The following is a 72,089-nucleotide window of genomic DNA, read 5'->3' on the forward strand; positions in this document are numbered from 1 at the left end:
AAAATCGAGTTTGAGACGAAAAAATCTTCCAAATTCAGTTTGCATGCGCTTAATTTTTCCCTTGTCAATTAAAACTATCCCCTTATCATTCCACTATTTTTTCGGCAACAAGGCAATCTATCATGCTAAACAGTCAGAAGATCTTTTAGTGTTTTCAGCTTATCTACACAATAATATTGAAATTTTAAATTTAAATTTAGCTTAAGATTTGATATTCTGAATTCGAAAGCTTGGCCATTTCAATTGCAAATAATTGAGACTCTTCACTAAAAAAAAGTATAACATTTGGAATAAATCCTTCGTTTCATCATTTTTTTTATAGCAGAAAATTATTATCAAATGAAGAATTATGTGAAGGTATGTACATACATGAACAATTAAAAAGATTAATCATTTTTTTTTATAATGTGTTTTCATAATCGGTTTGTTCTACTAAATTTATATTGAAAGTGTTTATTTTATATATTGTGTTTCCAAATTTGAAAATAATAATACTAAATTTCCAAATCACGATTCAGTAAAATACCCCAATTAAAAATTTAATGCCCGTTAGTCATGCTTGTTAATTAATTTTTCGGCCTTATTGGCGAAAAATGAAATACTTCCGAAAAATTATAAAATATGAAAGCGCCAATATTTAGAAGCTCAGGAAAAAAAATGAAGATAGCTTGAATGTTTTTTTCTACATTTTCATCTCTCAACAACGTGTGTATTATTTTCATTGAAAAAATTACATTCATAACGAGAAAATCTTTACAGAGCTCTTGAAGTGACAATTTTCAAACACCAGATATACTTACAAACTAAAAAAAAAATAGCAACATATTTTCGCGATGGATATTATAGATTCGCTGGTTGTTAAATAAAAGGATGTGTAAGTTGTGTAGACGAATATTGAAATGAGTAAATTGATAAAGTTTTCATTATTCATCTCTTGTTTCATACTTTTTTAAATACATGTTGTTCAGTGAAATTCATGAGGGAAAAAGGAGCATTGCGCCGCTTAGACTGTAGACTCATTTGCAACCATAACTCCCCCTCCCCCCAATCCCTCCCCGCTCCTTCCGCTCACTCAAATAATTGTTTTTTCACTAGATATTAACGTTCCTTTATATTGACTGATTTTTGAAAATAGGAAAATCACCCCCCCCCCCCCCCCAAGAGCCAGCGCTAGGACCGCGCCTGAGGGGAGCAGGAGCTAAATCGATTGTTGGATTTCTAAACCCTTTGATGACAAAGCAGAGGTCGAGCAAGCGACCGTTTTCATTTTCGATATTGTTGCATTTACAGTTTTTATTGTTCCATTTACAGTTTTCCTTCGTTTCTAAGATTTTCCTAGCGATAGCATTTTCTAATAAAAAATGAAGGTTTAATCGTTTTATTGGCTGTTGATTGAAAAAAGTGATTTATTCGGGTAAGAGTAAATTTTTTTAATGTTTGGAATTGCAGATTTGATAAATTTATTTCGTTTAAATGAATCGTTAAATCTGCTACCGAGCATGCTTCGAAAATTGAAAAAAAAATCTCAGTTATTTGTGAAACAATTTTAACAATAATTTTAAAGGAATGTAGACCTGATTCGTTCTAAAATATTTCCAAATTAAAGAAAACATGGATGAAGTGTGGCATGCACTACAACCGAAAAAGTACTGAAAGTCATGTTCCTGAGCCCCTGTGGTTATGCAATTAAAAAAAAAACGGTTAAAAATTTATCCTCAACGATGAAGTTTTTTGTTTAGCTAAATTGTTTATAATCATCATACTTAGCTTATGCCCATTTTACAGCAAAAACGGGGTTCTGGGGTGAAATTTTCACTTGAAAATATGATGAAAACAAGAAATGGGGATCAAGTAATTTAATTCTCCCCTAAAGTTTCGCCAGCATCAACATCATAGAAAAGATCATCGAAGCCAATAACGCTCAAACTGACTGTTATCAAATTACCTCGAATACACTGTTTGTCTGTTTTCCCCAAACTATAACCACTGATCACACTGATTTCGATTTTTGGCTACTCGAAAAATTAACGAGCAATGTCGATACCAGAGGCGATCGATCTATGTTGTAGCCCGGCTAAAAAATTGAATCAGACATTTCATAAATATCGATCAGTTCAGACTACTCGAACGGACTGAACAGGTTGGAGAACATGCTATTAAGTATATTTTTTTATGCTCGAATTGTTGCCACGCAACGTCCACGGAAGAAGGCTTTTAGCCAAAATTTGAACGGAATTTGGTTCTAAGTGTCAATGTCAGTGTGATCAGTGTTATAACCAAATATTTGAAAAATCTGAGATTTTAAATCTAACGCAACAAGTAGATCTAAATCGGTCATGATTTTGAGTGTTCCGATCGGGGTGGTCGAACATGTTGACGCCTCAATAACAGTGGTGAATATCATCCTTAAAAATGTCAGCCCATTTTTTAAACCTAATAACTATTTTATGTTAACTTTAATCGAAATGCAATTTTCGGATGAAATATTTGTGATTATTTAAGCTTCAAAGGAAATCGGCTGAAGGGGACCAAAATTATTGATAAAAAACTGGTTTTCATGATCCTCCCGAACAAAATGTCTCAAAATCCCATACAAACTTGAAGCTCGTTGAACGACCCCTTCCCGTGGTCCGATCTGGCTCAGATTTGGCATGGAATCTTGTACTAGGCCTTGGATCAATATTAGCCTTCAGCGCATAACATCCCACAGGTTTTAAATACCCCTTACAATTTGGGCCATTCCAACCAACAATGTTGGTATAGGATAATAAATCCGTCCGGTCCGTCATACTGGGTAAAGTTTTAACGGCATCGGAAGTTTTAAAATTTGTGCATCCATTGTTCATTTTTTAAATTTTCTATGAGAATCAAAAACGTAAAAAAAACTATCTCCCAATGTGAGAAACTATGCCAGCATCATTTTATTATCATTAAATGATAACTTTATTATAAAAGTTGGTAATGGCAACTAAAACAATGACCTGGAAATTTTTCAAGTGAAATAAGAATCTTGATAAAAACTTACGTTGTTTTATGTGTTTGTTTCATTGTTTTCAATTAAGTATGCCTCTGTTGAGCCAGATTGAACCCTACATTCCTGGTAGGATTTCATTCGCCCAATACTTGGAGCAGCTCAAGTGGATATTTTCTTATCAGGAGGTAGCCGTCCCTAATGATAAGAAAATAACGTTCCTGGCAAGCTATTGTTCCCGGGCCGGGATCTACAAAATGTTTCATTTAAAGATATAACAGATAGTTTAAAGAAGCGTTTCGACAAAGTGCAGAGAGATATGGTTCAAAGATTTTGTTTCTACGAAAGGAAACAGGGATCCACAAAATCTGCGGAGGATTTCATATTGGGCGTCAAGCAGAAGGCCGAGTTGTGCATCTTCGGAGTATCGTTTTCGCCTAGCAGATCACGATTTTCACCGAAGCAACGATTTTTGTTTTGCTTGTATTGCAAGCGCAGTTCGCAGTTTTTGTTACGATCTTAAAAACAAATCCGAAAAGGTAACGTTTGCTGAACCTATTCAAAAGCTAACAGAGCATCAGATAAACCTCCGTCGACGCCTCAATCGGTCCGTTTCTGAAGATAAACAGGAGTTTGATAAAGAGATGGCGTGTCTATTGATATCTTCAATCAACAGAGTTAATGAGCCATGTTTCCGGAATGTTTTGGTTTCAGGGAAAGTTTTTAAGAATGGAAATCGATTGTAGTGCGGGAGTTTCGTTCATTAGTTTTCATGACTACAAGGCTAAATTCGAGCGTATTACGTTGCTAAGAAGTAACACTCGTATGGCTGCTATTAATGGCAATCGTTTGAAGGTGGAAGGCCGTATTATGGATTCTTTATTCTAGATGTCTTCACCCCTGAGTTTATGCACCACTATGATGGCTATGTATTGAAAGGTTTTGGGACCTGGCTATTTCTCTCACTTATAAAGGTTTCTCGTTTATCCAGGTTCTACTATATCACAAAAAAACATAGGGTGAGTGCTCCTACTTTGGACCTAGAGCCTTCGTTGGTCCTAAAATGCCGAAAATTGTATATAATTCATTTTTCTAGCGTAGGATGAAGATCTATGCACACAATGAACTCTTATTCTTCCTGAATCCTACCATACCGCTTTTTGCCATAAAAAGTCTTTCTAATAAAATTGTCAATGTTTTAAAAAAATGTGCCTCCTAATCAGTGGAAAATTAGACAGCTCAATTAGTAGGGCGCGTTTTGAGAAATCAGAGTGAAGAAGGAAAAATCACGTATTTTTACTGTCTAAGCCTAAGTTAAAATTAAATTACTTTCATTGTGAAGAGTATAAATCATAATACCTATTTTTTCCTAAAATAAAAAAAAATTAATGGAAAATCCGAAAAATTCCCAATGGATTTAAATATAGGAGACTTTTGACTTTGATGTTCCATTTTTAGACCTAAAATCACCAAAACTTTGTTTCTTTACCAACAAATCATCAAATGTGCTAAAAATTCGGGCATAATTCAGAACCAATATTGAACATTTCTAACATTTTTTGTCAGCTTCACGCGAATAAACTTCAAGTAATTATACACCAAAAAGTTTCAGCTATTGTTCTGCTGATAGAGCTAATGGAGAGTGAAAGTTTTTGAGATATCGTCAACAGAAATTGATGTGTTTTTGATCTGTAAAAGCTGTAGTAGGATTTTTTTTCAACTAGTAATAATAATAATTTATCAATTATTTTCATGATCATATTTGATTAAAGATTACATTTTCAATAAATATGTTTATTCATTTAAAAAAAAAATCATACTTTTTTATAGGAATTTAAGTTCTAGGTCCAATGAAAGGTACCAGTTCAGTGCCAAAATAGGAACAATAGGCTCAAAGATGGAAATTTCGATCATCTATATCTTTGCAAATCTTTCGAAAACAGCGAAACCTATATGTTGAAAATTCTCACTGAAACCTGCAGATTAGATCATGCACTATAAATTAATTTCCTGAAAAATATGAACCTCCCGCCCATTTATGAGAAAAACATGTTTTTTTAAAAACCACCGCTTAAAGGGTCCAAAGTAGGGCAAATAATCCTTCTTCAAATTTTAGTACCGTAAAACGGGGTAAGATTGATCATTTTTTTTGCAGTATTTCTCGATTATTTTTTCTGTTAAGGGGACTGTGGCATGTTTCATATTTTTAAAACCAGTACTGGACTCCTATGAACGTAAAACGTGGATGCAGGAATTTATTGGACTACTTTAAATTTGATTTAAAAATCGATTTCGTCTTTGTTTAGAATTTGATGCATTGAGGTTACATTGATCAGTCTCCATTTTGACGGTTTTAACGAGTTCCCTAGATCATGAAGGATACAAAACACCTTCATAATATTTACAAATACTAGTAATTGATAAACTAAGGCAGTTCGTGTGGTAAGGCCGAACAACAATTGAAATCTAAAGATGGACAATGATGCTGCATAAATTAAGGGGCTAAATTTTTTAACATTACTTAGAATTATTTAACTACAAAAAAAAAGAAATTTTGCCTCCATTCAATTCCCTAGCCTCTCGCACTATTTCCCCTTTAATTTTTTTAATTCCCTTCATTTGTTAGGGTTTCTAGCCTTTTGTCCTAGGCTGGCTTACTCTTGGAAAATGTTCCTATTTTTTAAATATCAAAAATTTACCTTAAATACAACAAAAACTACATCAAAACTATACATTTACTAAGGAAAAAAAGTTGATCTCTCACATAAATCAACCTGCTGCTTCTAAACGCTTTGGTTTCACTAGGAAGGGTGTTTGTTTGCGAGCCTTCGAAAAATAGATATTGAACGTAAAACATAGCTGCAGAAATTTATTAAGTTGTTTTAAATTTGATTTAAAAATCGATTTTGTCTCTGTTCCGAATTTGCCACTTTGGGGTGACATTGATCAGTCTCTATTTTGACGGTTTTAGCTAGTTTTCTTGATCATAAAGGATACAAAACACCTTCATAATATTTACAAATGCTAGTTTATCAATTTTACCTTGATTTTCAAAGTGTTCTTTCAAAAACATTTATAATCAAAAAAAGAACAATGACGCTGCATACATTGAGGGGCAAAAATTTTATCAATTGCTAAATAGTTTTAGCTTCAAGATACAAATGCAATTTTACCTTCACACATTCCCCTAGGCCCTATGCCTTCCCATTATTTCCATTTTAATTTTTTTCTTCAAAGTTAATCATTTGATAGGGCTCCTATCAATTTGTCTAATACGGGCTTACTCTTGGAAAAGGTCTTTATTTTTTAAGTATAAAAAATTTATTGTTAAATGACTATAAGAATAGCACTATAACTGTACCTACACAAAGAAAAAAAGTTGTTCTTTCACATTCAATAACCCGTTTGCTTCTAAATGCTTTTTGGTATGATCAGGAGAGCTGTTTGTTTGCGAGCCTTGGAAAAATAGATATTTTAAGATTTGGAAATTATATTTTTACTAACAGAAAATAATTTCGATTATAAACCAAATTTTGTCTATTTGATACTCAATTATTAGGCTTTCAAACGTAGAAAAAAGTTTTCAAAAATTCTAACTATAGACTGAGTTATTGATGATAATGTGGAAAAATTTAATGTCGGTCAAGTTACCCCGTTTTACAGTACTGTTTTTTTTTCTGTTCGGAAGTTCGGATAACATTCTTCTATCAGGTTTGATCAGCTCAATCGTGTATTGTAATACAACTTCTTTTCAGCTCAATTTTTAAGAAGCTAAACGAACATTAAGGTTGACAATAAGTTCACATAAATGGCTAAAAAACTTTTAATCAGCTTCAAAAGTTTTACAAGCAGCACATAAAAACGAAAAAATTACTTTTTTGCTCCATCATATGCCTTCTCAAGTCCGCTAATTTGATTCATATTAATCAACCATGTGTGGGCAGGGCCTAGTCTTTATCTCGGCTTCAGACCTTACAAAACAAATGCCTGAAAACTATTTTAAATCTTCCTTCGTTTTATCCGACAACGTCGCACAATTTATTGCCTTTATCTTAGCCTTGTGACTTGCCAACAAAGATTTTTATGTTCGATAATCTCCATTTCATATTGATACCTCACCTCTCGTAACTTGAAACTCACTGTAGTATCGCGTAGTCAGCGTAGAATATCTTTTACCGGACCTACTAAATATAATTCTTTACCGCAGGAAATCAAAAATTCTCAAAACCGTAACACATTTAAAACAAATCTAATACGACATCTTAAGGAAACGTTGATCCTATAACAACCAATCATCAATCAATTTCAATATCATCTAGAAGTAGTAAAACTACAAATTAAGCACTTGAGTTCAAATTTATAACCTTGGTGTTCAATGACGGCTCATATGTAGATCTCGGTATCTGCTGAAGACGCACGTAGGTCACATATTTTTTTCGGACTAATAGTTGTTTACTCCGAAGGCAACATCGAACAAGCAAAATTCCCGTGTTCATCCAGTATATTTTAGTAATAAACCAATAAACCAGCGGTTGAAAACAGTCGACCAATATCAAAATACGTCATCTGTGATGTTTTGGGGAAGAATATTGACGAAAGGGAAGTTACTATAGCTATTAATTGATAGTTGCGTAAAATTAAACATGGAGTATTACTTTCAATGCATTTTCAAAGGCCATTTGCATCCTTGCGCCAAAATCCCACGCTCTACGTTAGTTGCCCCTAGAATGTATACTTTTGCTGTTATAGACCCTCGAAGTATGCAATCACACGTTTTCATTAATTGAATTGCCAATTTGAAATATATTTTATCATCGATTTGTAATTTATTATTAATTCTAATTATGATAATGTGGAGCTAAAAGTTTCATTCTTTATATACAGAGTTCCATACGCATGGAATGTATTGAATCAAACGTAGTGCCGCGTCATTCACTTCCAACAAACTTATTTATCAATCAACAAATATCTCTCGCACGAGCCACAATTGTGGACAGCGTTACACAATTCGATTCCATTTCCAAATCAAATACCGCCATCATAATCATCGCCGGAAAGCTTTTCAATCATTGCCGTCTGTTCTCATTCAGCTGCTTACTTCCAACAACTTACTGGTTACACTATAAGGCCGTGTAATTATCCCTTCCTTCTCATCTCTTGCACTTCTTCTAGCTACCACCAGTTCTCTGATCAACCACGCATCAATGAAAAAATATCGCAATTAAATCTCACCCAAGTGTAGCAATCATCACAACCGCCCATATAACATGCCGTTATGTCGTTATACAATTTAGATTATTTTCCTCTTTCCTCAATAGAGAGAAAATCGAATAATAGGAAATGTGATTTTGGCATTTCACACATCTCTGTAAGTTCTTCTCGCCTCATGCGGGAACTCCAGGCCGAGCTCTGGATGGGATTGGCAGGTTATGACAGATTGAATTGGCCCGAGGGCGTCAATATTTGATTTCTATTTCGCAGCATCCATTCCCCGCAGCAGCCTGACAGAGGAGTACGAGTTGGTACGAGATTCGAACATCCGATGATGCAATGGCAAACTCGAGATACCACCATATTTTTTGGTCCTTTCAAATTGTACTCAGCAGAATATGTAGGTTATGTGTCGGAGATTGCGCCATCTTTTTCTGTGAACCTCGCAGAAGGAGTAGTAATTCAGCTCATGAAGTGTGAGGAATTGAGTTTTGCTGCAATCCTCTGTGTAAGTGGTTCGTAAAAATTGTATTATTTGCACAAAATGTGCCAACAGAACGATTGCGCCCAGACTTAGCCTCTTCAAAGTGTATTCGATTTGGAAAAAAGCTTCTGACATCTTGAGAATGTTCTGTTGATTTACAGGCGATTTATTCAGCCTTATTTTTATTATTGAAAGTTGAAAAAAAAACAAAAATGACAAAAAATGCGATAAAAGACACCGATAAAAATGATAAAAATGACAGATTTAGATTTCAGATTCAGATTCAATTATTTTTTTCACGTTTTTCATCTTATTTATGTAACTATTAGTTTTATAACACACATAAAGCGGCCCTCAACACTCCCACTTACCAAAAAGCTCCTGGTAATGGACGCTTTCTGTTCTTAGCATGTCTGGCAGCAAAAAAACGCGGGGAACCTGAACAAAGATTTTTTATGCGAGGGAATGAAACTGCACAAGTAATCTAAACTTAACTAAAAATGAATCTCAGAAGACAGAGTATTCCTTTTAAAGCTCTAGAACCCAAATTTTTTCCCTGAAAAATTCACACAAGCTTAGTTTTATGATAACAAACGACTTTTGTTCTACGAAAATGTTTATTGATGAAGAAACAATTTCGACGAATTTTCCATAAATTGCATAACCACAGGGGAAAACAAACTTGACTTTCTGTACTTAGGCTGGAACAAATATTTATTTCTTCTTTTGTCACCTCCCCCCCCCCCCCCCCGCTTCGAAATTTCCAAAATCCCGAAGGGGGGAATAAATAAAGTTTGAAGTATTTTAAGTAAATTTCAAATAAAAATTCAAATGTCCGAAAGATTACAAGACAAAGAACCAAATTTTGGAAGATGGAAGTTAATTCACATTTTGTATTCTTGATTTTAATGAATTTTTCGATAAAAAAATACTTGATTCACAGGTTTTATGCAATAATATAGTATGTAATTTGGTTGCATAGAAGATTTCGTGCAATTTATTCCAATTTATTTCTTTTTTGCATTATTTTTTATTGTCCCCCCCCCCTCGCGATGTTCCAATTCCGAGTGACAAAAGAAGGATTTGAAATTTGTTCCGGCCTTATTCGGTTGTCATTTTTACACACTTCAACCATTTTAAACATATTCAGACTGACTCATAGCTATTCGTGGCTATTCTATAGAAATCGCATTTCAAGGTTCATGCCTGAAATATTGCACCTCGCGTAACTTTTGATCTCATCGATAGAACTTTTCAAAAACTTCAGACATGCTAGCTTCATATTTCAACAATCACTGTGCAAAATTTCAATAAAAAATGTAGCGTAGTTTCAGAGATATTGCAGTTTGAATGAGAAAAGTCCAAAAAGTCCGATTTTCGTAGAATTACTGATTCTCAGGCCACACAAACTCCAGAAAGCTCAAATTTTGTGTGACAACAGTGTGATAGTTGATCTATCTAACGCAAAAAATTTGATCAAAAAATATCATCAAAATAAAAAGTTAAGGAAGTTCAAAGCCGAAGTGACAGTGCGCTTGCTTCCAATTTCTATACAATTATGAACGGTACTGTAACTTTTGTTAAAATTGTACCACATATCACAAAGATATTTCAACTGATATGAAAAGTGAATATCGTACATATTTTTCGAATTGTTTTCCAGAATGGTGGTGACTCTTAGTAGGGTTACCATATCCCGCGACATCAAAAAGAGTACATTGAGATCATGTATCTAAAAATTCAGGAGAAACGTTAAACAGTAGAATCCTGCTCATCCGTGCTCTGGTTTTATGAGCTCCCGCGTTATCCCAGCCATCACCGATTTGGCAGCACTGAAAAAGCTTCTGTAATCTTTCAACACTGCCAATGACGTAAACATTCGCATGACTTCTTGTTGCTGTGTCGCAGATTGTGAAGTTGATTTTCGTTTTGTGAATATTATTTAATTAGTTCTCTGTTGTGTCCATTGCTCAAATAAAAATGAGGTGCTTCTTTCCGTTTTGCTCCAATCAATTTTTTATACATTTTTGATTAATTTCAATTAAAAAATTGAAAGTCACAGCCACACAGCTTACAATACTTCCCACGAATTTGAAATGGTAAACATGGTTATGCTCGATTGGAACGACTTTTGACAGTTCGATTGGAACTCCGCGGTGACAGTCTGCCGCGCTTTTATTTAAGGGCTTTAGCTTACCCGAGATAGTCCGGCAAGGGATTACCTCGGATTAGTGAAACCTCTGATTAAACGAAATACATTGACAAACCCTTTTGCTCTGGTATTGCATATTATCCAGGCGCATATCTCGGCTTATGCATGGATTTTATTTTTCTGATTAATCGACGTTTCTGGCAAGTTTAGATTTTAAAGTTACCAGAGACGTCAATTTATTAACTTAACGATATATTGCGATGAAATAACACATTTTTACATGGATTTTAAATAAAAATGGTGGCTCGGATAACGCGGAAGCTGGGATAAGCAGGGTTCTACTGCACATATTTCGTGCTCTCTGAAGTGGCACCGAGATATTTCAATTTAAACAAATACTGATAATGTCTTGGAGGTTATGTGACTTAAATGGACAACTATAAATTTTCTTTTCAAATATTCTTGTGTTTGCATACTCAAAGGCGCTTATCGCCCTCACTGTTTATAACGACTAAAAAATGCATGTTTATTAAAACAAAATGTTAAAGTTATTTGCTGTAAGGCGGCATCCATAAATTACGTAACGCAAAAAATGCACTTTTTTTACCCCCTCCCCTCCGTATGTCACAAATCGTAACGCTTTGAAGTACCCCCCTTTGAAAATTACGTAACGCTGATAATTACCCCCCCCCCCCATCTTCTCATGTTTTTAAATACTAATTTTCGAAAATCAAAAAAAGATTTTAACGCATATTTTTTAAACGTTCTTCAAAACGGAATTAATATCTATCCAAATCGCTTCTTAGTTCTCATTGATGATAACTCTCTGATAAAATAAATTGATTGTATTTTTACGAGTTGCTCTCTGCTTGTTCACTGATGATCTATCTTGCTTACTTCATTTAGTTCATGGAGCATGGAGTAATATTCATCGGAATAACCAAAATTGCATTTTTCAAATCAATTGCCAAAAAACTCAAATTTCCGTCTTGAGGTTGATTTGAGTTCTTGGGAGTAAATGTACCAAAAATTCGGTTTTCCAACGGTTATTTCACGAATATTCAATACACATTATGATTTAAGGAGTATATCTCAGAATCTTTAAAGAGGAAAGATTACATACCAGTTTCAATCATGTTGAAGCTTACAAATTTAAAGGTTTTGGTTTGCTCACCATTCTGCAAAAATTGCATGACATCAAAATAGCTGCGATAAGTAAACTGACATTTTTAAGGAAAAATCGTTACGTAACGATGAGCATACCTCCCCCCCTCCCCTATGTCACAATTCGTAACGCTCGAGCTTACTCCCTTCCCCCCACTAGATGCGTTACGTAATTTATGGATGCCCCCTAAGCTGTTTTCCTTTCGTTGTTTTTGCATAAAATGTGAAACAATTCAAAAAAAAGGGAGGGAAATGCGTTGGTTTCTCTGATCAAATATCTTTCAACAAAAAAAAGAGTACATTTGGTAAAATTTCACAAAAAGAAGAGTAAGCCCATTTTTCGATCGAAAAAGAGTACATGTACTCTTCAAAGAGTACGTATGGTATCCCTATCTAAGAGGCCTAACTGCCAATCAGTTTTTTTAGATGAAAAAAAAAACACATGGATTGAGGATTTCTGAGGCCACCAAATTGATGATTTTTCAAAAAATAGGTTCATTCGCTTTTTTATAATGTTTATGAGCTTCTCTTAGCTGTAGCTTTTGACAACTGCTTGTCAAACAGTCCTCATTATTATGGATTGTTAGATGGACGTATTTTAAAACATTCTTCGCGAAAAGTAAGTAAAAGTAATGATTGAAAAAACTAACAAAAAAAATTAAATTTAAATAAATCGGAAAAGCTAATACCAGGAAATATTACAAATAATTTTTAACGTTAATTTATTTAATTTTCAGAGTTTAAAGTATATGTGTGTGTAACAAAAATCATGATGGCATGATGATTTGGTTCATGATTGAAATTCCTTAACTTATCACTTTCGATTTGAAAAGGGTTCGATTGTTAACATTTTTGACAACTTCTGAAAAAAGTTATAAGAAGCAGTACCCATGTAAGAAATTCTGCGTCGTTGTTCGGAGCAAATTATGTGATTGACGAGTATGTGGGTTAAAGCAAAGATCTCCAAGTTAAAGGTAATATATTGATAGTTGTATTTTTTTGTGATTATCCCACTGGCCTATTGGGTTTTTTCCTCCATCCCATACGCTTCTTTTGAAGTGGGAGGGACTATTCATCCGCTGGATATTTATGTTTACTATATTTAATCCAACTCTGCGCGACTTTTTCGTCTTACTCCCGCGTACGCCCAATACCGTCAAACGGGGCATCATGCAAAAGCAGGGTTAGATGCAACATTTGTATACCACAACACTCATTCTATTTTTTCTTCAATATACTGTGATAAAGTGATCATTGAATGATAACAAATTGATGATGACATAGTTTTTAACATTTTGAAAGAGTTTTTCAAAGTTTTTGATTGTCATAAAAAAATTTAAAAATCAAGCAATAGATGTAATTTTTTTTACATTTTTCGATGCCATAAAAAACTTTACCTAGTAGGACGGATTGGCTTAATGATATCACCTACAAACTTTATATTGCTTTCATTACTCTATACCAACACTGTTGGTGTATAAATATTTTTCGGACAATCATTTTTTCGGACCAAATATTTTTAAATAAATATTTTTATAATTCAGATTGCTGTCTGGGGCAAAATGCAACAAAATGGAAATCTGAACTAAATCTCATAAATCGTGTTTCCATATGCTTGGATATGATTGTTTTGCATTATGCGTTTGTTAACATTAAAATTTCATCCATCCTAAGATTGATTTTCATGATTTAGGCTAATAGAATATTTTGTAGTATTTTTTAACCCCTAAATATATGCATCAGATTAACACTTTTTCCTTCTTCCAGAAAAAATGTAAAATATAATTCGAACAAAACCAAAAATTACTGCAATCGGTGCTTTATGCGTTATGACATCACTAATGTATTAAACACTTTAAATTTTCAAACTTTTCATTTGATTTTTCATTAATTACAAAGCTTGTTGCAACTTACCCCTTTTTCTTAGTAGGGTGAAAATCGCATGATTTTGTAAATTTAAAAATAACTGGTAAAACCAATAATTTTTCTGACTACGTTAGTTTGGTGTCCTGTCAACCTTAAAACTTTTGATGCACAAGAGGTTCGATTATCTGTAAGCATTAAGATTTTAGAAGCCATTGAAGTTGAAAATTGTTGCATGTTGCCCTAGTTGTCGGTACCGTACAATTTGCTATCTGATACTTCGCCAGATCTTACATCTATGTGATTTTTTTTATGGTTAGTGATTGTTTCAAATTGACTAAAGCAATGCAAAGAGATGAGATAGAGAAAAGGAAGTTTAAAAGATGGTTTTTATGTAACGAATTTGTAATATCTGTAACCTAGCGTAATCCGTATAATCGGTCATTTCGTTGAGAAGTGGCTCGTTTTTTTTTTGTTTCGATTATAGTCGTTTTAACATCTTTATGTCATTCGCGACTTATTTCAACGATGCGGTTGGTGGACATTCATTGAAAAACTTATCCGGTTCAACGGTGATCGATGTTTATTCAACTGAGCTATAAGTTACACGTTTCCCCAAATCACCCTACATTAACATTAATAAAATCAGCTTTATTCTGTGAAATACACACATCCTTCTCGGTTACTGGCCAATGCAACATTTTATAAATATGAACGGGGTATCGAATCGCATCCCACGAAAGTTTTCTACCAAAGCTTTCTGCACAAACATAGCCCGCCAGCATAGCTCGTGGCTGGATTTTCATGTCACGCTACATAATTTTCTTCCATGGACATCGGTGGTTTGCCAACTGCCATCTGTATCTCAAAAGTAGAAACAATACCGGAAAAGCTCTCATCTGAACAAGTATCATATTCATGTGACGCAACATGTTTTGCGTGACAACATTATCTAAGCTTTTGCTACCACGTCTTAGAACGAAGCTTTTTTTTTATTCTTGAAATATTGAAAGTAAGTTTTGCATGAAGATTTTTACTTTTCTTAGAAACAATAATAACAACGATAATGAAACCGTGGAGCCCGAATGATTTGAATTCCTTGAACCATCTGGACATTTACCGTTTCAAAAGATTAGTGTGAGTGGAATATTAACCCTAGAGAACCCAATTTTTTTTCGCTGAAAATTTCACAGAAATTTAGTTTTATATGATTTCAAACAACTTTTGTTCTACGAAAAATTGTATAAATGAAGAAATTTAGTTTGACAACTTTTTCATAAATTGCATAAGCACAGGGGCTTAGAAACTTGACTTTTGGTACTTTTTCGGTTCAAGTTTTCACACACTCTAACTATTTTTTCTTAAATTTTAAAATATATTAAGACTGACTCATAGCTTTTACACATTTTTCGAATTGTTGGCGTTGTTTCCCAACCCCGCCTTTAAACGGGTTTTACCTTCCGTCTTTCCTACCTAATTAAGGATTTTTTTCTATAAGAAAAATCGATCCAAAATGGTGGTGACCAGTGATGGTAAATTTCGCCCGTCACGCTTGACCCGACTAGTTTTGTTCCATCAAACGACTGGCACTGTTCTCAATTGACGGAGCCTCACTACTCGCATGACGGATAAAGCACGACAACAATCAACATTTCTCCATCATCGACTGGCGAAGCTCCTACACAAGGTCAAAATTTCTCCTGAGAGTGACTGGCAAATCTCTTCACACTTCGATCGGCTGCTGACGGCAGGTACAACTAATTGAACGACTTGCTGGCAGAGAGCAGCAATAGCAATAAAAAAACTGAAAACGAGCTTGCTGGCAGGAGCAACAATAATAATTAATGCTTTTCTTGTTCGTCTTCGGCTTGCTGGCAGGAGCAACAATAATAATAAATGCGTTTCTTTTTCGTCATCGGTCGTTTGAATGCGATTGCTTGACTAGGTCATTCTTTTAGCTTCAAATGACTGGGGAATGAATGACTGGCAAACGAAGTGACTGGTCGTTAAGGAACAGTCAATTGAGTTTGACGGACCAAGAGGCTTCACAGTCACAGCTTCACGCCTCATGACGATGACTTTTGCCAAGCCTGGTGGTGACTCTTAGACCTTACTACCAATGAATTTTTTAATCAGTATTTTTCAATAGAAGACAAGACGTGAGCTCATTGGAATTCAACATTGTATCTAAGAATGAGATGAAACTCATGACCTCTCCTCTTCAGGAAAGGGAAATTGGAACTTCTATGTTAAGCTTGCCAGATTGTCCGGTTTTATGCGGGTTTGCCCAGATATTCAAAACCAAATTTGGGCAAATTCCGGTCCGGCCCAGTTGCTCGGATTTCATAAAAAAAGCCCCGGATTTATTCACCTTATTTGCCAAATCAAACAAAAAAATAAATTGCGTCCAAAACGAAATTTTATGAGCAAGTTTGAACAAATAAACATGAATAGTTTTATGGAAGCCTAAAATATGGTTTGAAACCTGCTGATAAATTTTGATTTTTGATGTCAAACAATTTTTTAAAGTTTTATTTAAGATTTTTATTAAGTAATTCTAGAGTTTATAACTTGCTCACTCGGAAGGAGGTCGCCAATAGCCCCTAGTTGCTGGTCAAGCCACGGCAACCGTCTAGGGTGGGCTTCATACGCCTCTTTTGCTGGGCCAGCTAGAATTTGAAACTTTTGAGCTCAAGGTCGGCTCTCGCTATAAGGGAACTGGTCGGATATCCAAGAAGAACACACAAATGATTTTAAAAAGGCAAAATGTTATGTATTATAACTTACTCTTTCGTGTAGTGTGGGTGTGTAGGGTGTGTTCTGCTTCGCTGCTGCTGCTGCTGCTGGTACCGGCCGGCCGTAACGGGTCTCCCTCGCTGCTGCGCTCCCAATCGTGGTCATCAACTGACCATTCGAAGCAATGGAACCGGAGGGTTATTGTTTGAAGTCTTACGAACCCGTTTGAAGGGATCAAACAACACCTTCTGGAACCAGATCGAAGTGAGTCTGTTTGGCGGCTATGGTTGGCCGTCCTCGTGGTGGATGCCAATCTTCCAGCTGATACTCTCGACAGAGCAATGGAACTCGATGGATTACTGACTTGTGTTGTTGGGGATTTTCCGCTCTAGTTGTCCACTGTGGTCGTTGGATCCTTTGCCTCTTGGGATGGCAATTTGGTGGACCCAACTAGCGGATGGACACGGGATGGTCGGGACCCTCTGACCAGTGCTTCGGCTCACCTGCCCTGTTGCCACGTGTAACCGGAGTTGGTTGAGTCGCCTTGGTAGGATTCGTTGCCTGGAATCCTCCTGACCCGGGATGGCAATGGCAGAGTAGCGGATTGTAAAGCGGTGATTCACTGGCCGTTTGCCTCGTGCGAACGGAAGCTTTGTTGAACCCACTTGGCGGGATTTTATGGCCAGATTCTTTAGCCAGAATGTTGAGACAAAATATTAAAAAGGGTCCTGGATGGGAACTATGGTTAGGAGAGGTTCTTGTTATGGAATGGTTTATAAACTCACTTGACTTAAATAATCTCGAAGCTCACTTAAACTTTCCACTTCTAAAATACTCATGTTAACTTTTATTTAACGTTGTTAACTTTGCGCTCAATGCGTGTTTGCGCTTGCGTGGCCACAGGTGGAAAGGAAGTCTTCTTACTAAGTGTTAAGGAGTTGGCAGCCTCTTCTTAACCCAATTTCCGTTTCACTTTCCAATGACATTTTGGTACTGTCATTCCCGTTCGTTCAGTTAGTGCTTTCTATGTGTGTGTTTATGTATTTTAAATTTAAATCTGCTGATTGTTTTCCCTATCATTTTCATTTGGAGTGTCTTATTTATTTTCACTTAAACCTAGCTGAACATATCTAATCTTATATCTTCTACAAATTTTGTCCCCATGAAGCTGAGTTCCATCGGAAAATTCTCGATGAACAGCTTGAAAGCTTTGAGTGATCGAAAGGAACACTCCAAAATGGCATGCTCTATGGGGGTTTAACGGGGCAAAATAACCTAAAGGTAACAAGTTTAAGAGAGAGTTATTTTAAATTTTGAAACCAATAGCTCGGATTTCGCCAGGTTTTTAGATACCGTAGACTAGAGCAACTTTCAAAAATTTTCAACTTCAATGGCTTCTAAAAAAGTTATGTTCACAGTTAATCCTAACTCTTATGCATCAAAGGTTTTAAGGATGATGGGATATCAAATTGGCGTAGTTAGAAAAATTATTGGTTTCTTCAGTTATTTTTAATTTTCTAAAAACATGCGATTTTCACCTTCCTTAGAAAACGGGGTAACTTTCAACAAACTTTGTTTTTAGTAAAAAATCTTATGAACACGTATGAAAAATTATAGTTTTGAATATATTTGCTATGCCTTGAAGACCATTACGCATGAAAACAACAATTGCAGTATTTTTTTGGCCTGTAAAAACTAATTTTCACATTTTTTTGAAAATAAGGTTGCTGCATACATTTAGGGGTTAGATAATACTAAGAAAAATTCTACAAGCTGAAATCATGAAAATAAATGTTTGGATGAATGAAATTTCAATGTTTACAAACGCTTGATAAAAAACATTCATATTCCAGCACATGGAAACGAGATTTACAAGGTGTTTCTTTGATTTGCATGTTGTTGCATTTTACCCCAGACATCTAACTGAATTATAAAAATATGTATTTAAAAAAATTGAGTGATTGTTCGAAAAATATTTTCACACCGACAGTGTTGGTATAGCATGAGGAAACCAGTAAAAAGTATGTAGGTAATATTATCAAGTTATTCCGTCATACTGAGTAAAGTTTTTTAACGGCATCGAAAAATGTAAAAAATTGTGCATTTATTGCTCGATTTTTCAAATTTTATATAAAAATAAAAATAAAACTAGCTTAAAATGCGAGAAATAATGTTATCATCATTTTGTTATCATTAAAAGATAACTTTATTACAATACATTAAATTAAAAATTGATTCAGTGTTGTGTTATCCTACATGTTGCATCCAACCCCGCTGTTGCGTGATGCCCCGTTTGACGGTACCTATCGTTTTTTAGGAAACAATCAGCTATTTAGCTCAGCTTTTTATCGGAAAGCAACTTCTCTGGATGTGGATAGAGGGAAAAAAATCTTGAGCACTATTGATGAAGTCATAATCAAATTCGTCTTATATTTCAACTAGCATCCAGTTATGGACCCTAACTGTTTGCTATATGGTCTAGTATTACTGAATTCCTGCTGCTGCTATTATCCAACGTTCAGTCCATTCTCATTTGAATACATATCTTCGCTCCTTTGTTTAAATGAGGTGTTGAGAAGATGATCCCTTCGACGGAAGATGCCAAAAGCTATGGATAAAAATTGAAAAACTTAATAATTCAATTCATTTTCATACCGTAATGACGAAAACGAAGATGGTGTTGATGAGGATTTTGTAATCATGTCATTTTCGAGCTCACCCCAGTTGAAATGAAATTCTGCCTCACTTAGCATATTATGTGGTGGCAAACAATATGCTATGCATGCCGTGGGGCTGAGATTTCCCCAACGTTTACAGGGAACATATTGTAGGCTTCCAAATTAGAGAGGTGAAATTGTGAGCTACCCTTCTTGGGTTGCACCAGTATATTACTTCGATAATACAAGGACTCTTGTAACTGTGGGATTTTTGTTTAAATAAAAGACGAAACTGGAAGATAAAAAAAAGTGCTGTTTAAAATTCAACCACTTTTAATTCCCAGATGTTGATATTTAATACTTTTTTTTTAATTCAACCATATTAAAACAGTGTTAACTTTCATCACTAACTTACGGCTTATGAGGAGGAATAAGAACCATAATTTATGTTTTTATTCACAACTTTCGATTCCATTTTTAAATAAATGTCTTATGAATCTTTAAATGTAGGTATTATCACGTATTATCATAAGTTAATGCGGCGTTAGCTTACTACGCTATCTTCGATGGATTTTTGCGCCAGCAAGCCTATCAAAAGGCGCTTCGTTTTTAATAATGATGAACCGCAATTTTTAATGTTCTCTTTAGGGAGGGAATTTTTTCAACCTTCTAGGATTAGTTATAAAAGCAACCCAGTGCTAAATTATAACTTTGAAAATCTTTTTCAATTTTTAATGATTCTTTTTTTTCAAATGAATAAACGACTATTTGACCAAATCAGCATGGTATACATTGCTAAATTGCCTAAAAGTTGACTCGACAAGATCCAATAGCCGTTCAGTAGAACTTTTTAATCGGTCCTATTCAATGCAATGCTAATTAAATTTAGACCTGAAAAATTTATAAGAGTTTTTAAATTATGTGAAAGTCAGTAACAATGCGCTGCTGCGAAACCAACTTTTATAACTTGTTTTTTTTTTGTGATTTATTACTACAAAAAAAAAATCTAAAAATATTCCCACTGTTGACCACTCCCCTCCTGTGATAAACATGGTGCAAGGTATAAAAGCTCCCACTCTGCAGAAAGTCTATTTTGCATCGGTGCGCAATTTTCTTTACTGACTCTGACTGGCGGTATCATAAAGTCCACGGGACAGAAACCATCCCCATCCCGAGCAGCAGTGGGAATACCAATGAGCAAATGATGAATTTGTTTGTATGTAGTTGTTATGATGGTGACGACCGGTGGCGGGCATATGCTGTTTAATGCAGTAATTAATTTTATGGCTCTTTTCTATAAACATTTCGCATTTTTTTTTTCTGAAGTGATTCGAACCCCCACGGGCCTGCCCCAAGCATGACAGGACGTTTTCAGGACGAACAGGGAACAGGCTGATAAAAAATCTACAGACGTGGGTGAAATTTTGCGTTCATTTTGCTCCTAACAGTTACTTTTTCGATGAATTTGTTGAAAGAGATAAGTACAGTTTTACCAAAGAAAGTCTTTTAACAAATTATTATGTTAACATGTGTATTATGTTTGCCGGAAGAATGTTTTACTGCAAATAACTCTGAAATTTATTCTGTTGTGTTGTGAGCCTACTTGGTTGAATGATTCAACTGAATCAAAGCAATAGAAAGATTCCTTTTATTTCAACCACGGATCTATCCTCTTCAGGAATCTTATCTTTGAGCGAGACTAGACGATCCTTGAGGGTATTTCCACTCTTGTATGCAGATTGCATATGATATGCAGACATCTGAATGCTTGGGAGTCGATGTTCATCAGCACCGCCGAAAAACCGTTGATGAACGAAGATGACCCGCCGATCATTTCACCTCTCTTCAACCTGATCAACCAAAAATTAGTGTAATGCCAATTGCATTCGACGAATAGTACAACAAGTATGAAACTGGAGCTGTAATTATCCTTTGTGTAATCAGTCGGACATCGTCCTGTAGATGAGCAACATTGAGCTCGAAACCGGTCGACAAAAAGGTAACTTTATATCCTTTTTCCGTAAAGTAAGAACGTTGTGTGTCGTGTCCTGTAATACGTCGTGTGTTATGTGTATAGTTAAAGTTCTTACGTAAGCACAAATCATATGAAAATGGGTTGTATTCTGTAGCTCAAACTATTTAGCAATTATTATAATTTTTGCCCCTAAATGTATGCACCATAATAGTTCATTCTTCGATTATAAATGTTTTCAAAAGAAAGCGTTTAAAAGCAATGTAAAGATAAACTAGCATTTGTAAATATTATGAAGGTTTTTTGTATCCTTTACGATCAAGAAAACTCGTTAGAACCTTCAAAATAGAGACTGAATAATGTTTCCCCAAAGCATCAAATTCTGAACAGAGACGAAATCGATTTTCAATTCAAACATGCCACATTCCTCTTTAAAGAAAAAATAATCAAAAAATATAAAAAAAGTGATCAATATTACCCCGGATTACGGTATCTGATATCACGATGTATAAAATTATTATATTCAAATGAACAAAAAAAAAACTAATAATGAATTTTGCACACTAATTTCATTATATAAACATGAATTTTGTCTGTGCTTGAATGTTGCTCAACACTCAAGTTAAAAAATCAATCATTTGGATTGAAAAATGAAAAGAAGTTATGTATTCAGAAACAAGGAAAGTTTTATATGCTCCAGGTTAAAATTGTTCGATGGCTTGTCAGAAAAAAAAATGTCAAATTCAAACTAGATTAGGGATACCAGACGTACTCTTCTAAGAGTACATGTACTCATTTTGGATCGAGAAATGGGCATACTCTTTTTTTTGTGAAATTACACCAAATGTACTCTTTTTTGACGTAGAATTACGTCTAACGGCAACACTATAGGGGGGGGGGGGGAAATTCGCGAACAGATCTCGCGTCACGAAAAACGCCTCTTTCACAGACATCTTTTCCGTACATCATTTTGGGTCAGCTATGTGCTGGTACACCAATACTAATAAAGCTCTTATACAAATTGGTGCGCAAAACACTCGAGCGAAATAAACCCGACCGTCAACCCAAACTGCACTAGATCCGTAGTTATAAAAGGGCAAGGATTGCACCGTAACGGTTTCATTTGGTTTTCGGGCATTCTCCCGTGTGATCGGTTGGAGCGACCAAAAATGTTGTGAGCGCTGATATTTGCTTTGTCGGTGCTGCGTATGTGCGACCAATTTTGCCGTTTGCTATCCATGCAGGGGCAATTTGCTAAGTTGCTGGAGCGGCTTAAAGTGCTGCTCACCCAGTCAAGAAGGAGCGCAACGAGTCGTTTCCATGTATGACGCTATTTCTAGAATTTTGACTTGTAGTCCCCCGATTCAAGGTTTTGAAGCGACCATTACTTCCATCTAGAAGGTTTTCAACCAGCAAATCTGCTCCTGTGAAAGTAACTTAGGAGTGTGGTACGGCAAGAGACTACCACGCAAATTTCTAGGCAAAAGCCATAACAATTAAAACCAGTTTAGAGTTTAGAATCATATTTCCGTCGTTTTATGTGAATTGATTCCGGGAAATCTTCTGTATCTAAAGGCAGGAAATTTCCTATACTCAACTTTTCTTCCACAAAAAGAATATTTTGTTAAAAAAACGAACATTTCAACAGAACACGAAATGTGTCAAATGTTTATCCAATCAATCTAAGTAGTTATTTTGATAATTTGAAGTACTAAGCAATCAATTGCTCCAAATTTAACGAATGTGTTCTGATAAGTATATTTTCATGTTCTAGAAGGGGTGATCTACAAACTTTTGGCCGGCAGTGTATTTTCAATTGATCCCGATGAAAACCCAATGGATCAAAGCAAGCTTTTGTTCGTCGATTCTCGAGATACTTGAGAAATTTGTATTATAAATAACAAATCAAGTTTTTACCGTAATTCTACGTCAACCTTGTTGTTGTGTCTGATACACAACCTCTTCAACTTTTTTTGTTGAAAGACATTTGATCAGAAAAACCAACGCATTCCATTTTATGAAGTTGTTTCACATCTCGTGCAAAAACTATGAAAGGAATACAGCTTACAACAAATTATTTTTACATTTTGTTTGAATAAACAGTGAGTGCGATAAGCGCCTTTGAGTATGCAAACAATAATCAATATGCACAAAAGTTAGGTATAGTACAAGAATATTTTTAAAGAAAATTTAGAGCTCCGGTTAATCGAGCAACCACTTTTATCCAAAATCCATGTGAAATTATGTTTTATCATTGCGATATATTGTTTAGCTGTAAATTGACGTATGTGTCAAGTTTAAAATCTAAATTGCCAGAAACGTCTCGATTAAATAGAAAAATAAAATCCATGTAAGAACCGAGCTATGCGCCTGGATGATATGCAATACCTTGGTAAAGGGGTTTTTTCAATGTATTTTGTTGAATCCGCAGGTTTGACTTATCCTAGGTGGTCTCTCCACCAACTACCTCGGGTAAGCGGGGTTCTACTGTACTTCATTTTGCATACCATCCGGGCGCATGTTCTCGATAATACATGGATCTTGTGTCAACCTGATGGCTGGGATAACGCGGGAGCTCAGAAAACCAGAGCACAGATGAGCGAAATTCTACTGTTTAACGTTTCTCCTGACTTTTTGGATAAATGATCTCAATGTACTCTTTTTGGTGTCACGGGATATGGTAACCCTAAACTAGATTGCATTGCATTTCAAAATTAGTTTTATTTAAACTGAAAATCAACCGAAAAAAAAATTCAAAGATTGTATCACTTCCTCATTGTCGTCTAAAGGTCTTTTTTTATTTTATGGTCCAGCAAAAAAACATAAGAACTATCAAATAATTTGATCAAAAACTTTTTTTCCAAATTCTAAGAGATTTACTTCAAAACAAATCATATTTTAAAAATCTATTGATACAATCCGATTTTTTTGTCTTTGAGATTAACCACTCGCTGCAGAAGCTCAAGGCGCATATTCTTAAAAGCCTGCAGTGGTTTTTTTTTGGAATTTTGTCCCAGGGTTCAGCTAGACGGCCGGTACTTCAGAACTTCCAATCTTAACCGTCATTTTTTATAGAGCAGATTTCTGGCATCATTATACCCTAGAAAGCCAAGTCCATACGGTTCAGGTCAGACGAACTTACCGGCCACCCGAGCTTACTGGCTTACCCGGCACCTCTTCAGGGTGTTCGGATGATCACACGTACTTCAGGTAAGTACGGGTGATTCCGACTCAGACCTTCAACAATGCTGGTTTTTGTCGTCTAGTGGCTTTTAATACGTCTGCATAGGTCCGTGATCTTTTCACACGTAGATTTATGTGAGAGTTAACTTTTCTTCCTTAGTAAATGTATAGTTTTGGTGTAGTTTTTTGTTGTATTTTGAGGTAAATTTTTGATATTTTTAAAATAGGAACATTTTCCAAGAGTAAGTCAGTCTAGGACAAAAGGCTAGAAACCGTATCAAATGGTAAAGTTTGAAGTAAAAAAATAAAGGGAATAGTGCGAGGGCTTAGGGTATTGAATGGAGGATTTTTTTTTGTTGTAGTTTAAATTTTCTAAGCAATGATAAAAAATTAAGCCCCTGAATTTATGCAGCATCAAATAATTAAAATCTTTCAATTTTAATTGTTTTTCGGCTTTAAAACACGTTCAGGACCACGATGTTGTTTTTTTGGACCGCGAAGAAATCTAAACCAAGTAACACCGACATTCAGCATTCTATATCTCTGAATTCACTGGACCAAAAGTTACAAATTAACCCTTCGTTTCATAAAGTAACAAATTTGCAAAAAATAGTGTATGAAAAAAGTGAAAGTTTTTATATCATTTGAGTTTGTTCCGAACTGCCTTAGCAATTGATAAACTAGCATTTGTAAATATTATGAAGGTGTTTTGTATCCTTTATGATCAAGAAAACCAAGTAAAGTCTCCAAAATATAGACTTATCAAAGTTACCCCAAAGCATCAAATTCAAAACAAAAACAAAATCGATTATTGAATCAAATTTAAAGCAGTCTAATAAACCATGTTTTCCATTCATAGGAGTTCAGTACTGGTTTTAAAAATATGAAACATGCCACATTCCCCTTAACAGAAAAAATAATCGAAAAATATTGAAAAAAAGTGATCAGTTGACGTAATTTTCAGTGCGAGTTGAATTTTACAGTACTAAACCCGCAATAAAATAGAGGACGTGTAATATTACATCACAAATAACTGAATTTTCAGAATGGCTTGAAAAATACGTTTCTTATATTTTGGAATGAATTTGTGATATTTCATGAATAATAATGCTATTTGTTACATAAAATCAAATCAATTTTTGATTGAATTTCATTAACAGTATTTTAACACAGACGATAAATAAAAAAAATTACCATTAATCGGAACTTACCGAAAGACTTAAAAGAAATTTAATGCATCAGAAGCAATTTTTTACTGGACAAACAGGACAGAAGCAACGGCAATTTCCTCAGTAGACTGTTCTTGTCCTAGGAAAGATCCTTGAATGATCCTTGCCCGTTAAATTATGGTTAAAACTTTCACACTTCCTCGCGCTGTGGAATAAGAGAAGTTTTAGAAAAAAAACAAAAATTGGAATAAATCATTCAATATTTTGAAGCTAATCAATTATTATTTATTTTACTTTTGTTCTGCTCTGTCAACATCACGACTCATGACACATATCAGTGTTTGTTGACATCTCCTGCTGGATGAATCAAACAGGTGTGTTTTTCCAACGGAAGTATTAGAAATCCTCTCAGGTATCATCACGACACATGCGTCCGAACCTGGTGCTGGTGCCTCCAGTAAAGTTGATCGTTCTGGTGCAAAAAAGTGTTCAGTTTTTCTCACTTTTTTCTTCTCACTTAAAAATAAAATACAGAAAACGTTAAACATGCCTTACTTTGTCACAGCCGGACTACTAACCAGTCGGGAAACGATCCAGCAGAGGGTAGCTAATATTCGGGAAATTAGATTTGCCTCTGAATGCCACTTCCGGCGACCTCCGTAATTGTTTTTCCCGCTCATCAACAGCATCATCCGTAGCGGTACATCCAATCCAATGCTAACCTTGACTGACGTGTGCTGCGTCAGACGTAGATGCTTCCGTTGCCTACCTGCTGGAAAGTCGAGGCTTCCGGTTTCTCAAAAAACGCCATCGATTGCGATCACTTCCTATTTCACAAAACTGGTGTTGATTTTGTTTGACTGACAGTTGAGGAAAACTACACTCATATGCACGAATGCCAATTTTGATTAAATTTTCCCCATCAGGTTTTAGTGTATTCCAAAATGTTGTGTGAATTAACATCATAAAATTGAGTTACGTAATTAACGTTACGTAATATTAAAGCAATTTTTTTTTCATATGACGTTTATAAATCATAATTTTTAAATTTTCATTTGAAAATCACATTCCTTATCACGTAATTTTAAAACATTTAATTTTTAGTGGAAAATTACATCACATATGATGTAAATAAAAAGAAGCATCATAAATGACGGAATATTACATAAGTAAATCGTGTTCAGTGTCATGTAATGTTAGTGTGATTCAATTTCAGTGTTGTTAATGGTTCAATTATTTTGTATATACATTACAAATTCGAGTTCTATGTCATGTAATATCACGGGTTTTAAACTTCAATGCTTTTAAGGATTCATATTTTTTTGCTGTGTAGATATTGAACACCATCTTCTTGAAGCAGCGAATTTTATGCTAATAAACATAATCAATTGCTTAAATTATGTGAATAAATTTGGTGTAGCTAAAGCCTGATCCTCAGGATTGAATAGGTATGAATTTTTCAAACAAAATATCTGGTTTTTCAAAGGCTCACAAACAAACATCTCTCCTGATCCAATTTAAGCCTTTAAGAACAAATGGGTTGTTTTATGTGAAATTTCAACTTTAGGTTTAGTTTAAGTGTTATTTTTATGGTCGTTTGGTGATAATTTTTGGATATTGAAAAAAAACGGCGGTTTTCCATGGTGTAGCTCCTATAGTAAAAATGGCTAAAACTCTATCAAATGGTTCAATTTGAAGAAAAAAAAGGATAAAGGAACAGTGCGAAAACCTATGGAATTGCATGAAGGTAAAATTTCATTTGTAATTGAGGCCAAAAAAAATTGAGAAATGTTAATAAATTTTTACCCCTAGATGTATGCAGAAACATTGTCCATCTTTTGATTATAAAAGTTTTTGAAAAAAAACGTTGAAAAAATCATTTTAGTCCTAACGAAAATCACTGTTATTTGGGTATTTGGATTGATAGTAGGTATACGTTGAACGGGCAACTAACATCCAAGAAACAGTCTATTGACATTTCCAAGAACCTGTTCAAGAATTGGTATATGCATTTGTTTTCTAAACGAGTACCGCAAGATTGAACGTTCAATAGTTGAAGCATGAGCGTTTTGGTGATCTGATTGTTGAACATATTAATTTGCTGAATTTAATAAAACCTACCACACACAGCAGTCATTGAAGCAATCATTAGAAAAGACTTATTTGAGAACAGTTCCCAATGAATTTTATGTGTCTTTTATCGAATTTTGACCCAATCAAAAAAGTTTATTTCCTTCACCCGTTCGAGAAACCATGTCTATTTTTAAACAAGTTTTTATGTTTCGCAGATTGAGGCTTTTAGAGGCCGAAATTATTGAAAAAAGTTTGAGCCGATGGAGGAAATGCTTCAATAATGCCAGAATGATTTTAGTTTTATTTTTCTACTGTATAGGTATTATTTTATTGATTGGTTATTGTTGTTTCCAACATATATTACCTATTTAACCTTTTGCAATATATCATTTTTTGAGGATAACTCCGACACTGTTCTGCCCAGATTCCTTCTGACCTCGGTTTTGGATTCAGTGGCCGATTTTACATAAAATATGCGTCAATCGTCAAGTTAACTTTTTTTTCGGAAACTTGTACAACTTGTAAACGGTACAACAGAGATTTTCCCTCCAATGTATCCAACCGAGTAAATTGAGCCTAAATGTATGCAATCAAACATGAACGATAACATTAGAACACAGCGTGCTCAGAATTGTGAAAAATAAATTTGATCAATCATTATAAATGCAAAGATTTTAAACCATAGAAATTTTTTTGAGTTATTAGAAACCTATAAAATTGACTTAAGAAAATAATCATTTGAACTTATCTTTTAGGTGATTCAAGTCAGCCATTTCTATACAGAAGACCTGCAGGCGAAATTAAAACGAAAATAGAAAAGTGCACCTTTCATAACGGTTCGATGGTGATGAAATGAAAAGCCAAGATGCCTCTCGGACGGTTATTATCCTTGTACTCCAGTAACGAACGATGATGGCCGACAACAACGACGACGACGACGACGACGCCGGAGAACAAAACACTTGTTCTCATTTGCATGAAACACAAGCACCCCGCTTGACTTCACATCGACGTTCCATGCTGTATGTACCTACATATTTGTCATAAACGAAGTACCTACCCAACATTATTTGGAGGAAAAATGCAACAGGGAGGAGTCTAATGCTGCCTGCCTGGCCGCCCTGTGTGATACGGGAATGAGAAACTCTCAGAACGAAGTCAGATTGTCGAGATTGTGGTTGGGTGGTAGGTCGTTTCCAGTTCCTTTTTCCACTTTACCCGTTTCTTTCCAGATTTACCAGCCGGCAAGGACACACCACTCAGTACAAATAAACAAGATCATCAGCATATCGCTGGTAAAACATAATGAATAATTCATCAAGTCCTGATAATGATACTTATCCTTTCTTCGCCAGCTCTCTCCTGTTCTTGGTTGACGGCTGAAAGAAAGAAAACGTCATGATTCCATTTATGCATAAAACCAACGCGGCAAAATTAATTTTCCTTCACTTGCCTGCGGGGATGCTTTCCGCTATATGTTCTGTGGTGCTACTGGTTGGCAGTCTCAAGCTTATGATAACTCAAATTAGAATTCTACATCCAGCCTTTATGTTTTCTTAGGCCTTCTTTCATATCAATTAATATGTCGAAGCACCGCACGCCTAGATGTATGTATATGAACATTCATTTCTGTAACTGTTTTGTTACTAGCTTAAGGTATGAAAGTTTAAATATGACGTAATTTAACATAATATAATGTCGTTAAAAATATTACCTATTATGACGAAGAAATTAGGTAATGGTTTAAAAACTTTTAAGATGTATTTCTGTAAAAAAAAAACAAATTCACGTCTATTAAAGCTGGGCTACATGCTTCGACTAAACACTATCAATTTTATAACAAAAACTTTCAGAGGTTTCTTCCCGCCTTGTCGATGTATGAAATAATTCAAGTACAGTAGAACCCCGCTTATCCGAGGTATTCGAGAGAAGTACATTGAGAAATACATTGACAAAGCTTATCCTTTTGCTTTGGTTTGCATATCATCTAGGCGCGTAGATCGGTAAGTACAGCAAGACCCCGCTTTTTGGAGCTCCGGTAATCCGAGCTTCCGCGTAATCTGAGCCACAATTTTCATGCAAAATCGATGTGAAGTTGTATGCTATTTAATCGAAGTTTCTGATAGTTTTAAGTCTAATCTTGCTTATAAACGACGATTAAAGCACAAAAAATCCTTGTATTCACGAGCCATGCGCCTGATGATATGCAATAGCATAGGAAAAGTATTTCACGAGGTGCGGGGTTCTACTGTTCATGGATTTTGTTATCGACATGTTTTGGCCAGTTTATAGTTAAAAATCGCTAAAAACGTTGATTAAATAGCATGACAATACATTGCAATGATAAAAAAACAACTTTTCATGAATATTGTATGAAATTGTGACTCGGATAACCGGCGCTGAGATAAGCGGGGTTCTACTGTGTAAGCTCCCAATATTTGTTTTCCCTCACAAAAATGACATTAGTAATTGAACTAATTTCGACATTTTATTCAACGATTTTCTTTGTTCTTCAAAGCCGTAAGATCGTTTTAAATTGAACGAACGTCAGCTACTTTGGACGGTTCCCGGTTTGCTGTTTCGAAAAGCTTAGTTATGAAATATAAAAAACAACATTTAAAAATGCTGGCAGATCTCCATCCGACCCATAATTTGAAAGAATCAAATTAAGAAGATCGCGAAATCGAAACTTTAACTTCAGTTCTCTTAATCACTTATCCATACACTCGCCCAAGTATGTCTCAGGTGAGCGTACTCAAAGTAATATTCATAAAATCGCTGAATTATCCAAAAAAACTTGTTTTCTTCTTTCTATTTGATAGAGGTAAACACGAACCGGCTTCGCCTCAGTAGGTTAGGCTGATCGTCTAGCCACACTAGCCGGGCTGTTTCGTCATTGATGACACATTAGTAAAAGTCGTGCCACCCCTCATCTTTTCGCCAACATCGCCAGCAAGTGCTAAGCTCAACCGACTTATTTCTAACCAAAAACCCTCCTTAGGAACCAGTCAGTTGGTACTTGTTGCTTGACATATTTTCAAATGGTTTTCGATCTGCCACCAAAATCTTGGCTCGATCGGTTGAACGTCGTCAGTACGATTCGCAGCATCCAAAGTGACGGTAATATCAGTATCGATTAAAAACCATTCGTGTACCGACGGGATAAGCCGAGTGCGAAAAATTAAGGTGTACAAAATTAATATAGATTAACGAGTGTCATTAAGTGGAACCTCCCCTGAAATGCCTCACAGGTAAATATCAATAAGTAATTCTGAATGGCACGTGATTCTACACGCTGTGTGTGCATCTGAATAAAGTCGATAAGTATTGACATAAATTTATTGATGAAAAATAGTATCATGCATGTTCAGGGCGATGGGGAAAACCAGACGTTGCCGTTTTTGCAAATCTATAGTTCAGTACCTCCCCGCCGGGAAACGGGAAACGGGGCAATTTTTCCCTGACTGAAAGTTTAAGAATATTCAACAAATTTTAGGCATTTTACTTCTAAGCAAAATTACAACGTTGTTAAAAAATTATTTAGGCCTCGAAATCTAAAACACTGTTTCTTTGAATCGGTGAAAAGTTTCAAATAAAAGTTGCATGATGATTGTGGAATAATGTTTTTATAGCACAGCTGGAGGCTGCTTCATAGCTATACGTTCCCCATTAAGATATTTTTTGAAGTTTCTTAAATCATGACCACAAAAAATGTGAAAAAAGTGGTGTAAAAACCGTTCTTTTCAATCAATGAAAGTCAAAATTAATTAAGTCACACTAGATAAATTTTTAAAAGAGGATTGAAAGGTTGACATAACTTGGAACATTTTGGCATTTTTATATTGTCAAAATATGAAACATAGAATTTTTGACGAAATTATCTGTTCTTCTAACCTTTTGTCAATTTGCAATTTTTCAGAATTTCTAAGACTTTATCTAACCTTTTCTTTAAATAATGCTTGAGTTGTTAATCGAATGTTTCAATGAACGAACACTTTCCGTTGCATACATGTGAGCGCTATTAGATAAATAGTACACGGTGTGCCAAAATACGTTATTAAAAATAAAAAATGACCACCATAACGGCACTCGACATTCGAAAGATATAGTATTCAGGCATCTATCCTGAAAATTTGGAAATGTTTCATCGGGCTTTTTTAAAATTAGAGCGATTTTATATTATATGTCAATTTGCATTAGATTTCCAATGGGGTTTTTCGACCTTATGTTCTATACCCATGGATTTTTCTGACTACACATATTTTATGACAATCATCCAGTTCAATGACTTTATAGAAAATTTTATGCACGACAACTTTGTGGAAGACCGGAAAAAGATTTGAGTTGATCCTGAAAAGTTATTGGCAATTTTCTGAAACTTTATTAGACTGATTGAAATTTTTCCATGTTTCATAAGTTTTTTTTTCAATTCCGCTTCACTTAAAAGCGAATTTCTTTCAGGCGTAGTTTGAATCGTTTTTGGGTCTTCGATAAAATTGTTTGGGATAGAGTTTTCAGCACAAATGTGTATGTAATAGTAAATCTATGGGTTATAGTCATCATACGAGCTCACAGCTCTTTGAAACCAACTGCTCCTGTATCTGCCCAGAATGTGTTCGAAATGAAAGTTGACAACAACTTAAGCGTGCGGAAAACCCTTAGTATTACACGAAACTTCCGTAAAATGGGTATACATTTTGAGCCTAATCTTAAAGAAAAGTTAGGCAATTAAAGGATTTCTTCGAAATCAAGAAGTTGGGTGATATGGGAAGAAACGAAAGCGTCATAGAAGCACCTGTAGTATACTGCGTCGATGTAAAAGAAATTATTCAAAAGATTCGAGACTCGCGAAATATGACTGATGAAGAACTAATTTTTAAATTTGGAACGTGGAGGTGGTTCTTTTAAAATTACTTTGTCGGTGATTTCACTGGGACAGCAGTCCAAAGCTGAACGTTTCAAGGATGGCGGTGTTCGAAGATATTTTAGAAATAGTTATGAACATTAGGCTTTTAGTATAATAACGTCAAATTATTTAATCAACTATTAGGCTTTTGATTCATGCTCTTGCCCCAAAACTGGATGAAAAATATGAGAATATTGCTCCAATTTGGGACGCGCTACAGTTGCAAGACATCGATGGATATGTTGCAGGAGATTTAAAAGTCAGTTGAAGCAACGAATCCAGAGCTAGCAGAATTGTGGACCGCAAAGGCAGGAGTGAGGCATCTCCAACAAACGTTTGGTTTCACATGGAAAGCTTGCCATAATCTAATGGATTCCTCAGATGTGCCTGAAGATAATTTTGATGTGCAAGAACATTTAAAGGTTAGTAAAATAGATAAATAAAAAAAACACTTAAAACTGTAAAAATACCGATATCGCAGGCACTGAAGCTGTTCTAGGAGATTTACAAGGCATGCTTTAAGGAAAACTTAGATTCCGAGTACACATCACTCATTGATGAGTTTTCTACAGTGTGGGAGAATCTTAAACTGCCAAACTCTTCCAAATTCCACATTCTACGATTCCATGTAAAGGATTTTTGCGAATACACCGGAAAATCGCTGGGTGTATTCGGAGAGCAAGCCTCGGAGAGTGTTCATCATGATTTTTCAGAAACGTGGAAACGATATCAAACCCCCGATACATCGAAGTTGTACTATGATCATCTTTTAATTGCTGTAGTGGACTATAACAGTGGTCATCTGTGTTGATTTTTGATTTTAAATAAAAAATATCGTTTATTTTTATTGTTGAATCCAAGAAGGTAATCAAAAATGACAATTTTAAAGCCAATATTACGCTATTTAACCTTGTTCGACTAAGCACATTTTAACCACGAAAAAAATAATTGAAGACCCAAAAACGATTCAAACTACGCCTGGAAGGATATTCGCTTTTTAGTGAAGCGGAATTGAAAAAAAAACTTAAGAAACATGGAAAAATTTCAATCAGTCTAATAAAGTTTCAGAAAATTGCCAATAACTTTTCAGGATCAACTCAAATCTTTTTTCGGTCTTCCACAAAGTTGTCGGGCATGAAATTTTCTATAAAGTCATTGAACTTGGTGATTGTCATAAAATATACGTAGTCAGAAAAATCCATGGTCAAAGAACATAAGGTTGAAAAACCCCATTGGAAATCTAATGCAAATTGACTTAAAATTTAAAATCGCTCTAATTTCAAAAAAGCCCGATGAAACATTTCCAAATTTTCAGGATAGATGCCTGAATACTATATCTTTCGAATAACGAGTGCCGTTTTGATGGTCATTTTTTATTTTTAATAACGTATTTTGGCACACCGTGAGTATACATTGAAGGGACATTTTTTAAACTAGCAACAAGGTATTTACATATCCATCCACGCATCCATCCTCATAATTGGTAAATTTATTCCTGTGAATCCTCATAATTGCTCAATTTATTCCTGTGTTTACTGGGTACGTACGGGTACGCATATTGCCATTGAAGTTTCAATGAACGGTTATTAGCAATTTGCTTAGAGAAATAATTTCCATTTTACACAAGTGAGTTTGTTTTTGCATAAAAATCAATCGTTAAATATGATCATACAATCTTTCGAACTGTTTAAAATTTATAAAAAAAAACTTCGGGCTGTATATATGTTTGAGTACACTTGCGATGACTGCATGTGCCGTTTCGTTGTTAATTAACAATGGAGCAATTGATGAGGAATAAATCTTTAGAGTTTTCATGCGGACGTTTACTCTATATCGGAGTAAAATAAGTCGCAATGGTCGCAAGTAATAACAAGAAAACTGAAACATTTGGAACTAAATGTAGGGAGGAAAAAATTGTTAAAATACTTCGCAAATATTTATTTAAATATTATTACAATTCCCAGTGGCTTGAAATTCGCTAAACGTGAAGGCTTAAATGTCAATATAGCTTGATTGTGTGCTCTGCAATGTTTCATCGTTTTAAAATGCGCATATATTCTAAAAAAAATTCCTAAAGAATTTCACCTAAACCTAAAATTCACCTAAACGTGAGATAATTTTTTATTTTAATTATATTTTATCATCTAATCACAACGACATTTTGATAAAAGTTGTAGATCATTCAATATAAAAAAAAAACATTCTTGAAAACGGTTGAGCTCTATCTTTTGAAAGTTTTAAAGACATTTTTTTAAATCTTAAAAAACGAAAAATAACTTTTTTCAAAGCGAATCAAAGATGTTTTTAAATTGTAATCATAACGGTGATGCATACATTTAGGGGTGAAAAATATTCCAAATATATAATTCTACTAGCTGAAATATTAAAAATGAGTATTTGGATGGATGAAATTTTTAAATAAATAAACACGTGATGCTAAACAGTGTTGGTATTGGATCATAAAAGCAATACGAAGTTTGTACCGTCAAACGGGTCATCATGCAAAAGCAGGGTTAGATGCAACATTTGTATACCACAAAACTCATTCAAATTTTATTTCAATATATTGTTATAAAGTTATCATTGAATGATAACAAATTGATGATGACATAGTTTTTAATATCGTGAAAGAGTTTTTTGAAGTTTTCGATTCTCATAAAAAACTTAAAAATCGAGCAATAGATGTACAAATTTTAACATTTTTCGTTGCCGTAAAAAACTTTACCTAGTATGACGGATTGGCTTAATGATTTCACCTACAAACTTAATTTTGGTTTCATTATCCTGTACCAACACTGTTGGTATATAAATATTTTTAGGACAATCTCCAAATTTTTTCAAATGGATATTTTTATAAATCTGTTAGCTGTCTGGAGCAAAATGCAACAAAATGCAAATCATAACTAAATATCATAATTTGCGTTTCCATATGTTGAGATATGACTGTTTTGCATTATGCGTTTGATTACATTAAAATATCATCCATCCTAAGATTTATTAACATGATTTAATATAATAGAATATTTTGTAGTATTTTTTACCCCTAAATGTATGCAGCAGATTAACACCTTTTTCTTAAAAACATTTTTTACATAAAAAATGTAAAATTAGAATTCTAAAAAGACCAAAAATTTCTGAAATTGGTGCTTTATGCGTTATGACATCACAAATGTATCAAAAACTATAAATTGGGTGTACGCCCGGCGTCTTAACAGAGCAGGGCAAGTGTTTTAGAACGAAAAGTTCACTGAGTTGCATTTTTCAAGCCGCTCGGGGAGAAATGGACAACCATGATAATAATAATAAAAAAAAATGTCTAGTTTAAATCAAGCGAGTTGAGAGGACATCTTGAGATAGTAATGAACAGAAAGTGAGTTGAGAGGACTACCTCTATACAAAGATACGAATTTCAAGTGAATTGAGAGGACAACTTGAAATTGAAAAGCGCGTTGAGAGGACAGCTTTGTATCTTATCAAATGAACATTTAATGAGAAGACAGCTTAAGAATCTTTTCTACTTTAAATCAAGCGAGTTGAGAAGACAGCTTGAGATAAAAATGAACAGAAAGCAAGTCGAGCGTACTGCTTCTATACAAAGATACGACTTTCAATTTAAAATTGGAAAACGCGTTTAGAGCATAGCTTGAGATAACAATGAACAATAAGTGAGTAAACAGAAGGGCTTGTAGTCGATGAATTGAACTTGAAGCGAGTTGAGGAATCAATTTGAAATTGAAAAGTGCGTTGAAAAACAGCTTTGTATCGTGTTAAATGAATAAACAAGCATGTTGAGAGGACAGCTTGAAATTGGGGAAAATCTAGTCGAGAGGACAGCTTGTGTATAGTGTTAGAAACAGAGGATTATGAGGATAACATAAGATTGAAGGAATATTGAGATCATGTCGCACGATGAACTTTCGATGAAAGTTTGGATAATATTCAAACTGAAATGAGGGGTGAGATTTTCTCTTTCTACTGAATTTAATCTAGATTTGTAGATTCTGTTAACCGTGTACCAAATTTTTGAAATAAAAAAACGAAAATATTAAAGTGAAATGTAAACATATGTTTTGTGACAAATCGTAAGACCATTATGACCTTTTTGTCTTTGCAGCAGGCGCGGATCTAGAGATTGCTCTTAGGGGGGGTGATTTGGTAAATTTTCAAAAATTATGGCCAACATTTTTTGAGTGATTGGGAAAAATAAAAACTGTGGCAGGAAAATGAAGAGAATTCAGCAGCATGTAAAAAATGTTAAAGAAAATTAAAAAAAAATTGTTCAAAGAATTCTGTACATCTGTTTGTGGCTGGCTTAGTCTTAGGCAAAACGCAGATAAATATTTTTTTCACTGGTATGATGTTGAATTTACATTTATTTATCTAGTTGGGGATATGGAATGACCATTATAGGTTTTTCTTATCAGATTAGAAATCCATAAGCAATTTAATTTTGAAAATCGTACTTCATTTATTTTCAGTCAAAAATAAATCTGTTGGTATGATATCAACTTACTCAAATAAGCATCTCTGGTTTTATAGTTATTACTACGTCTTATTAATATTAAAACTATTATAATATTTGAGTAAAAAATCCATTTACACAAGTTACAATTATATTCAATCAAAATATTTTCTCTTTTGAGTTCCAATTTTAATACGGATTACCTGCTTCATTACCTATCGAAACCCGTCAATGTATTTATTCAATAATTTTACATATTTTTTCTCTTGAAAGTCCATTAAAATATCAATTTAAAGACGTGAATCAAAAAACAATCAAAAACCAATAAACATTTAAAACACAAATAAGGAAGTATCTAAACAAACAATATAGATTGCTAATCATTATATTTATTTTTTTTTAAAGAGATTTGCTGAGTAGATTCTTTTTTTTTTATATTTTATCGAATACTTAAAGCGTTTTTTTGCTGTGGCTAACAAGATTTAACAGTTGAACAGTTTTATTAACTGCACCAGCGAGGTTGACTACAAAGAGTGGACAGACTTTACAAAAATAGCCTTGCTTAGTTTGGAAAAAAAACTAGCCAACTTTTGAATGTTTCCAAATGCATTGCACTTGCGTTTCGTTTTTCTTTTTGAGCACTTTGACTTTTCAAATGCTCGGAGTATGGAAACGAAAATTGTGGTGGAGGTACCCAGTGTCTAGTTAAAATATTAAGCTTTGTGATATCATCTATAGTTGAGCAAGGTTTAGGCTGAGCCTTCAAAACAGCACCTTTACCTATTTCATAGACTAATGGGTCTACAGCAGATGCGAACGTGTGATCATTCTGGAGGTCAGATTTGCTAGTAGAACTTGAAAGCATTTCGATGCTTTTATGGTTCCTCTTACGGTTCCTCTTATAATTCTTCATGTTCCTGAAAGCAGAGACTAACGGTAGCAGATCCAGATGTATGCAAAGTTCGATCGATCAGATTTTCGGTTGCTACATCTGGAAATAATATCAACTATAGAGTTTTTTTTTTACAGTTCTTACGCACACTTGCCTACGTATACGGATAAGAAAAGGAAAAACAACCTCCAAAATTTTAGTTAACAAAACGTTGATGTCCGTTCAAGAACATGATCGCTTTTGAGGTTATTTTCCCACAGTTAAAAGTGTTACTGAAATGGTCAGATTTATGTTACGAATATTTCTAGCCGAAAATAGAACAACTATTAAAAATTTTCATCTGTGGACCCAATAATTTTTTTTTAAGAAAACCATCAAGTATGGTAAACATCCATAAATAATAAATCACTTTATGATCAACTTTAAAATGAATGTAGGCTTCTTTCAGAAATCATTCAGAATTAGTCACTATCAACCGACGTTTCTGGTACTGGCGCCTCCATCAACTCTGGCTATCGGTTAATAAAGAAAACCAATCTGCTGTCATGCTTAGGAAATTCCTCAGGAGTGAAGTGCAAGCTTTATCCTTTTCACACGCCCGAAGCAAACACGAAGTTATACTCGCGCATACTGTTTATACTCAATTCAAGCATATTTTTAAGCAGCTATTGAATTCTTATGCACGCGTTAAAATGGTGATATCTATGTTAAGGTATTTTGACACATGAAAAAGTTATATTTCATCTAAATTGAGTTAAAAAATTGATTAATTTTTCTGCCTGGGGGGGGGGGGTGATCACCCAGAGAGAAGTCGGCTCCGAATGTTCCTCCAAACTCGTTTCCATTCTACCGATGGGTTTTCTTCGACGATTTTTGGTGATTTCATCTTCCCTCTGAAGACCTCCAAAAGTGATGTTGTGGATGGGTTTTCTCGAACTTGATCAGCGATGTAGGGCAGCTCACGAGCGACCATTTTGAGGCATGGATATAACGCTGGAATCCCTCTTGGATAAGGTGGATAAAAGCTCGCGGACATCGGCTCAGGAAGCAGCTGACTTGCCAACTGAGCTATATCACAAGCCCCAGCCAAAAAACCATAAGGTGAATCTCGAGATTGATAAAAAAAAGGTCGAGAAACTTGAAAATAGATTAAACCAGAATTGACAATTATTCAAATATGACCAATATTGTTGACTGTACCTACACTTTAATGGAGTACCTATCAAAATTTAGTTTTCATGGAAAATTTTTCATATCAGTAATTGCAATTATTTTTTCCAGTAAATCTATTAGTTGCTTCAAATTCCAAATGTGATTTGTTGATGAAGCAATTAACCTAAACGAATATTATACGTAGTCATAGCTTTAAATGAATGGTAATATATAATTTAGAACTCATATGAACTGATTCTTCCAGTAAAAGGTTGCAGCTGTTTTTTTTACAAAGTTTTAAAGCCTTTAAGTTCTTACGCATCCTTCTGGTTCATTATTTGTTTTTATTTGATGAGTTACTTTTTTCCTCTCAATATCGGTAGGAATGTTCCTCTTACAAAAAAAAACTAAATTTAATCAATTTAGCAAAAACAACTAACAGCAACAAAATTATTGCATATCATCTTGATACCCTCAAAGCACGGTGTTTCGGAGATTAAATCTGAAAAAAAGGAAGGAGTTCCAAGGTCCTGGTTTATCTATCTGTCTATTTTCATTCGATTTTATTTCTTCAAATTTCGAGGTAATCTCGTTCCAACAAATAAATCAGTAAATAAATCGGAATAATTTTTTACGAACTCAAAACACACATTGTTCACATGTTCCTTACAAAGCACGGGTATAATACCATACGTTTGCCTTTTCAGTGAAGGTTGAGCATGACACGGCAAGTGTTACGTAATATTTCAATGAACAATTTTCATAAAAATTTGTGTTTTGAGTTCGTAAAAAATTATTCCGATTTATTTACTGATTTATTTGTTGGAACGAGATTACCTCGAAATTTGAAAACACACATTGTTATGAAGATTGTTCATTGAAATATTACGTAACACTTGCCGTGTCATGCTCAACCTTCACTGAAAAGGCAAACGTATGGTATTATCCCCGTGCTTTGTAAGGAACATCTTCAGAGCCATGGACTACCAAGCAACCTCAAGACTGATCCAGTAGGCACTGGTTTGTTGGGCTCTGAGGTCAAGTGGTCTGACACAGTGGAAATCATCTAGCTCGTTTTTATTCTCTCAAATCAACTTGCATGCAACATGCAAGAACTGTTTCAGTTGTCTCGTTGAAATCTATTTTAGCGGCCATTATAACGTGCTTAACCCCAGCCTCCGACGACGGACGGTTAGTTCACGAGCGCCCCTTAAAAGCTACGACATAGAGACATGTGCGATTGAAGCGACCGATCAAAGGTAGATTGTACCTAGGTTGGTTAGGTACCTGTACCATGTGTTACCCGGCTTAAGCTGCCCGGCATGATTAGGGTAAAAGCTTAGAAAATATCATCTGAACGAGTGATAAGAAAAAAAAGTTTTTTTGGACATTGAAAATGTTTACAGCTTCTGACTGCAAAACAACAACGATGTTAATCTAAAAACACCGAAAATTTCCATTAAATTAACTCCTGTCTTAAACGGAAGATGAGGAACATACCAAAGAGCTAAACATCTACCTTCAAACCTTTTGTGGTGCGCGCGCCAAACGAGTTTCTGCCGATTGCGCACCACGCGGTGCAGACTTTCTTGGGGGATACCTACCCGAACCTGCCCGTCAGTCTGCAAAGATAAGATGCTGTTTGCGTAGATACTGTCTTCATTCACTTTCATTGATGTGAAGTCTGGCGTCGCGAAACGATCGCTTATACCTACTAAAGTTCTATTTCGTGCGTGCGAAAAGTTCGTTCTAAACGATTGCCCAATTGTGTGTGTGTGCGTATGAAGAATAAAGTTTTGTAAAGGAAGGCCCGTACGTGATCTGTGATAAGACGAGAGTATGGCTTTGAGGTAAAACATGTGTTATTTATTTTAAAGTTTTAATAACGTGGATTTTAGCAGTTAGCACACTTTTGGTTATTTGTGCATTCCATCGAGAAGTGCAATTGGAACATCATACTTAGGAAACTCTCCCATCAACAGACATTCGCTTTAAACGTTTTTTTTTTTAATATTTCAGTATTTTAAAAAAAATCTAACAATTTTGCAGTTTTGTATCCCTTCAGTTATACCAATTTACTGAACAGGCTGTAAATACTGAAAGGAAAATGTATTTTTTTTTTATAATCGGGCATGAAGTTTCGTGGAATCTTCGATATAGTATTGATTAATGGTACACATTGAGGTTCTTTTTTCTCCAAACAGTAACTTTATTTTAACAGATTGTTTTACCTCTAAGTTTATGTACAACTTTGCAGCCTTTCTCGAGCGGCTGTGCTAAAAGATGAAAACATTCGATTTAAGAAAATATATAAACTATTTGTACTAGCTGACCCGGTGTGCTTGACTATACCTTCCAAAATCTGTTCAAATTTTTAAAAAATATAAGACCCATTCCAGCAACTTTTTTAAATGATATCGACTTTTCAGCGTTTTTTAAATTCTTCACGGTATCGAAGATTTCTGCTCTGAACGAACGACGAAATTAATCGAAATTTTGTGAAAATGTTTATTATGAATTAATAAAATACTTGTGGTTTTTATATTCAGATCTACTTTGGTTGCGTCCATCAGACGATTTTTTGCAATAGGATATTACACAACGAAAGGTTTAACTGGTTATTCATTTATAACTTTTTTTGATTGAGATCGATTTAAATATACGTTTAAGCTTATATCACTTTGTATTATGAAAAACATTTCACTAATCACTAATCGTACTTCCATAGCCAGAACTTATGTCTGAGTCTCAAAGAATAATAAAAGTGTATTTATTATTCTTTACGTCTTTGTTCATGACCTTAATTATTCTAACATTAAAATTATAAAATGATCAAAAACCAATAGTGGTTGGGCCTACCATGGAGCAGAGAACGCAGAGACTTAAAAATAAACCTTGATGAAGAAACAAAAACATGTAAAGGAACTCCGCCAATCACTAGGACCATTCTAGAAGGCTAGAAATGATATATTTTGTACACAGAAATCCTGAACCTTAGATTTTAAAAAAATTGAAGAGTTTGATGTTATAAATAAAACAATTCAAAAATTTAAGTTTCTTTTTCATTGTTAAATTGTTCAGGTTTCCACTCAGCAAGCCATACTTGTACTTAAAATATAGAACGGGCTCACCAATTTCGTCAACAGAAATAGGAATCACATCAGGTGTTGAAACATTGGAACTTAGGTTTCGCTCTTTGCAATTCCGCGGTGCGAGTATTCAGCACTCAGTTATTCAAGATTGTTGTACTTTCTAGAAATTTTTGGAACAATTAAAGCAACCCAGAAAAAATCGGAACAAAAACATTCGTTTGTCGAACACATGTGTTATACCCATCAGGTAACTTCTGCCTCAACAATCACCAAACACTTCTTGTAGTTATCAATTTTATGTTTGAAATTTTTCAAAACAACATCTTCCCTCCTTTAGTAGTGCATAAAATAATAATTTTCACTACAACTTCAAATATGTACTTCTGCTTATGTACCTGTGGCTATCGAAATGCCACCGCAGGCACAATTTTTTTTTTCTTTTCCGGCGGTTAACCGTTTCTATTCCATTACAAAAACACTTCCGGCCATCCATTTTTTAAACCTCGGGCAAATTTCTGACGGTTTCCGATGCCTACCCGTTGTTCTGGTTCTATTATTACTTCAATTAAAATTAATTAACCACTTGAAAATCAGAGTTGAAATTTGCGCGGACGGAGCAAAACAAACGTGTGCGATGTCAACGCATATTCGCCTACTCCTCCTCACCTTATATTATGACAAATATTTTACCTGAAACTGCATCTCAATTGGAGTTGTAATGAAAAAATTTATAACGGACAGTAACGATATTAAAATTTCCTAAAAATCCTAATGCCAACTCCTAAAAAGTAACACGTCCCCGCAACTTAGGGATCACGCAACACTTTTGAACTTTAATGGTTTCTATTAACTTAATGTCCACAGATAATCATACCGCTTGTATACAAAAGCTTTAAGGTTGATGGGACATTAGACTGAGGCGATTTGGGGTTGCACCTTTTTGAATTTCTCAAACCCTGGGGTCTAAAAAGCTTCGTCTTGGTCCAAAACTCATCCATGATTTTTTGCAGAATTTTTAAGTAACGTTTACATGAGTAAATTTGAACTTTTAGGTTTGTATGGGAAAATTGAATATTTTGTACTGAAAAATCAACATCATTTTTGTTTCGTCTGTGGAACCGAGCCAGCTGATGGTTTTTGTGCCAATTTATGAAATTCCTCTAGGAAATTTTTCGCTGAACAACTTTGTCGAAGACCGTAACTTCGTATCTTATTATGAAAAAAAAGTTATAAGCTGTTTAACAGGGGTATGTATTTTCGCATAGATTAACAAAAAAATCAGTTGACATCACTGCTTGAGCCAAACAAAATGTTGCATGAAAAGTAGTCACGCAATACCTCGCTAGGCACCCTGCAGAGATGTCAATTGAATTTATTGTTTATCAGTGCAAAAAAACATACCCATATTAAACAGCTTATAACTTTTTTTCCTAAAAAGATAAGAAGTTACGGTCTTCGAAAAAGTTGTTCAGCGAAAAATTTCCTTACGGAATTTTATAAATTGGCACAAAAACCATCAGCTGGCTTGGTTCCACAGACGAAATAAAAATGATTTTTCAGTACAAAATATTCAATTTTCCCATACAAACCTAGAAGTTCAAATTTACTCATGTAAACGTTAATTAAAAATTTTGCAAAAAATCATGGATGAGTTTTGGACCAAGATGAAGCTTTTTAGACCCAGGGTTTGAGAAATTCAAAAATGAGCCCAAATCGACTCAGTCTAATGGGGCATTATTATTAATTAATTTTTTAAATTTACAAAAACATGCAATTTTTCAGAGAAAGTTGCAACAAACTTTTTTTTTGATGGATAATCAAATCAAAACGTTTGAAAATTTACAGGTTTCGATACATTTGTGACGTCGTAACGCATAAAGCAAAAATATTTAATTTTAGAAATTTGGTGATTGTCCGAAAAGTATTTTTCACCAATAGTGTTGGTATAATAAATAGTATAAACAGCAATTTAAAGTTTGTATGTGATTAATAATTAATAATTAAGCTAATCTGTCATACTGAGCAAAGTTTTAACGGCATCGAAAAATGTTAAAATTTGTACATCTGTTGCTCGAATTTTTAATTTTTTTATAAGAATACATTTTTTGAAAAACTATCTCACGATGTGAGAAACAATGTCATAATCATTTTGTTCTCATTAACTGGTGACTTTATTACATTATATTTAAATAAAAATTGTATAAGTGATGTGGTATACAAATATACATGAAATAATACAATAATACACGAAAATGTGCGCCTGAAAGATGCAACAACAGTTATGCATTCATGGCACGATACTTCAGTTTTCCTCTCCTTTGTTGAATTCTCCAAACGATAGCAAAAAATATTAAGAAGGCATCACACATCGATTCAAAACGAAATTATTCATTAAAAATAAGTTTGCTGTTTGATTATTAACACTTTTGTACTTACTTTACTTAACTTACTTACTTAATGATCCCGCGCCGATCCTCCGGTGCATAGGGCCGTGGTAAAAGACCTCCACTGTTGACGATCCGGAGCCAGCGTCTTCACCTGGTCCCAGTCAAGATTTTCGTCGACAGTTCGGATTTCAGCGGCTAGGCTTCGCCGCCACGAGTTTCTGGGCCTGCCTCTTCTTCGATGACCTTCTGGATTCCAATCTAGCGCCTCTCTGCAAATCTCGTTTTCATCTTTTCGCAGCGTGTGCCCAATCCATCTCCACTTACGTTCTCGAATCTCGATTTCTAGCGCCCTTTGATGACACCGGCGATGTAGTTCCTCATTCGAGATCCAGTTGCCAGGCCACCAAGCGCGGATGATGTTCCGCAGGCAGCGGTTTACAAATACTTGCAGTTTTCGCGTCGTCACCGCATATGTGCACCAAGTTTCGCACCCGTACAGCAATACGGATTTGACGTTTGAGTTGAAGATTCGGATTTTTGTTCGTAGAGAGATCTGGCGTGGCCGCCAGATGTTTCGGAGACTCGCAAACGCAAATCGGGCCTTTCTGATCCGGGTTTCGATGTCTTTCCTGGTACCACCATCAGGCGTTATCTGGCTACCAAGATACTGGAAGCACTCCACTTTCTCAACTTGTTGCCCAGCTACCATGAAACTGGAGGGATTTCCTGTGTTGATCTCCATCGACTTGGTCTTTCCGACATTGACTTTGAGACCTGCTGCCTTGGAACTTTCGGTGAGGTCGTCGAGTTTGCTCTGCATATCCGGTTGCGTTTGGGCGAGCAAAACAATATCGTCAGCCAGGTCAAGGTCGTTCAGATGCTCCATTGTTGAAGGATTCCACGGCAATCCTCGGTTCGGTGCACAGTCGATCGATCCAGTCAGAATCTCATCCATTACGATTAGAAAAAGTAGCGGTGATAAAATACATCCTTGTCTCACTCCAGCAGTTACCGGGATTGGCTCGGACAAGACACCGTCGTGCAAGACCTTGCACGAAAATGCCTCGTATTGTGCTTCGATGAGATGGACTAGTTTCTCTGGGACCCCTCGTCGCCTTAGAGCCGCCCAGATGTTTTCATGGTTGAGTCGGTCGAATGCTTTTTCGAAATCAACGAACACCAGCAGAAGAGAGTCCTGGAATTCGTTGATTTGTTCCAGTATGATTCGTAGCGTTGTGATGTGGTCCACACATGATCGTCCAGATCGGAATCCAGCTTGTTGCCGTCGGAGTGTAGCGTCTATTTTCTCCTGGATCCTGTTCAGAATCACTTTGCAGAGTACTTAAGTAAAATACAATACAACAACTTATATAAGAAGGTTTCTTCCAGACGTCGAGATAAACTGTGAAGGCAATCGCGCTTTTGAATATCCAATTAGCGCCCAAACTTTAGGCAACATGAACAAAATCAATTTAAGCTAGAAACTTCATTTCATGGCTTCACTGTTTACTAGAGCCGGGTCAACAATGTGAAATTTCGCGAGTTACCGTTAAACTTGGATTATTTTGATCACCGGAGAAACATTGATCAACATGAAAATTTTGCACATTATCATCAATAAATAGGTCTACAAGTTTAAATATCTGAAAACTACTTCTCACATTTTAAAGCCTATAAATTGATTGCAAAAGGCAAAATTTAGTTTGTATGTGAATTCTGTGATCGGTTTTTGTTACGGTACACCGAGGCAAGTGTAAACAGATTTTCCCATAGTTCAAGTTTGGCATGTCATAAAAAATATGTACAATATCAATAATCATGGTTTATCGTTTTTCGTATCCCGAAATTGGTTCTGTACAAGATTCTGTTTGAGAAATAAAATAAAAAAATAATGGCAAAAAGTCATTGAAAAAAAAATCCAAAATTTACACTCACCCCGTTTATGGGGGTAAGGGCCAACGAAATGCATTTTTCAAAAATTTCTTTCTAGGGTTAGTGATACGGTATTCAAATTAATGTTATTCATGTATGTGATTATTACAATAATTTTGAAAGGAGTTGAAAGGAGTTGCAGTTCCACTTGTTGCAATGTATTGTCCGATAGCTTCAAGGACTTCTTCTTTTGATAATCCAAAGCCCACTTCTCCATGGTTTTGATGCAATTTGCTATATCCTCCTCCACTTTTTTTATGAAACTTTACATCTAGGTTGTACTATTTACGCCACATCTTCCATGTTTCCTAAAGTATAAAGTACTTCTTGGAATTCCAAATTTTGAGGCTCCTCTTCCGAATATTGTAGAGCCCTCCTGGTCTTCCTTATATGATTTCGAACCATAATGGAAACCGAGTTCTGAAAAGAGCGATATATATATGACAAAAAAGCTGCGTTTACACTTACCCCGGTAGTATCTTTTGCACTTGCCCCACAGTACGTGATGCCAGGAGCGATCATAATTTTCATCATTGTCCGGATCAAGATATTTCTACTCCACTTTGAAAATCAACCCGAAATACTCACCTTATAGCAAAAAAGTGGATTTTAAAGCCTTGTTCATTTTAAGCATTGTACGTACTTGGAATATAGTATGTAAACAAACAGTGCCGTGTTTTGGATGTCTGATGTCATAAAAGTTTTGTTTATGTCTTTCAGATTGTTAATTTGCGTCCAATCAATAATTTCGTATAGAAGAAATATTTCATACATTTTTTGGGGCCGAGAAAAGTTGAGCACTCGCACCGGTGTACCTAGAGACATTTTTCAAGAGTAAGCCTGTACAGGACAAGTAGGGGAAAACTGTACAAGACGCACCAGCGGGGTAAGATGGCCCCTTCTTTCAAAAAATACACTAACCTATGGCTGAGAATGATGTTTTTCTTCATTTCTATTGCAGCAAACAAGCAGACAAGCTTTTAGATGAAAAGTTAAAATGCTTTGAAGTTTTGAATGTTGGTAATTTTTTGAGAAAAATCGAATATCAAAACAAAATCTCATTCTTTTTATTTGCTAACTCTCAAATTACGATAAGAATGCATAATTATAACAAATTTCGTCCTTGTTTGAGTTAAAAAGGTAAACCAATATTCGCCCCGAAAAAATAATCTGCCGCCATGTTTACCGCGATATCAGCCAAGAAATTGAATTTCGTTGCCTACCTGAAGGCGTGTTACCAATAAGGATACCAAAATTTGAATTTTGAAAAGCAAATTTTTCGGTTAATTAAGCAATAATAAATGATTTTTTACCAAAGTATGGTTAGTTTATAAAAATACGATGAACATGTAATTAAAAATTGATGTTTCAATGATTATATTCCGTATAATCATTGTTCCATTTCTCACCACCTTTTCGGTATGCTGCGTTCTGTCCACTAGTTTTGGCGTTCAACCCCACGGCTTGTTTTCTGGCTGTTTAATATTTTAACAAAAATATAATCAAAATCGTGTTTTTATCCAATTACTTCTTTTTTTATAAGACGTAAATCTGATCCCTGAATCGTCGTGAACTTTCTATTTTGTTCATAGATGCTGGGTATCGCTGTAAATAGCGATTATGCTTGACTGGTGCGTCTTATACAGTTTTCCCCTAATTAGGAAGCCTATCGTACACACTTAATCTTTTCTCCTGTGGTCGGGACGATTTTGTCCTGTATTTTCAACAGCTGAAATTACAGGACAAATCTCGGGACAGAAAAAGTGTTCAGGAAAACAACTGTCAAATTGGCCTGTATGCTCGAATCCGTGTTCTTCTGTAATTTGCAGGACTTTTGTATTTTTCTGAGCGTTTAAAACGGCTTTCCCCTGGGATTTTCTGTGAATTTAGGCATCCTCTCCCCTGCTTCTTATTTCTTTTTATAATTAAACAAACACAATTGTCACAAAAAATTTAATTTATTTTTAAATATTTTGATCAACACATTTTTTTATGTTCCGAATTATTTAAAAAAAAAAATGCGTCACAAATATTTTGATGTATTATTCACTAAAACGCCTCTTGACACTGAAACCTACCGATGGCCGTGAAAACCTAGAGTTCAAGATCTTGCGTTTCGGGGCCATTGTGAGCAAGCTGATCAACCAAAATACCAAAACAAAGGAAGAAATCTTGGGCCCAGTTAAATTAGCATAACGTTCGAATAGCGCTCCTGTTGATTATCCATAGCTGCATCATAAATTGTACTTGTACCTGGTCCCGGTTGCACATAAGCACCATACTAATTTTAGGTTGTGCTGTTCACCGATTTTATTTTCATCCCAGAAATTAGAACTATAATACGCAAGTACCGGCCACCAGATTGAAATAAAAACGGTGCATGCAAGAAAAAACGTTTCGCGGTTTGCACTGGTGTGAAAGAGAAGAAACAAAAACCCCCGCAAAAAAGCGCGAAAGAAAACGGTTGACAGCTGAAGTTTCCCCGTGATACAGGACGATTGTTCGAGTACCTGTGCATTCATGGAACTTTCGTCTCAGATTTCAGGAAAAGTCGAGCGTCTCGAGATTCAGGAGGGTTCCCTTTCGAAGCTCGTATAAATTCACCAGTTTCCCTGTGGTTCGGAGAGTCATTATCCCGAGCTGGGAAATTGCATTCTTAGTGTGTATGGTAAAGTTTCACGAAAACAAGAAAATGGGTTATAGTGAGAGGGCCAAGGGAATTGTATATGGGTAAAATTTCATTTGATTTTGGAGCTGAAAAACATTTAGCAATTGCTATCTCTAGGAGAAAACTTTATTTTTCGAAAATTAGCATCGCTAATTTTTGCACCATTCGAAAGCTGGGACTTTCCCCATTCATTTGAGCCCAAATTTAAAATTATCCACCGGGGGGTCTAGAACATTTTATTTTTTTTGGAGATTTTTAAACCTTTTTAAGGGTTTTCTCCAAAGACAAAATCATACTTATCACTATGAAAACGCTCGTTTTACCTCGAGCGTAAATCCAACATCATATGTCAATAACATGATTTAATACGAAATTTTCCTGACTACAATTTTGTAGAAGACATTAAAGTGATACAAATTGAGAGAAAAGAGTTGGAATGTCACAAACAGAGTGATTATAATTTCATTTGAAAAATCTTATAAAATTTCTCACTAATGATTACACTAAGATCAGAAAAAGTATTCTACGAGCTTAGTTATTGATTATAGAGTGTATAAATATTCAAAACAGTTTATTTTCAAAAAAAAAAATCAATCTTTTACATGAAACTGATCAGGATTATCTGAAGTTATCAGATCAGTTGTAGGTTATTCTGTGAAAAAAGTCTCCCGCCAATCTTGAAAGTTCAGTTATTTATATTTTGAGCTAAATTAGTGTGAATACCTCATGAACAAACATTTGGGACTAGGAAACAGATTAGATTTACTTCTTACACTTAAGCCAAAATTTTAAATAATTCACCTGGATTTCAAAATCAAACATCTTTGTTGAAAATCCTTTATCCTTTTTGATGATTTCTGAAGGTTTTTATACTTTTCATTTTTTATTGATTGTAAAACCTTAGACACGAGTATTACAAGCATGATAAAGTGCCATATATAAAATTTAAAAAAAAACAAACTTTTGTTTATGTTTGATTGCATAAATTAGTGTTTTTGGAGGCACTCGTGTATGTAAAAATGTGAATATAAGTTTTCAAGCCAAAATTCTAGATTGTTCAATTTTTTAAAAGTACACGAACTGAACTTTATGTCTTTCATAGATTTTTTTTTTCGATAAAATGGAAAAAGAAGATTACAAATTCTCAACATGGGTCAATAAAAACATGGGTTTTTATCTGATAGTATGAAACATCTGTGGATTTCTGCATTTTTGGCTTTCCCCTGGAATGTTGTTTTTCTTACTTCTATGAAAACAAAATATAACATCGTGACATGAACAGTACTTAAAGCAGTGGCTTGAAATGCATAAAATAATTTGCAATATTTGCACAAATCAAGCAATCGGGAAAATTAAAATCAAACATTTGAAAAACATTCTTAAACAACAGGTGATATTACTCCCATCTTCTATAGTTTGGCTCTCGCTTTTTCAACTGTTTGAATTTTCGAAGAATGTATCAATTTTTTTTTAAATATCTTAAACTTTATTTATTCCCCACGTATGGATTTTTGGAAAAATCGGAGTGACAAAAAAAAAGAGTTTGATATTTGTTCCGGAATAATAAAACTTCAAAAATGCTTATAACTTTAAATAATCCTGATCCTCTACAATCAATAACTAAGCTCGTAGAATACTTTTTCTGATCTTAGTATAATCAGTGGTGAGAAATTTTACTAGATTTTTCAAATGAAATAATAATCACTCTGTTTGTGACATTCCAACTCTTTTCTCTCAATTCGTATCACTTTGATGTCTTCTGCAAAATTGTAGTCAGGAAAATTTCGTATTAAATCATGTTATTGACATATGATGTTGAATTTACGCTAAAGGTAAAACGATCGTTTTCATAGTGATTAGTATGATTTTGTCTTTTAAAAAACCTTTAAAAAGGTTTAAATATCTTCAAAAAAAAATGTCTGACCCCCCGGTGGATTATTTCCAATTTGGGCTCAAATGAAACGGGGAAGTCCCAGCTTTCGAATGGTGCAAAAATTAGCGATGCTAATTTTCGATAAATAAAATCGTTCCATCAGAGACACCGTGGCAATGTTTATATTTCGCCCCTAAATGTATGCAGCATAATTGTTCATCTTTCGATTATAAATGTTTCCGAAAGAAAACATTAAAAAGCAATTTTGTCTCAATCATAAATGACTGTTACTGATGTTTTTGTGCTTTCTTTGATAAATGGCACTAAAACGATAATTTTTAAAATGTTGGGATACGTTAAAACCATGCTTATAATAGTTACCCTAAAACATGAAATCTGGTTTTACAATAAACATTTAATTCTAGCCACTAATATTCTTGAAATATTCGGCAATCAATGCTCATTAGACCGCTGGAAAATTGACTTTTTGTTCCCATATGTTCTTTCGATGCCTTTTGGGTCTCCAATCACCAGTGTAAAATTTGAGATAATTTGGTTGATTCCTGAGCTAGCGCAACGCGTTTCAATTTTGTATGGATATTTGTATTGAAGAAGAAATTTTTGCACATTAAATCATCCAGAAAATTCAAGTAAGCTTGAAATGAAGTTGGTCTTTGATTATTGGTTCTAACTATTTCTAAGCTTTATGTTTTGCTAACATGACAAGCAGCGAAGCACTTCTAGAAAAAAGTTGTACCGATTTCAAAATAAAAAATTCGAATCCAATGAAAAGCATTTAAAAATAGCAAACTTTGCTTGCTAGAGCTTTCATATAATTTTTTTTTGCAAAGGTTATACAAATCAATAAATTCCTTGGCTATGCAAAGCAGTTTTTTGATATATTTTATTCCCACCCTGCGGTAACACAGCTTTCCAATAAGCAATCAAAAACGTTAAAATTAAAAAAAAGATATTTAAAAAAAATGTATATCATCGAATGTCTTTTCTGGGGTACAAGTTAGGTTAGTCTTATGACTACATGAATTATACTGCAAGAATCCAGGATTATTTTTCATCCAAATTATATTTTTTGGATCTTTCAGTACACCTCTGGCGATTCTGAAGCGATCTGAAATATTTGGTTTTCCCATACAAAATTCAAACCCGTTGCGCTAATTCAGGACTGGATGGATCGCTTCCAAATTTTTTATTGCTATCTCTGGCAGCAAAAACATAAAAAAAAGTTATGGGAGGTTTTAAAAATTAGAGAATTTTAAATTACCATACAAAGCTTGCATCGGTCTAAGATCATGCTTCATAATCCTTTCTTTAGTAAATGTTTTAAGAATTTTAGATGTTATGAAAATGCAACCCTTTCCAAATTATAAAAAAAGTGATAAGAGTACCCCAGTTTACGGCACGTCCTGTGACTCGCAGATCAACTCTGACAATAATCGATACAACTCAACATTTGGTGAAACGCGGATTGTTCTTTCAGATTCATTTTTAGGATATCCAAAACGCCTTAATGTACACTTAATTTATGAACGAAGTTTCCCATAATGAGCAAAGAATATTAAAACCCTTTGAAATAGAAAACTTTATTTTAAATGCAAAAAGCAAACAAACAATCAACATTTGGAAACTTATGATAATCCTCGTGAGATAGTTATCTCATTATTGAGATAAGGTGTATACCTAAACAACAATGATTCAAAATCGCATCAACTTGTACAAGCATTGAAAGATCCCAAAACAAGACGTCCGTCAAGTTTATAGCATGGAATAGTATTTAAAAAAATGTTTCATATTTAGACGTGAATCTGCCTACAAGCTACTCTGCCTGTTTCATTTTATTTAATAAATCTCACACCCCATGAGCACTATTCCTTCCCATACGTCACATCATCCTTGATGTGTACCATCATCGACATCGTTTTGCAACCCACATATTCGTTTTATTTATTACAATCGTATTGTCGCATGCGTAAGGAACACAACTCATTCGTTTCGACAGGGTCAAAATCTTCTCGTTATGCAACATGACAAATTGGGTATTTATCAATAACCTTGCGAAACGAAACATCCCAGGAGCGGTACGGTTCTGCTCTCATTTAAATAATTTTTAAATTTCATCACCAACTATTGTTGCCATCAGAGATGTTGATCGTTCAGTATTCCGTTGTGCTGCAGCCCCAAAGATACGCAGATGCAGCACCCATCGATGTCTGAAACTGAATCGCGAAAGCGAAAAACTGCAACTTCCGCGTCTGATTAGAAAACATACCGGTTTTAAATCTTCTATCAATTTGTGACAACAACCTAGCTGAAAGCTTAACCTGCCCAACATTCGGCGACCTCTCCGAGGAGAAGTAACAAATTGAAGTCGGTAGAGCCCTGCGCACGGGCTAAGCTAAGAATTGCAGCTGGCTAACTTAATTCAATCGTCTCTAAGTACCTAAGTACCTATGCATCGTTTCTTTTGCTTTTTACTCCCCCCAATAGATTACTTCTGCTGGCAGTTGTGACACTCGGCTCGCTCTACGTGTTGCATCTTTTGGCGCAAGATTTTATGAAGCTTACAAAACCCATCTTTATGGCGTCCGGAAAGCGAGAAACATCAACGTACAACAGAACGGCTGCATTAATGGTAAGTTGCGTTTTTTTTATAGATAGAAAAATTAGGGTAGAGACAATCTGACCACACTTCGGGTCAGAATGCTATAGTTAAGTCAAACTTTACACGCATTGTAGTCTAATTTTATTGTATGGGGTACTTCCTGTTGCAATCATGAGAATGTTATATGTGATATGTTCATAAAAGTGAAACTAGAGTTCATGTGTTGAATTGTTGGTGGAACGCTATTCAAAAGCTGGATTTTCTGGAAATAAAATCATTGTATAAGTTTTTTGATGCAGTTTTTCTAAATAGATTCACTAGACCACATTCTAACGCACTAGGTTAGCTATGTTAAACAAGTATAGGTTCATATTTAAGAGGTGCAAAACTGGTTATTATGCCGGTAACTGGAAGTTGACTTGAGTATGCAGCACGTATTCAACAGGTGCAAGCCCCCTACAAACACATGCTTGCGATCCGCGTTAATTTGAATATTAAATTTAAAAATTAAGATCGAGATTAACAGTTAACGTTTGTTCAGTTCACAGTTTGTGAAATTCCTTAAGAAAATGCAAATGCAAAATTAATTATTGAAATAGTTTTTTTTTTTAAATGAACTTTAAGTTAATCATTTATGAAAACGCAGAACCAGATATGAAAAGTCTGTGATAATAAAATCAGAAATCATATTTATATTATTGAGAGTTGATGTTTTAATGTTAATGTAATAAACAATGAAGATAATTGTCAAGAATCCATCTATCCGACAATGTATAGATATGTTGGGGTCCAATGAAAGTTCGCTATCTTAGATCTTCCGGTAGAAAAAAATCTTACTTTTTAAAACGATATCCAAGTTTGTCATTTCCCAATGAACCGATTTATTTTCATAGAACGTACTTGGTGAAATGATGATAAAAATGTTTGAATAAATAATGATAAAAATGTTTGAAATGTGCGCTTCGTGTCATATTGACCCGAACAGCTTTGGAGGGTTAAAATAAACATTTTTTGAATTCAGTTACCTGTCTGCATGGGCTAAAATGATAATTGCAAAATGTCATGCATCCGAGCATTAATTTTTATTATTTCAGCTAGTAAATTTTTTTGTAGAAATTTTTTACCCCTAATATATATACAGCATCCTTCTGCTTTTTTTTAACATTAAAATCGCATGTTTTTGTAAAATTAAAAATATCTGATGAAACTATTAATTTTTCTGACTACATCAACATGATGTCCCATCAACCTTAAAACTTTTGATGGGGGGCGAACACGAAATTATTACGACACCGAAAATGTCATGCCAATTTTCTAATAATGGTTAGAATCAAACCAACATTTTAGGGCAGTTTTATACATATATTTACCTCAAAAATCAAAAGGAAATTTAATCGATGAAGCCTTGAGTGTAAAATTCAATATATTTTCGCTTACCTTTAGTCTTTACAGTGTCATCCGGTACCAGTTTCTCAGTTATTATCGTCTTTGACTGTCTTCTTGCTCTTCAGAAGTTCCCGTCGTGCTGAGAACGGTAAAAGGCGCTTCTCGAGGCACTCAGATTTGTAGATCTCGCCATTTACTGTGCCCTTTGTCACGAAAGGCTCACTCCTCAGTTCACAAGAGCAGGTGGCCTGCAAAACGAGATATTTGGAGGTGAACTTCAACATTTTGTTCTTCTTAAATTGGTCGTCCACATCGAACTTGCTCTTGCCGGTGAAAAACTCCAACCCCGGAATTTGCTTAAAATCGGCTTTTATGTACGTATCGTCGTCCATTACACTGCAGCCATACTTTATCAGCATCTTCTCGTAGAGCTTGCGTGCCCGAGTCTGTACCTTGTATGTAAATGTATGTACTTAGTATGCTCTCTTCTTTGCATTCTGGACGTAGCTCTGCGATATGCCAATCACCTTTCCCTCCGTCTTTTTGTTCTCCGGTCCCGGTTTTCTTCCAGCTCCTTTGCCGTGGTCCAACGTCAACCGCTCCTGGAACCGCTTCAACACTCTGGAGAAGGTTGAATGTTCTTTCATATTTTTCCAACCTACCGGTGCGACAGGCCAAAAAATTCCAGGTGTTTGGAAGCAATTTGTTCTCTCGACTAGCGTTGGTTCACCTCCATTTTCGAATCGAAAAACACGACTTCGGGTTTGACAGCATGTAAACAATACACATCAATGAGAAAGTGTGCAAATTTTGGTTGATTTTTATCACCTACGATATCACCTACAAACTTTATATTGCTTTTATTATCCAATACGAACACTGTTGGTGTATGAATATTTTTCGGAGAATCACCATTTTAAAAAAAAAAAAATTTTTAATTCAGTCAGCTGACTGCGAAAACTGCAACAAAATGCAATTAAGAACTAAATCTCATAAATCGCCTTTCCATATGCTGGGATATGATTGTTTTGCATTATGCGTTTGTTAACATTAAAATTTCAACCATCCTAAGATTTATTACATGCTTTAAGATAATAGAATATTTTGTAGTATTTTTTACCCCTAAATGTATGCATCAGATTAACACTTTTTTCTTTAAAACATTTTTGATAGAAAAATGTAAAATTTAGTTCGAACAAAACCAAAAATTACTGCAATTTGTGCTTTATGCGACATCAAAATGTATCAAAAACTTTAAATTTTCAAACGTTTTTATTTGATTTTTCATTAATTACTGAGTTTGTTTCAACTTACCTCTTTCTCTTAGTAGGGTGAAAATCTCATGTTTTTGAAAATTTAAAAGTAACTGTTTAAACCAATAATTTTATGACTACGTCAGTTTGGTGCCCCATCAACCTTAAAACTTTTGATGCACAATGATGATTATCTGTAAGCATTAAGATTTTAAAAACCATTGAAGTTCAAAAATGTTGCATGTTGCCCCAGTTGACAGTACGCATTGTATCCATATTTTAGCAGTGTCGTGTATAAATTTACTGTGAGTTCTAGATCAATTGTAATTCAAAAACTAATCTTTTAAAATATTTCATTTCAGGACTTTGAAAAACAGATAGATTGGAACCGTATGATTAAGTATGATCCTTTGAAATGCTCGCTTTCCCTAATTTGTCAATTAGCGGCAGGAGCAGAGAAGAAAAACAAAGCTGCAAATGCAATCTACGAGTTCGTATCGTATGTATCGATTTTAAGTCGCATAAGACATAAACAATAATCATTCTATCATTACAGCTACAGCGTTGAGAACAGCAAATCTGTACCCAAACGGATAGTGCAATCGTACGAGCGAGGTCTAAGTTATTACCAAAATAACGAGACCGATTCGAAGAAGTGCCTAACTCACTACCCTCTGTGCATATACTCTGCCAAAACGATGATGAAATTACTCGATCTGTATGCTCGGGTTTTCGCTACCTAGGCAATCGAATGACTCTAAATTTATAACAAAACCATTTGATTAGTTCTAGATAAGTTTTAGCAATATTTTAAATTAGAAATGAACATTCTAGTGACGACTGTGTATTATAAGTATGAGAAAAACAATTGTTAGCTTAGTTTAAATAATATATACAAATCCGAAAAAAATGGGTTGAGCTAGCAAAAAGTTTAAAACGTGTGTCTTAATATGTTAAAATATAAGTTTAAAAATGTAATCGTTCTTAAATAATTGTGTCCAGAACTTATTTCCAAAGACTCAAGGTAACAAGCATGTAATTTTTTTCTTAATTCAAGTATCAATTTAAAAAAAATAAGTCAACTTCTCAAAAATTTAAAATGCGAGATATTATATACAAGGGAGGGGGCTAAAGGGCGGCATGTTCGAAATTTTGCTTTTTGATAAAAAAGGGGGTATCAGGTATCAGAATGGGGGTAGGCTTAAGAGCGGCACGTTATCCAAACATACGGGAAAATTGTGCTTACAATTTGCTATTTACTTTTGATTACTACACAAATTACAGCTATTTTCTGCATCGAATTCAATGGAATTATTTTATTTAAGAAGTCGAAGGAATATTTCAAACCCTGCTTTGGTTTGTCTTTTTTTTGCTTTTGTCTCTCAATTTCTCTCTACTTCGTTAATGAATAACCTCAATGAAATTTCTGTTTTTTCAAGACCATATCTTATTTCACTCTTTTAACAGCATCATAGAGCACTCGTCAAAACATTCGCTCTTCCTTTGTTTCGTTAATGTGATTAAATACGGTGGCAGATATGTTGTGATCACCTGTCACACACCTTTTTGTTTTGTCCGTTTTATTATTTTAATGGGAAGCCAAAAAAAATTATAAAAATCAACACATTCTCTATCGAAACCACAGAGGGGTTGGAACGAGATATAATTCTAAATTTATGATAGCAAGAAGTAAGAAAGCGTAATTGTCAGTATCATAATGGAATCTTAGGACTTAGGTACACAAACCCAATTATCGCCCTACATTTTTATTCAACTTGTAATCACTCAAAATAAATATTACAGACAGATCCGCCTTTGAGAGGAATTATTTTATGAATAGGTAGGTACGGGCAACCACCAATAAACATTATTTCCATAAACATTGCGCCTTAAAGTATGTTATTCTTTCTGGCGTAGAACACCAATCATATTTTTTCCGTAACTTTCATATGCAAGGATGATTCATCCCATTAGATTATAAATTATAAGGACTCGATCTGTTGAGACTAAACTAAAACTTTATATTCAGCACTTTGAATTCAGAAAACAACGTTTATGATTTCGATGAAAACGAGAGTCTAGGGCATTAGCTCAATTTCACAAAATTTTAATAAATGATTAAAAAAAAACTAATAATAGGTACTTTTTTAGTAAAAATTTGGCAAATTTACCCAATATTTTATTGTTGTTGAGCTAAAAAAGCCCCCTTTCTTGTGGTAGGCAAAATAAGCCTTGTTTGAAGGAAAATCGCACACTATAAAAAGCTCCGTTGTTTAAGTTCGTATCGGCAGTTGAAATCATTTATGAGACGGGACCCAATACCAAAAAATGTATTCCTTCCCTATTTATTACTAAACTAAGTTGTTTTGTTTGTTATCAATCAATAGTGCATTCCGAATCTCACGATCGCTGGCGTGGCTCCGTGATTGATCGAGACCATCAATTTTGTGCAAAATCCAATACAATGGTGCTTGCGACTAGCAGTACATCCTCAATGCACTAAACTCATGCTCTCTTCCTTTTCAAAAAATGGTCAATAACGGCGCTGGCCCCGTCCTAGTAGTCAATGGGAATAAATGGAAGGAATGTTAGTAGAATACTTTCTCTCCATTTTCCAAAAGATTATTTTGGAAAATTGAGAAACAAGAATAAACCGGTATCAGCAACTAAATATATAGGTACATCTGCGAATCTATATTTATGTATTTGAGGAAGGGTTCGTGTTAGTGAAGCAAGGTTATAGATCTGGATCAATTTTGATAAATTGTGCGGGCATCGATTTCCTACACTCTCTATGCTCCTAGACATTTCCTAAGGAAATTCCTATTAACAATGATGCATTATTCTTTTAAAGTTTGAAATAATAATGAATATTAAGAATGTTGATTTTTATTACAATGATTTTTAAATATAAAGTCAACATCTGTTTAACAAATCTTTTTAACTGGTATGAAATCATAACCAATACTTGGAAGTCTTTTAACATGTCTTTTCGCGAATTCAGTTAGTATGATCTTGGAATTTTCATGGTTTTAGGTTTTTTTTCAGTCACTATAGAAACTTAAGTTTTGCTTGAATTTATAAAGATTTTATGAAAATATGTTGTTGTTATGTTGCAATTCAAAGCAATTTTCAATTCAACAGTTGAAGTTAATCAATTAATTTCGAATTTTCCGCTAGCTTGATTTTGGCAGATGAAAAAAACCATCTTAACGGTTTAAGGGTAAGCGTTAACAAATAGAAAGTCAGCATTTATCAAGATTAGTTGAGTCAAATTGTATCAAAACAAAGTAGTAATGGAACTAAATTAAACACTAAACTGAATTCATCAGTATCCTTTCCGTACTCGACAAGATTAAAAGATTATGCGCTTTCCACATTAGATGAGTGTTGTATACAGTGAGGCGTTAATTGTACCTTTAATCACGGCTGTAATTTATCATAATTACTTTCTAGTCGGAGTGACCGAATCGTTGAGATTTCAACCAACACAAACCTAAGTTAATGTCGATTCTGCATCATAGTACTGAGCTATGAGAACTATGAGAAAGACCCAAATTCTGTATATGAATGTGAAAATGCAGATTTTTTTTTTCATTTTCATAACTGTCAATATTTATCTGCTTGAAACGTATTCGAGAAATTATTTTTTAAAATCCTTATCAAAATAAACCACACCGTTCTATAATGAAGCTATCTAATAACGCTGTCTGTGCCATTTTGCACTACAAAGGGAAAATTACACCATTAATTTTCACCAGCAGTGTTCTTAATGTGTAGGATTAAGGTTTTTTGTGTGTTGCAATGCGCTTTCCTCTTGAGCATTAATTATTTTATGCATAGATATTCATAATTTTTAATGACTCTACCGTATGACCGAACTAAGCGACGCTTTAATTGCGACAAACAGCAAATGTTTACTTCCCACCACGTTTATCGGAAATGAGGAAATATGACGAGGCGCATGTTCTTCAGAAAATTCTGTCTAAATACATATGATATGACATATGATAAAAGTTTCGATCACATAATACGCAAATTTATTTGTGTTTTTGTTCAAACATTAGCTACAAATTCAAGTTTCTATTGATTTTATTAATTTTCTTTTATCAGAAGCCTTACCATAATTATAAAAGTGAACTGAAAGTCGTTTTAATTTTTCAGATTTCAAATTATGGACACAGATTTTAAATTGTAGATTTCAGATTCAGCTATCTGATTTCAGTAACAGATTTCAAATGCAGATTTCAAATTAAAGTTTAAGATTCAGATTCAGATTCAGAATTTGAATTATCAGTAATCTGCCATATTTTTGTTTAGTCCACCAGAGGATAAGTATAAAAAATCCATGCAATTATATAAAGTTGCAAAAATGGAGGCGGTATGCAGGGGAGAATGAGGATACTTCATCCCTGGAGATACTTGATTCCTTCGCTATATGTATCTCGAAACCGGAATGTCTTGCCAAGATCAAATTTTCTAGAAAAATATGATAAATTCAACAAAACAACAATGCTGTAATTTCAACAAGTTCTAAAATTTTTTTTTTTTTTTGAGTTATTGAGCTTAGTTTGAAAAATTAAACAAAATGTGACTTGAAGATCTTTTTTGATCACTTCAAAATGTTTTCCTCATAAAAAACTTATACTAAAAATACGAAAATCGTTAAATAATAATATGAACTTCACAATGTCATATTTTCAAAGACGAAGTCAATTCTCAATTTTTGTTAAGAAAACGTTTTCCAAAATGTGTGGGTACAATTGATCCCTAGAGTCCAAAAATATATATTTTTCTTCTAAATGGATCGTGATTATTACTAAGCATAAAATTACTAACATTTATCCTGATAAAAAGAACTCAAACACTGTTTTAACTTAAACTTAGAAAATTGCGCCTTTAAGTATGCATTGAAAGTAGGGTAGAAGACAAACTTTTAGAATTCTCTTTGTCTTATAAACTGTAAAATGAGAACTAATGGTCAAAAATAATCAACGGGCCTTTTATCTTTGGATTTTGCTTGATTTTTGCTAAGGGTTAGTGCTCCTTGAACTGGGGATCTAGTCTCCTTCAAATTAAAAAAATATCACGTTTTTTCGTCTCACAAAAATGAATCTAGTTCATTTATGGGCTCATGTATCGTTCTAACTTTTGAAGCATATAAACTTGAAATTACACGAAGTCAGAAAATACAAAAGACGGCGAATTGCTAAGTTTTTACAAAATGATAAGCTGAAAACAAGAAACGGGGATCAAGAATCTTCATTCTCCCCAATATAGTACTTTTGATATCGCAATAACGGCATGTTTGTGAATTGATTTTTTTATATAGAAGTGCTTTTTTATCGATGCTAACGTTTGTAAATTATAAACAAACGAATGCAAAAGCATTGGAAAGTGATTTAAAATCTACAAAAAAATCGATCGAAAAAAACCCAAAACCCAAAAATCAATTTAAGAACCCGCCGTAATTTATGCAACGTAAACTCTTAATAATACTGCTTAAAAATACCCTGAAATATCCTCTGTATCAAAGCTATCACTGATGAAAAACAAATTTCTATTGATTAAATTAGTTAATTGCCTACTTTTACTAGAAGTTGATTTGGATGCTACCATTCCCGTATCAAATAAACTATGAAGCAATAAAATGTTGGTACTTAAAATTAATAATATAATCAATTCATTTCATATATCAAATAAAAAATAATTAAATTTATTACATGAGAATGGCATCTCAAAAATCAGCACGGTTCACATCGCTACACAGTAACCATAACTCCGTTGAGGAGCCTGCGCACGGACTCGAATTACAAGTCCGGTGGGCACTCCGAGAATCAAACAAAAGTTGGTCCCCCACGCGACCAGCCACAACAGCCACCCAAATACAACAACATCCTCGACAACATCCGGTCCTAGAGGTCACTGTTCGATCCCTTCAAACGGGTTAGTGAAAGTTCGAACGTGTCCCTCCGGGCTCGAGGCTCTGTTGAGGAGCACGCGGTGTTTTACACCTGCGTGTACCATCCAGGGCAACCACAACGAAGGTTGGCTCCACCACGAGGGTGTAAGCGTTGCTAGTCTCTCGAAAGAGGTCTCAGCGATTTTGTGTGTAAATTGTAGTTTATCGTATGCAGTGGGATTTCTGGGGGTTGAACTATTCCTCTGGAAGGCGAGACCATTAACCAGAAGGCGAAAAGTACGCAGCCATCACTACCGGTTCCACTACTCACCACCAGAGACCGTAAGCTACCTGAGCGAAGCGAAGAGGCAAAACGGCGAACAACCAAATTAGACGAGGCAAGAAAAGGCGCGAGGCGAGAGCAACGACCGGCTGGAGTTCAAAGCCTGTCGAGAATAACGTCCATCGGCATTTTGGATTCAAACTCCATTTTGGAACCAAATATAAAGTGTTACAATACCAGAAGCCGAAATATTTGGACATCAGGTACAACCCGCCATTTTGCTCTCGCCGACAAACCCCAATAATTAATCCTTGGATCCTATATTTAGGACCCCGCTATTTTTGGATAGAATTCCAACCCTGATTCATCGCCGTCAATTCGATTTGAATCCACCGGGACACCCGTCTGTACGCCGCTGTTTGGAGGTTATATCTGCCGCTCCACAACGATAAACCCCTCGGCGGCCTTGGAGATTCAAATCTTCCGACATTCGGATTTGAATCAGCCGTTGACTTGCCGCATCGCATCCGTCGCTGGTTTGGGCTGAATTCCCACCGGCGAACTTCGGATCAGGTCAACAACAACTTCGTGCCTGGTTCAGCACCCAAGGTGGGGCCAGGTACGCCACAACCTACCGTGCGACTGTTCGCTTCTGCAACAACTCTGTGCCTGGTTCAGCACCCCAGGTGGGGCCAGGTACCCTAACTCACCGTATGATCGCTACGCCTCTCGATAGTCGTTTCACCGAGGACGCCATCAACAAATCGCCGCGTCGGTGCAAGGCTCCGACCTCTTCGAACCCGAGGTTGAACCGCAACGAGGATTGGATCCAGGTGGTAGCAGCAACAGGTCAGACAAAACTTATTTTTATATTGTGAAGTGGTGGGCAAATAAAACCAAGCTTGGATTGTAACCAATAAATTAATGTGTTAAGCTAGAAGGTGGAGTTGTTTCTTCCTCCGGAAATTCTCTGCATTTTGTATTTTATTCAGTAAGCTTGCCGACCCTAGGGATTGTTTAGGGAATCTCTGGGACGCCTGCCGACTGACTAGTGGCTAGTCTTACAAGGGCGATCTAACCTCCATTGCCAACCAACACTGTGGACAGTAGACTGTTGACCCACCAACCCAAGATTCTCCATCGGACAACCATCTCAGCACCAGCCGGCCGGCCCACTAGCAGCAGCTACACACTACACACCCACAACTAACACGTAAGTTTGTAATAAACAGGACATGAAAATTTAGTTAGAGTGTTTGTGTTTCCTTCCGAACTACCGACCGAAACAGGCCGCATGTGAGCCCACCCTCACTAGAATTCCCGTGGCTTGACCAGCAATTCGAGGGCAGTTGTAGCTGGGCCTTCTGGCCAGCTAAGTAATAGTTTCTCATGTATAGTTAGCTAGTGTAGAGCAAAGGTGGGACAATTCATGGGAGCTTTTCATCAACATGCCCTCTAGCCTAAAATTTCAACACCTATCAAGCTTTCTCCTATTGGCACACTAATGTCTGTCTATCCACCTTTCTTTCAAATTTCTATAAATAAATTTTCTCTAGTTTTCATTCCGCCGCACATGCCATTAAAATTATAATCATAATTGTAAATGTAATTTTCTAACAAGCAACACATTCGGAATAGTCTTGATCAAGGAAAATATCAGTAAACTTACACAAGAAACAAATATCAACCCAGCTAATGTCTTAATTTTTAAACATAGATTTTCTTAAACGAGATTATCAAAACGTATCTACACCTGAAATAACTCTGAACCATTTGAGATTTATCTTTAGTCAAATTTACTGCAGTTGTCATTTTCTGTTAGTCAAATGAAAACAGATTAATTTGAAGTCTCTTAGCTAGTTAATACACCTCTTATCTGTTTCTCAGATAAGCGAGTGTTTTGGAAGCTTTTGATGCATCTTCAGTTGAATGTTAAGTTATTTCTTGAAAATCCCCAACAAACACTATCAATACTAAACTAAATTGGACAAAAGAACGCATTTTTAAGTTACTAAGCTGAATCTCGAGGACATAGCGCCCGTTCCTACCTTTATTTAAAATATAGTGTGTTTTCTACCAAAATTTAAAAAAAATACTATCACTATCACCACTAAACAAACAAAGTACTTCTCCAGATACAGTAGGAAACATAGAATAATTGTTGCTAGATCGTGTAAACATATAGATTTTTATTAAATGGTGAGATAGTCAATATGTAATTTAATTTCGTTTGATAAAAAATCGATATTTTGTTGCTGTTACTGCATAAAACAAACGCCCTAATATAGGCTGAATGAAGCCATCTAGCAAATGGCAAATTCTTAGGAAAATAAAAAAAGGCTAAAAATTTACTTTGCTGATATTGAATATCATGGATCAAATTAAAGAAAAAAAAAACATAAATGTAAACAATAACGAAACAAAATACTTATTTTAATTGAAATCGGAGATCCCATTGGAAAATAAACACTGATGTTGAGGAAAATAATTCCTTGTCTTTCCGTATGGCGTAGAGCTAGCCCTTCCTCTTCCTTAACGTCGACCGAAGAACAACAATTTTTTTATATTTTAAAAGTTTTAAAACTCGGCATTTGACTTCCACTTGTTCACTTGCTTCTTCAGTTAAAACATTTTTTCATTTAATTCAAATTTCTCTATTTGAAGACTTGAAAATTTTCCGCCTGAAAAAAACTCCACCAGCATTTTTAATTTTGAATAAGCGAAAAACTAACTGTAGATCGCTGAAATTTCCAAAAATATTTTCTCCGATAGCTTAAAGTGTTGCCTAGTTATTAGGGATACCATACGTATTCTGTTACGATCGAAAAATGGGCGTACTCTTATTTTTGTGAAATTATTCCAAATGTACTCTTTTTTGTTGAAAGATATTTGATCAGAAAAACCAACGTATTTCTTCCTTTTTAAGATATTTTTTCACATCTTATGCAAAAAGTACAAAAGTAATACAGTTTACAACAAATTACTTTAACATTTTGTTCTAATGAAAATGCAGTCTTAATAAAGAGTAAGCGCGATAAGCGCCTTTGAGTATGCAAACAGTAATCAATATACACACAATTAAGGTATAGTACAAGAATATTTTAAATGAAAATTGATAGCTCCGGTTATTCAAGCAACCATTTTTATTTAAAATCCATGTAAAAATGTGTTTTATCATCGCGATACATTGTTTAGCTATTGAATTGACGTCTGTGGCAAGTTTAAAATCTAAATTTGCCAGAACCGTCTCGATTAAATAGAAAAATAAAATCCATGTTCGAACCGAGCTAAAGCCTGGATGGTATGCAATACATGTAGCCGGTACCGAGGCAATGAGACCGATGATTTCTGATGGACGACAAAACTGATGAAAAACCCTGTTTCAAACCAATTCTAGCGCTTGAATCCTATACCATGTCGGCTCGTGGTAAGGTAGCATTTTAAAGTAGGTATGTACTGGTTGTTTTGTAGAAAATATTAGAGGCGAATCTACCAAGCAAGCCTCTCTAATAAAATAAATTAAAGTTTAAAATATGATGATTTGACAAGATTCTGCTCCTGTGGCAAAAAAATAACAATTTTCAAAACGGAAACTTTGTTTTTTGTTGCTTTTAAAAGCCTTAAAAGAGTAATCTTGTTTGTACCCTTCACAACCTACGATCTATCCCAACCGATTATACTTTTTTTGCTTTAAGTTCAATCTCATGATGGTTTTACTTCGTTATTGTCAGATTTGTGACTCAAAAATAATCAAGTTTTATGAATTTGCAAACAGCTGTATCCCTTTAAATTTCCCTCAACTTCTTTTAAAAGAGAAGTATTGGACTTGGACCGAAAAGTTGCAGAAACTGAAGAAGGAGAATGCAGCCACCTAAAAAACAGATTAGACGAAATAAATATAATTTGAAAAAATTGATCATTATCATGACTGATTAAAGTGTGCGCCGACCGATAGGAGGTACCAAAAATAAAGTAGAAATATTTCTTCAAAAAAAAAATGACAAAAAGTTTTTTTTTTTTTTTAATTTTTTTTTATTTATTATTTTTTTTTAAATCATAGGTTTGTTTATTAAGGCATTTTACTTATAAAGCTTCATTTTGCCGAGTGTATCACTTTATTAATCTATGTTAGTAGAAGGGGGAGCCGTAATAGTCGCGGCGACTCAACTGTTAGTTGTATTCTAACTCGGGGAGGGAAGAGGAGCATTTACACTCAGGCAAATTCTTATTATAATTTTCATAAGATGCGTCTTATGAACCGCTTTTTAGAGTGTAATATTGTGTTTCATAAGAGTCTTATGAAATTCCTTCAGTTTTTATATGAACATCTTATGAAAAATAGAAGAAAGGGCATTGTGAAAATATAATGAACACATTCATTCATTCTGTCAAGTTTTTCATCGTCTAGCGGTACGAAGCTTTCGATTGTTAGTTATAAGTTTTCCTTAACAGTTGAATGTCATTGTGATCTTTCTGATTGGTAAGTTTGAGTTGATGTTTTTGATGTGAATGCTTAATATATTTGTAAACTAAAATATATTATTTTTTGTTTACTTTCAGTATGCTGACCGGCTAAAAACGGAAGGTCGAAGAATCGGATGCGGCGAAAAAAATCTTTGTTGGAGCCGAGGTGTTGATGTGCTGCTGATGACACTTTGAATGATTTTATTTGAAACAAATTCGGAAAACAATAAAGTGAATCTTTTCAACGTAAAATATCATTAATTATTCTTATTAGAATTGACTTTCTGTTTCCATAAGAGCATCTTATGAAAAGCTACAAACCCTCATTGGATTAGGTGTTCATCTTCAGAATTCATTCGCGTCATAAGACAATCTTATGAGTTTCAATGATTTTTCTTATGGCGCCACTTCATAAGAGAATCTTATGGCATGCATAATAGTATTTTTCTGAGTGTAGGGTTAATTATTGAAAAAGGTTTTGTGGTATCCTGACGCACGATGTAAACTGCCCGAGTATAAATGATTATAAAAGCAAGCATACTCGAGAGAAGAGCTCAGTCGATGGTTTTGACCGTGCTACAGTTCGGACGCTCTCTTTTAGTGCTCTCGCTCAATTCGGAGATTTTGTTACATCGATAGACGATTTGTTTTTTTGGTGTGCCTTTAGAATTGTCGTTCTTTTGCTAAAGTGATTCAACTTTAACACCGTTGCTACCTATTCTGCTCTCCGCCTCATGGCGGAATCTTTCCCGCCCTGGGGGGCACCGCCTGTTCCCCCCAACAGATACTCCAGGACCCTTCCCCGATGGATGGATCCGAGCGATCTTTACGGGGAGGTCCAATTTCTTGTTTTGAAACCCGCCAAGGACCACCAATTGCCGAAAAATCCCTTCACCATTTCAAAATCTATCGACCAATCTGTCGGTCGCATTGATGGTGCCAGCCCATTTGACGGAGGAAAATCAATTCTTCTGAGAGTCAGAAGCCAACAGCAATGCGAGAAACTTCTCCAATTGAGGAATCTCATCGACGGAACCCCGATCACTGTCGAACCTCATCCTACTAAAAACACCTGTCAGTCTGTCGTCTCGTGTCAAGATGTTGCCGGACTTTCTGACGCCGATATCTGCGAAGCTCTCCAAGACCAAAAGGTTGTCAAGGTTTACCGATTCACCCGGAAGGACAATGGTAAATCAATCCCTACTAACACCATGGTGCTCACGTTTAGTGGAACTGTTCCCCCGACCCATGTATGGTTTGGTTACCTCCGTGTTTCCACCAGACCATACTACCCTCGCCCAATGCAATGCTTCCAGTGTGGAAGGTTTGGTCACACCAAAGCAAAATGCCCAAACCCCGCCATCTGCCAAAACTGTGGCGAAGCTACCATTCACCCCAGCTGTTCCAACCTCCCACATTGCATCAACTGCCTTGGCAATCATCAAACTACAGCTCGAACTTGCCCTGCCTACCAGCAGGAACAAAGCATCGTCCGCATTCGTGTGGACATGGGAATTAGCCATGCCGAAGCCAGAAAAGAATTCCGTTCACGTCTCAACACCGCTACCCAGTCCAATGTTCAACAACGCCTTATCAACGCCCACTCCACCTCCCACAATACAGCTAGCAAGATCCAGGAACTGGAACAACAAATTGCTGAACTTATTAAGAAAAACATCGAACTCCAAGCCCAAATCTCTCAAATGGACACCGAAAAGAAAAACACATGCGACGACTCTGATTCCACCCTAACCGACGCCAGCAGCGAAGCATCCATGGATACAACCGACATCTCCCAACAACTCAGCTCAACTCCGAAACGTGGTCGAGGCCATGAATCCCCCGACCAGACCTCTCCAGTTAGGAAGATGAAACCCAAGAATCCTTCGACCCAAACCATCCACGTTTTGGCCACGCCCAGGTATGATATCCAACCAAACCCGAACCATCCTTCTTACACAGCTTTGAACCATCCAAACCAACGGTAAGTCCACAATCTTTTTTCTTTTTTTCCACTGAACATCCACCCCATCAACTTCCGAATGCACATTTTTTCTATTCATCGTCATGGCTCCAAATTCTCCGACCCACAAATCTACCTCCAATTTTGCTTTGCAGTGGAATATACTAGGTCTCAGATCTCGTCTACCCGAAATTCAGATTCTAACCGCCAAATACTCACCAATCATCATTGCTATACAAGAAACCCTTATCCTAGATACATCAATTAAACCCAATATCATCAACGGCTATCAGCTTCTAACCCATAAGAACCCTCTCGATTCCCATAGCCGAGGTGTAGGCCTTGGAGTTAAAAACGGTTTCCCTTGTAAGAAGAAAGAATTGTTTCTTCCTCTTTGCCAGGCTAGCTCAGGTTGTTCTAAGCAAAAGCAATAAATTTAAACATGTCATTACATTTCTCAAACAAATTATTGATGGTCAAGCCATCCTTTTTATTTTGCCCTCAGGCTCATTCATCTGATTATTTATGGTGTGTGAAAGCAATGGATAAACAGCTGACTTACGTGCATTTCACTGGATGTTCCGGACTCGATTCGTCCCAAGAATGACGATCAATTGGTCGGTCATCGTTGACCCAGAAATCGCAGAAACCGCTCGGGTGGCGAACGCAGCAACAATTCGCATTTGGAAGTCCTGACAGCATACTTGCGGTTGCGGCAGATTGCCTTTTTCGGTCGACGACGATTCTCTGACCTGCGTCCAGGCCGAATCGCTCTCCACCGGCAGCCGTCGGTGTCGGTTCCGTGCAGCTTCGGTCCGGATCGAAGATTTCGAACTGTTCCTCGGATTTCTCTCGACCACTGTCGAGCACTTTTTTGGCGAATTCTCCTCCGTGTTTCCGGATTCTTCCGGAAGCCGTTTCCGGTCCCTTCGAACTTCTCGACCACTGTCGAATCTGCGTCTGGCGCCTCGTACCGATGAATCCAGGCCTTGTCGAAAGTCCTCCGATTCCTCAATAGCCATCGACCACTGTCGAACTTTCTGGTGATTGTCGGTGCCCGCTTCTTTCCGCACGCGCACTGTTGCCTGACTGCCAAAAGATGAGCAACTCCTGGGAGAAAAAGAGGAAGAGAAGAAAAAGGGGAAAAGAGAGCCCCTTTTGTTAAGGGGCTCTCGGGGACTCTTTCCCTTCTATTTGCCGTTTCAGTGGCCAGATTTAGTTGGTGCTTTTTCTTTCTCTTCTCCGGGTAATTGGTTGGTTTATTCCCGGGCTTTCGTCTCCAACTCTGCGGATTCCCAAAGTGGCCCAATCTCTTCGCGACCGTCTTCCCAACGGCTTGGGAAACCTTTGCAGGTTGTTGTCGGCGCGGCACAGTAGCACGATTTGGCACACAGCCGATCTCGGCTTTATTTCTCCGCTCCGTTGCTTTATCTGGTGAATCTTCCCTTTCGGTCGATTGTTCTCGGCGCCTCTGTGCCTTCCGGAAGATTTGCAACCACGTTTCTCCCGTTCTGTGGCTTTGTCGTCGACTATAGGGGCAAGATTGCGGAATTACTCAAGTGCTCGTCACTTAATTTGAGTTTAAACTCACCAGTCGTGAGATCCAGCAGGTAGCAGTCTGCTTTTTAATTTTTCACGGGCTTTAGATGGCCAAATCGCGACGACAAAACACACCGCACTTATCGCGAGATTTTCTCTTTGTCGAATGACAGTCAACGGAAGCGGCAAAACTAATACCGTATTTTTTTCACCTGGAGGCAAACTAGAGGCAACCTAGAGTCGCTCTAACTGCTGTCATCGTGCTCATTTATTGCTCGAGAGGCAACCTAGGTTCGCTCGAAAAACGGACGGAGTCGCCCTGAGAAGAAAGTCAGTTTTGCGAGAAGTTCACCAATACTCTCAACGTTGTTGTCAAAACATTAAACAGCTGTTTTTGGCTGAAAGTAAAACAGTTGAAATAATGAACGGGAAAATGATTATTGCCGCGATTTTGAACCTCTCAGCCAAGCAAAATCTTACTATCTGCTGTCCAGTGCAATCCGGACACGAAAAAAGGCAATCCGGATGTGAAGAACCGAATGAAGAAATCCAGAAGGGAGAACAGATTGACAGCTGTATGTAAACATTGCGCTCGTTCTCACGCACACCTACGTATGGAATAACTCGAAACCCGAAAATCATTTTTTTATTCTGACAGTTCTAGATCCAAATCCGGAATCGAAAAAAAATACGCCGTAAGCATGTGTTTTGTTTTTATCTTGATGCATTTTCCTCATAGCGCAGCTTTCTTGCGGATGACAACAGTACGGTTTCAGTTTTCTTCAGGTCGGTTCACACTTTTTGTATACACGGAGCAAAATCCTTCGTCGTTTTTATCATTCGATGAAAATTATTTTGTTTGATGACATGTTATTTATCCGAATTGGTTTATTGAGGACAAAATAAACCAAGTATAATCTTATATGTTACACAGCATTGCCACAACAGAAATTTTTTTTCATGAGACGATGTGAGTCGGCTCATGAAAAAAATTACAAATTCATCCGAAATTTGGTCGGAGATAATATTGATCAGAAGGATTGAGCTAAACTCAAAATGCTTATTAACTAGCTTAGTTGCGTGACCCTATAGGCACACCAGATGTAGTGCACATAGTACAAGACGAAGATAATTATTCTAAGCAATAGTAACACCAGCGAATTCTGGCAAATGGTGATCAAAATTGCGTCACCGAAGTGTGACAAAGTCACCGACTTTCTTGAACTTGCTTCTCTCAAAGAATTTCTGCTGCAGCAAACACGCAGAAACGATCAAAAATCTTTACTGAGCAAAAGGATTCAGATCGAACAATGATAACGAAACTTAACGATACTATTTACAAGTATTTACAGAGAAACATGATGGTTTTATTTATAGGTTCGTGGTGGTTCGCAGAGTTCCAGGTAAAGGAGGATTTAGTCTCCTAAATCAGAAAGAGCCCAGAATAGAGGTTTTACCGCGCCTCCAATTCGCGTTCCTTTTGAATTTTCTTACTGACCCCCGAAAATTTCTACGAATGTTTGTATTTGGATTTCTTGGATAATAAGAGTTATTAGTAGAGAAAGTAGCTTCAAATCCTTTACGTAGTACAAATACAAATAGATAGTGGTGGTTGTCGCTTTCGGTGTGCACGGTTTGTCTCGTCCGGCGAACGGTTTCTTCTCCTTCAGTATTTCTTTC

At 35.5% G+C, this 72,089-nt stretch overlaps 2 protein-coding genes and 1 long non-coding RNA gene across 4 annotated transcripts; all 3 read left to right on the top strand.

The window, feature by feature from the left end:
- Positions 1-30,717: 30,717 nt before the first annotated feature.
- On the top strand, positions 30,718-57,236 carry LOC129746667 (uncharacterized). Of its 2 annotated transcripts, none has more exons than XM_055740487.1 (4): positions 30,718-30,886; positions 53,505-53,649; positions 56,621-56,757; positions 56,815-57,236. In XM_055740487.1, exons 1-4 carry the CDS (start codon positions 30,876-30,878, stop codon positions 56,999-57,001), a joined length of 480 nt encoding a protein of 159 aa, XP_055596462.1. In that variant the 5' UTR covers positions 30,718-30,875; the 3' UTR covers positions 57,002-57,236. The 2 variants fall into 2 exon arrangements, with proteins under 2 accessions (XP_055596462.1, XP_055596461.1); XM_055740486.1 differs by lacking the exon at positions 30,718-30,886 and adding an exon at positions 40,720-40,897.
- Positions 57,237-66,656: 9,420 nt separating this feature from the next.
- On the top strand, positions 66,657-67,159 carry LOC129748992 (uncharacterized). Its single transcript, XR_008737894.1, has 2 exons — positions 66,657-66,923; positions 67,004-67,159. It is a non-coding gene; the product is annotated as an uncharacterized LOC129748992 (long non-coding RNA).
- Positions 67,160-67,641: 482 nt separating this feature from the next.
- Positions 67,642-68,895, top strand: LOC129742522 (uncharacterized). The gene has a single exon (XM_055734430.1). The coding sequence runs from the start codon at positions 67,642-67,644 to the stop codon at positions 68,893-68,895; it is 1,254 nt and encodes a 417-aa protein (XP_055590405.1).
- Positions 68,896-72,089: the final 3,194 nt, after the last annotated feature.

Source organism: Uranotaenia lowii, chromosome 2 (assembly GCF_029784155.1).
Source record: "Uranotaenia lowii strain MFRU-FL chromosome 2, ASM2978415v1, whole genome shotgun sequence".
Lineage (NCBI taxonomy): Eukaryota > Metazoa > Arthropoda > Insecta > Diptera > Culicidae > Uranotaenia > Uranotaenia lowii.

What these genes read in the sequence shown, in the direction of transcription:
- LOC129746667 (XM_055740487.1), top strand. An exon ending in ACAGAACGGCTGCATTAATG is followed by an intron (nt 53,650 to 56,620) that starts GTAAGTTGCGTT and finishes ATTTCATTTCAG; the next exon opens with GACTTTGAAAAACAGATAGA. An exon ending in GCAATCTACGAGTTCGTATC is followed by an intron (nt 56,758 to 56,814) that starts GTATGTATCGAT and finishes CTATCATTACAG; the next exon opens with CTACAGCGTTGAGAACAGCA.
- LOC129742522 (XM_055734430.1), top strand. Translation starts at nt 67,642, where the DNA reads ATGGCGGAATCTTTCCCGCCCTGGGGGGCACCGCCTGTTCCCCCCAAC.